This window comes from Anser anser, assembly GCF_964211835.1.
Source record: "Anser anser genome assembly, chromosome: 3".
Classification (NCBI taxonomy): Eukaryota; Metazoa; Chordata; class Aves; order Anseriformes; family Anatidae; genus Anser; species Anser anser.
Window position 1 is genome coordinate 15,111,537 of NC_139722.1, and position 72,089 is coordinate 15,183,625.

Genomic DNA, 72,089 nt, shown 5'->3' on the forward strand with positions numbered 1-72,089 from the left:
TTTGAATTTTATGGTCCAAAAGGAGATCGATTTGAACCACCACCTCCAGATTTGCTGGTGGCTGTAAACTGGTATCTCACCGGATTTGCTGGTGCTGACAGCAGTAAACCGGTATCTCATTAAGTCCCCAGGATTTGATATCAGTTATGTCTTCCTAGGTAATTTCAGAATAAAATACATTTTAACTTTAGGTGTATTTTATGAGAAAGAAACGTGGTTTATATATTGGATGCAGGCATCCATGCGTTTTATGACTTACACTGAAATTTATTAAAGAAGTCAGAGGCATGAGGACACTGTTTCCCATTGATGTGATCATTAACCTCTTTAGGCTGCTTTGGATATGCCACATTTTATTTCTGCTTCTAGAGGTGTGCGATGCAGTGTCCGCTGCTGAGGCACCTCCAGGGAACATCCCACAAACCTGCACCCTGCTTATGGCCACCAGCCAGGGAAGACTGCTGAAGGCAGAGGGAAGGCACAGATTGTGTGACTGACATTTCCACGTGTTTTTATTGTAGGAAAGCACTGAGGGTGACCCCCAACGTGGCCCTATGCCATGAAGACACAATCGGTACTATACAACATGTGGAGGCACGCAGACATTCCTCTAAAACTGGTAGCCAAGTAAACACGAGAACATCTGCGAGTCCTAGTCTGTGTCATGAAGGTCAGCCCCCAGAGCTGTCTGCAAGAAACAACTCAGAAACGCTATCAAAATCACTCTGCCAGCGAAAGTGTTGCAGGAGGGGACATGATTGCGGTGGCAGGCATGTTCCCTTCAGCTGCACCTCAGCTCGGGAACTTTGCTGCCCTGGGGTTTGCCAGTGTGGCTGTAACAGCACGTTTACAAACACTGCACTGCCAGGGCAAGCCCTGCTTCCCTGTGAGTGGAGGACATGGAGCCCTTGGAGGCATAAGGGTAATATCCAGTTTAGAGGTCATATCCTGTTCATTTCTCTATAAGCCAGGTAAACTTTATTCCTTGGTGATGAGCCAGGCAACAGACTGCAGGTTTGGTTATGCCTCCAGCGCTGTCTCTCAGACCCTCTTTGCCCTCTCTCTTCTACCCACTCCAGGCACTAGCTCTGTGCATATGCCCAAGTATAAGTAGTGTGGATTTCACCCTGTCCTGTGCAATGCTGTTGTACAAACTCTTGGACTCACCTAAAATAATAATAATAATAATAATCTGTTCCATTTTACACCTGCAAACTCACAAGTCCCAAGCCCTTTGATGTCTGAGACATGGCTTGTTATTCTGCTTGTTGAAAAACAGAAGTCACACAGTTTAGCTGAAGGGGAATGCCATAGGTACCATGAACAGAAGTTTCTGGGCACTTGGGTACATCTAACAGTTCAGGCTGGCCAGATTGTTGCTCAGCAGCAGCAGAAGCTCAAGGCAGACAGGTTTCCTCACCCTCATCCTCTGTGGCCTTTCCTGAAACCCTTCCAGCTCAACACACTGTGCAAGGGGAGAGGGAGAGGGCATTATCCTGCCCTAGGTGCCTTGCTGAGGACTTCTGCTGCCAGGCTGACAATTCAGAGGATACATGACAGTGGAAAAGAGGCTGTCATGTTCCAAGTGTGGATGGTGCAGCTCTCACTGCACAGACAAACTAGCTGCTCTTGGCCAGGCTTTGTGTCTGAGTGTCTCTGGGGGTCCACAGCCCACACAGGGGGAGAGGAGTGGAGCCTGCTCAACAGGTGGGATGGATGTGGGTATTGATGTCCTGGAGATCCTGACCACGTCTGGGGTTGCACACTCAGGGATTCCCATGTGTATGACTGGCTTTTAATACTGCAGCTTGGAATAGGCTCATCTGAAGAAGAAGAAATAAAATAAGCAAGTACAATAAAAGGTGCGAGGGGCTGCTGGCTCTGTTGTGTCCTCCACAGAGCTAGTGGTTCACCTGGCCACAGCCAAGGAGAGGACACACTTGGGTGATATGAAGACAGGCTGGGAAGGTAAGCAGCTGATACAGGAATGAATGTAGGATCGCTCTCTAGGTTCAGAGAGGTAGTACATGGTGCAGCAGTCAGAGGAAATAATACACAATACAACCCTTTAATAAAAGGAGAGTAGAAGATGCCAAAGATAAACTAACTCTTCTGTCCTTCCCTGGATCAAGGGTGACTTCACCATCCAGATGATGAAGTGGTCAATTTGGAAGAAAGAAAGGATTCACGGCACTTGTGTGTGATGCTCACTGTAAAACTGGGTGCTCGGTGATGTCTGTTAGCTTTAGACAAGTACTCGATTTTCTCACTTCACCTCTCACAAAACCACACACACGCCTTCATTTCTCACAGTCCAGCTGGAACACTCGGGTCTCCCATCGCTACCTTCCGCTGCAGTCACAAGGCTGTTCCCATGCCCCTCGTTAGCTTGTTTCTTTGCATCCTCTTTTGGGAACAGCCATCCATGTGCCCTATGCATCTGGGATCAATCCAGGGCAAGTGCCTTGCGCCTAGCGTGCCTCCTATCAGACCGGCTGGGAACCGTTCCCAGGGACTGCCTCGTTAATTGCCCAGTGGTATCTTCAAGTGTTTATTGGAAAATGGGGAGACAATCAAAGCAAACCTGTAGGGAAGCATAAAAAGATCAGATCTAATCTAAGCTGTGGGTAACAGCCCGGCTAGACAGAGTAAAAGCTTCCAGTTGCAATCCGTTTAAGAGACTAACTTCCTCCTATTCTGCTCTTGATGCAATAGCCGATTTTATGAGATAATCAGACAGAACTCTCCAGTTATCTAGGGGAAGACTTTACCTCCCAGTGAGCACTGAAATGCTAAGCCCACCTGATGTCAAGTGGCATAATTTAGCTGGTGGCAGTTTGTACCAGTAGATATCAAAAAAAGATGTGACTCGGTAGCTGCAAAGGCAGTGGTAGTGAAATGTAATACCCATCCACTACATAATTGTGGGTTGTGGCAGCACAGCGCCAGGAAGTCTATAAAATAAAGAGTATTACAGGGACTTTCATCCCTAGGTATCCCAAGCCTTTTGTGCTTGATACATCCCGTGAATCATTCCTCCCTATATAAAGACAACTGACTTGTCTCTACCATCCCAAAACAAAGGCTGAATTCCCAGCTTGTACAGCACCAAACACTTCACTAATTTATACTGAAGATGTAGAAAACTGACACAACACTCTTTAAAAACAAGATTATGGACATTACAATTTATCAGAAAGCAGGGAAAACCCATCATAGTAAGGAAATGAGCACAACGTATTCTTTATCATAAAATCAAAGCACATTGCATTCAGTAATTGCTAGTTACTTTTTTTCTGAGTCTACACATGTTGGGACATGGAAAATTGGGCATGGAGAGGTTTTTAAGGAGGAAATTGCATCTTAGATTTTAATATATTTCCAGAACTTCCAAGCTTTTCAAGAGGTACTGATGAATTAGAGGATCTCAGTCCTGAGAGCTGAATTTAAAAGACCATAAATGGACTTAAATTTCAGATGATGGGTGCTCTGCCATTCTGAAATTCAGGCCTTATTACAATGTTTCCAGTTAGGCACCCAAAGTCATTAGTCACTTCTGAAAATCTTGGCATAGAGTAAAAGAGAAAATCTCCAACTGAGCTAACATCCTTCATGTACAGTCCCGTAAAACAAAAACTAGAATAAATGTCCCAAAGCCCATGACTGAGTCAATCTCATTCATTGTGGCCGTAGTAAGCTGTAAATTATTTTTATTTAATAATAGCTAATACCTGTTTTTTATACAGCTTTTTTTTTTTTTTTTTTAAATCAGTGGGCTATAAGTGAATTATAATCTTTAAATGCAGCATCGCGGAGCCGTTACTACAAGAATTTAGTTAGCATAGACAGACCATCATAGCAAAAGAATCCAGCTAAACAAAACATACACCAAAGTATTTGCTCCTTAAAAGACAATGGGAAATTTTAAGCAGGCAAAAATTTGGATGCCTTTCTCACATATTATTCTTCAGAGTGTATTTCTCAGTCAGATCAAAGTCACTTGTGTTGTTTTTCCTTTCTTGTTTCTTTTGGTTTCTCCTGCCAAGCCTAAGGCAAGGCAGTGGTATTGCAGATCCCAGCATCAGGTTTTCTATCCTGTTTTTCAGAGCAAAAAGCCAGGAGTAAACATGTGTTTGCACTGTGTCCCCTAGGATTGCCTGCAGAGCTGCTGCTTAGGCATCTGCGCATGGCTGTACCTGAAACAATCACCTGGCCCAAAAGCCACAACAATCGACTCAACAATCACGGGTCAAAATTATCCCCAACACCACTCTCGGCTTGGGGTACTTCACCATCCTGGGGTACCAGTCACCTGGACGTGGTGCTGGGCACCCTGCTCTGGGTGGCCCTGCTGGAGCAGGGGCTGGGCCGGGGACCTCCTCAGGTCTCTGCCTACCTCAGCCATGCTGTGATTCTGCAGTTCTGTGGTATGCCAGCATTGTATTCCAGCTGGCCAGGCCTGTTTTACCATGGAGCTACCCCCTGTCAGCCAACCTACTGCACGCATGCACAGACCTGATCAAATAGAGGAGCCATTTGGCAGACGGGTCTGACTTTTTCAGATTCAAAAGTTTCGGCCTTGAATAGCCAGCAAGCACCAGTGCTCAACTGAAACAGAAAAGCAAAGCTCTCCTGATCGCTTGAGAAGGTCCATGTTTCATCTTGCGCAGCAGGCCTGTGCCAGAGCCATCACCCTGCAGCTTAGATAAGCCCCAAATTAAGCCTACGCTGAGCTGAGCTCCACTTGTCTCACCACAAAATTTTTGTTGTCTGGGGACAAGCAAGAATGCCCTTACATGGGGCTGAAAGTATGCGCAAAGCCAGCCTAGAGCTGCACACAGAGCCACTCATCTGGCGCCTAGATGAGGACCTTGCAAAGGTCATTTGCAGCATTTTTATAAGTGATACTATACATTTTTTTTTCTGCACAACCCCCTTCCATTGTTGCTGCTAGCTAAAACTGGTTGCTCTACTAGGCTGAAGGTTGATTTAGGTGTGGCAAAGCCTGCAGTTTTAAAGAATAAATAAAGTTCTTGTGAAATCCTTGCAGAAAGCATTGGTGCCACAATCATTTTGTTTCTGCCACAACCCTACAGCCTAGCCTGCTGACAAAAGAGAAGTGGGTGAGCATATAGACAGGGTCAGGCCTAATGAAACCCTATCTCAGAGTCAATTTTTAGTAAGAATTGCAATCACAGCATTATTTTCAGGAATGGCTATTGATATTATCTGCAGTAATCCACATCAAATATTTAATTTTCAAAGAGAATTTATAGAAATCCAGATTAGCCAAAACTCTACCTCTGTGTTTGTCACCAGTCCGTTTTGAGAATGTCATCTGTGGGCCGACACTCATCAAGCTGAATTTTAATAATCATTGTGAGCCCTTCCAATTTGTATATTGGCCAATGGTTTCAAATCCAGGCTGAGTTTATACCGTGTTATCCCCTTGCACAAAACTACGTTGACAGCAGTGCTCTGGACACCTCACAGGTTTCCATTATTCACTGGGTGCCGTAAGTGCTCAGAGCTTCTGTAAATTAACCTGCACCTAATAGGCGGCTGGGAACACATCGGCACAGGCTTGCTCGTGAGCCATGGCCCTTTCGTCTCCCCACCCTGCTTACGTGCCGCCGCCCGCAGCTATTCATTTTCTTCTTGGCGGTCGGGGTTTGGAAGGGCTCTGACACATAACTGCATTGTTGTCACTTAGCAACCTTTGCTGTATTTCCTAAATGAAGTGTTTTATAGAGGAATTCATCTAAGTTGGGAATTTATAACCAAACCAAAGTCTTTTCCCTCTGTCACCAGATAATTAAAGTATAATAATTAAAATTTAAAATAAACCCGTGAGGGCTATTTCTCACTGATAGAAATAGAAACTAGGAAAAACTGATCTAAGGCCCTGCTGCCAGTTACTGAGATTGCGTTTACCTAATTTTTAACCTCTTGTCTGCTCATTGTAAAAGGCTGCTGTTGAGCTGGGGCTTGCCTGGAAGGTCTCGGATATCACCTCTTGCCAGAGGCGCTGTGAAGTCCTAGCTGAGCTGGAGTTTAGCAGAGTCAGAACAATTTTAGTGGGAGATGTGATTGTTTCCTAATTTATGTACACCAGCTAAACTTTTAGGCTGGGCCAATTTCAGCATTAAGGCTTATTCCTCTTTTTAATGTAAATCATAAAAATTAAATATTATCAAGTGTAAATGAGAAGATTTGAACTAGCATAACTGCATAGGAGACATTTGAATTTAGCAATGTACAAATAGGTAATGCAACAATATTTTCCACATGCACCAACCCTTGACTTTTACAAAATACATCCCAGTAGGCCTGAACGGTTGACAATGGCTGTCAGAGCACAGTCCTATGCCGAGCAGATTAAGGGTGACAGTGATCTCGATACACTTCCTGACCCTCTCTGTCAGCAACCAGTCCCTCTATGGCTGCCTTTCCCTTGGGTGTAGGAGACAGGGGAGGGAAGGGAAACTGAGGCAGGGCTGCATGTGGCTGTAGACACCTTGTACATTGGGGTAGGCGACAAGGACAGCCTCCAGAGGACTATGGATGCTGGGTACTCAAACCAAGACTTTGATGCTTAGGTCCATCAGCAAGGGTCCAGCTGTAGTCAGGACTGAAAGCGAAGAGCTGGCTACAACAACTGCATGGGCAAGGCGCACCGAGTCTGGGAACCAGAAAGTCATGGTGAACCTTGTATTGGGTTCTGCTGCCCTGAAGAAAAAAACAGAAGAGCAGTGGCCATTAGCAGCAAAGTCTCAAGAGCCATGCTAAGCTGCCAGCATGGAGAGCACGCACATGAAGCTGCCCAGTTTGATGGAGCAGACACTCGCTGTCTGTGGGATGCGTGGCATGACCACAGGCCCCGCAGAGAGGCCAGCCTATGGTCAGGTGCTGGTAAGCTCAGTGTCGCTGCCCTCCCAGGGACCACTCGTGATACTGGCGTAGAGTGGAGAGAAAAATTGGGTGAAGGAGACATGGCCCACCAGGACAGGCCCCACCAGGACAGGCCTACCAGGACATGGCCCACCAGGACAGAACACAAGTCCTGCTCAGCTCTCTAGGAGAGGGTCCTCAGTGCTTCCCTGAGAACCCCACGAGTGGCACCGAGCAGGCAACAGAGGTGTGTCACTCTCTTCAAGTGACTTTTTTTCCCACAAGATAGCACTAAAAAAGGAAATGAGAAGTGGTTTCCTTCATGGCTGAGATTCACTCCGGAGGGCTGTTTCTTGCTTGCCACTCTCCTCCTATGTTGCAACACAGGAAATTTGCTTCTGCAAACACCTGGTGTTGTTTCAAACAGCCAGATGGTCCTAACCTCAGTCTGCTGTAATTGATGGCCTACTTGTCTAACCCTGTAACTATCTCTCACTTTAGACACAGATGCTGCATCTCTCTAAATACCATTCCACATTAAAACATCCTACCTTCCTGTTTCACATATCAATCAATGCAGCAATTCTTACAGAAACCAGCAATGGCTTGTGTAAACCAGGAGACAGTGGGTGTAAGCAAGCAGAGATAAAATTATGCAGGCTTAAATTACGAATTGGATGTGTGGTTGAAGGATTTAGACTCACATTGCAAAATTAGCTGGGACATAACCAGCAAGCAAACAAACATCATGCGGTGACCCCAGAGCAAATCTGCTAGTCGATTGGACTTAGCTCACAAAAGCCAGGCTGCCCTGGTATATGCCATGCTCTGTCACGATGACATATGCTGATGTGGTGTTTCTCTGCATCATGCAGACTCTGGCCATTTCCAGCACATCCAAATAGCCTTATGCAATTTTAATGTTCTGGGGTTTTTCTGGTAGTCATTTCTCTCCAGGTCCAGGGTTCATGATGATACACCCTAGAGACTACCACCATATCAGTGACCATTAGCAAAGCAGTGCCATTTCATGAGCTTGAAGACCAGAAACTTTTTCTTAACAAATTGGGGTATGCCCTGAGCTCCCCACTTCCTCTCAGTCCTTGTACTGAGCACACCAAAGACACAGTACCTGTGACCCTGGCATCGGACTCAGGAAATTGTGGCCAAAGTTGCTCAGGCTACCAAGACCTTTTGTTTCCTGTTATTAAGTGGAGATTGTATTTCTTCCCCCTCCCAAAGGCCAGTGAGGACAATACTTTATGTGACAGTCAGGTGTTCTGAAGCTGAGCCACTGGTGGTGGTTCAAATACCCTTCTTGTACACCACCACCCCCCCCCAAGTTTCCTATCTTAGTATCTCATTGGCATTAATGTCTAGTCTTCAGAATATGCCTTGGACAGAGGCAACTGCCTTCAGCCCCATCTTGCACATGGAGATCTAAGGCACAAAGTACAATGAAGGATTCAGCCCAGCCAAAACAGGACATTTGTCAGGGCATGGATCTTGTTCCTGCCTTGGAACCAACTTTTTGCTTCCCCAACAGTCCTTCTGTCTTGGGCAGGTGGGTTTGATCCTGGGATTTCTTTACTTGTGGTATATCACCACTCTTAGGCTCATCTGGATATGGTTATGTCCTTGCTCTCAAGTTCACTAATAGGCACTAGACATGTCCCTTTATAAGGTCTGCCCTCAATTACAGGATTACTATAAGAATTAAGAGGTCAGGTATAGGATGGAGTCAAACACAGGAAAACTTAGGTTGCAGCTTCATGGGACATACTTAGACAAAAGCATAAGGTCCCTGTTCCCCTCTTTCTCTTATCCATACACTCACCCACTTATGCTGTATGGCATGCACTGTATCCCTCCCTGAGCCCATTTAATTCTGCTAATGCAGAACAAAACTGTCCCAGGAATACAGTCTATTGGTGGGGTGGAGAATCAGGAGGAGCAAGAAAGGAGACAGGGAGAGTGATGATTTTTTTTTTCCTTTAGGCAGTAACAAACCAGTAGATCAGATCAACCGCCCATGAAACCACAGCCTTGGTTTAAAAGAATTCACTAGGTCAAAAGAAAATGGAAGTGATTCTCTGCCAATAATACGTGCAGAGGAGCAGCCCACAGAGAGAGAAAATATGAGCCTTGCAGGGAGTTGCAATACTTGTGCTGACTCCCACATTGCACAGAGTGCATTAGAAAATGTAGGTGTGCATCTGAGCTGCTCCCTAAGTCACTGCACCAGTCACTGCACGAAGTGAAAGCTGGTGCTGACACAAAACAAGCAAACAAAAACCCTACCCCACGTTACTTTGGGAAATAAGGACAATTCTCATGTTATTTCTTTCACACAGTACATGGATCAGAAATAAAGTCCACAATACAGGGCACTGCATTTTTATGTGATATCTGGATCCTTACAGGAAAGTGACTATGATAATGTTGTGTCTCCCTGTATCTTTCCTCTCAGTACTTTCCCAATAAAGTTTTTTTTCATTTGAGTATTACATTTTTTTTCTTTCAATTGTTGTCCCTGACACCTTGAACTTGACAGCTGAGTTGCGTAACAGAGAGGCCACACTTTTAACATGACCTGTTGAATTCCTGCTTTCACAGAATCACAGACGGTTGAGGTTGGAAGGGGCCTCTAGAGATCATCTGATCCAACCTCTCTGATCAAACAGGGTCCCCAAGACCACATTACCCAGGGTTGTGTGCAGGCAGTTTTTGAATATCTCTAGGGAAGGAGGCTCCACAACATCTCTGGGCATCCTCTTCCAGTGCTCAGTCACCCTCACAGTAAAGAAGTGTTTCCTGATGTTCAAACAGAACTTGCTCTGTTGCCGTTTGTGCCCATTACCTTCTGTCTTATCGCTGGGCACCACTGAGAAGACTCTTGCTTTATCACCTTGACAACCTCCCTTCAGGTACTTACACACATTGATCAGATCCCCCCCAAACCTTCTCTTCTCCAGGCTGAACATGACTAGCTCCCTCAGCCTTTCCTCGTATGAGAGATGTTCCAATCCCTTCATCATCTTAGTAGCCCTCCGCTAGACTCGCTCCAGGAGCTCCAAGTCCCTCTTGTACTGGGGAGCCCAGCACTGGACACAATACTCCAGGTGAGGCCTCACCAGGGCTGACTACAGGAGGACGATCACCTCCCTCAGCCTGCTGGCAACATGCTTCCTAATTTCTCCTCAGGATACTGTTGACCTTCTTGGCCACAAGGGCACGTTGCTGGCTCATGGTTAACTTGTTGTCTAACTGGTCCCCCTGGTCCTTCTCCACAGAGATGCTTTCCTGTAGCTCAGCCCCCAGCCTGTACTGGTGCTTGGGGTTATTTCTCCTCAGGAGCAGACTGAGGCAAAGAAGACATTCAGTATCTCTGCCTTTCCTGTGTCCTCTGTCAGTAGGGTCCCTACCCAATTCAGTAGCAGGCCCGTGTTTTCACTAGTTTTCCTTTTGTTACTGATACATTTGAAGAAGCCCTTCTTGTTGTACTTGATATACCTAGCCAAATTTAATTCCAAATGGGCCTTGGCCTTCCTCGTCGCATTTCTGCTTACTCTGTATTCATTCCAAGTGGCCTGTTCCTGCTTCCACCTCCTGTACACCTTCAGCTTATCTTTAAGTTCTGTCAGGAGTTCCTTGTTCAACCATGCAGGTCTCCCCTACCTCCTTTGCTCAGTTTCTTGCTCATAGGGGTTCACATTTCCCAATGCGTTTATTGGCTCCCAAATATGATTTTCCTCCCCACATAAACTTTGTCTCTAAGAAGCTTGTGTTAGCAAAGTTTTTAGATTTTATTGGCATTTTGAAGAACTGCTGAGATGGTCTCAGCTTCCATGTCATGCTTTAATATTGTAGGGGCTTGCATTAGACAGAGGCAGAAGCAGTTCGGGGCCAGATAGTGAGATCGAACTAGGCTACAGAAAAACTGAAGCACCTTTCCAAGCTTCTGAAGATCTCCAAGGAGGAGACCCCACCACCGCTCTGGGGGACCTGTGCCAGGGCTCCATCGCCCACACAGTGCTCTTCCAAGCAATGCCTAGACACATTTTGAGGGTCATCGTGGGCCAGTGCTAACTGGTACTTGGCAGGCAGTTATTTGGACACTCGCCAAAAGCGTGGCAGTTGGCCAGGAGGCCAAAGAATAGTGCCTGCCCTTTTGTTGGCCAGCTATTTATTTATACGGACGTAGCCACTGAGCCTGAAATATAAATAGTCATATCTGGTAATGGGGAATGGAAACCATCCTGGTCATTGGTTTTGATGTATTTATGGCTGCTTTTAACGTAAATCTAAGTTTTCAGTGCTAACGGTCCAAGCTTGCAGAGGATTCTGTCCTTCCTCTACTTTTGTTTAAAAAAGAAAAAGAAGAAAGAAAAAAACAAGAAGAAAAACAAAAGAAAAAAAAGAAACAAATCGATCCACTTCTACCTCTTGGCCTCCAGTATCCAAAAGGAATGACAGGAATTGTACGTAAATCCAGATGCTCACGGAGCTGCTCCTGTGTCAGTAAGATCAGAAGGAGACTTCCACTGTTAAATTTGGGTATTTATTGGTTATAAATCAAAGGGCCAACAAATACGGAGAAATCAGTGAAAACGTGTTTTTTGTCTATGTTAACAACAATGTTCTAAGATAAAGATGTTATTTTAGAACGTCCTATTTTCATTTTGCACTAGTCTTTTTAACTGCCCTGAAAAGAAGGATGTTTATACAATTTCACAAAGAAATGTGAACTCTTCTGCTCCATTTACATTTCTTTGTTCCAAAATGTATTCCTCTTGTTGAGATTCCAGCAGACAAGGAAAGCAGACACAGCGGTTACTTTCCAATGTGAAACTTAAAACCACAATCTCCCGCTCAGAAAACACAGAATGAGTCACAGGAAGGGGCCACTTGCTTGCAAAACTCATTAAAAGCAAGGCAAGGCAAAATGGATTTCCTGTATCAATAAATAGATTGCTGGCAGCAGGCAGAACACCTGACAGTGCTAGAGGGTAAAAAACAGTCCAAGAGTAGCCATTAGAAGAGAGATCAATTCTTCAGCTTGGAAACCGTATCTCCCCAGTACCCAGTTTGATTTCTTGGCATTAGTTGACTTAATCCGGTAAAGTGATAAGAATATGCACAAATTTGATTGCAGGGAGTTGCAACTAAAGCGCACGCTTAAATAGGCTGTGTCAATTTTCCAAAGAGAGCTTTATCAAAAAGGATGCGTGCTGTATATACTGCAGGTGAAAGCTTTGTTCCCCAGTTTCATGAAAATATAAAGCAGCCCTAGTCCTTATCAAAGCTTAAAATAGAGCTGTAACTGCAGCTTTCTTTCGCTGTTAGTGGTTGCCCTCAGATGCTTAAGCAGGGATTTCGTTTTGATGAATGTTATTCTCTCCTGCTTGGAAAATTAAGCCAAAATGGCCTTCTCCCCTTCTGTTCAATGTAGAGACGGGATTTAATAGAATCATAGAATCACTGAGGTTGGAAAAGACCTCTAAGATCATCTAGTCCGACCTCTAAGGTCATCTAGTCCAACCTCTAACCTAAAGTCCACCACTAAACCGTACTACTCAGTTCTACATCTATACATTTCTTGAAGGCCTCCAGGGATGGTGACTCAACCACTTCCCTGGGCAGCCTGTTCCAACGCTGCACAACCCTTTCAGTAGAGAAATTTCTAATAATCAAACTAAACCTTGCCTGATGCAACTTGAGGCCACTTTTGCTCATCTCATCACTTGGATTTTGGTCAAGAGGCAAACAGCTCAACACCTGACACCTAGGTTCAACATGGGTATGAAATCAAGAAGCTGCTTTTTGGCCACTTACCTTGGTTTTGTTCCCTTTCTCTAGTTCCTCCTAGAAGGAAAGTCATTTCTCATTTTGTCTTTATTTCTCACCCTCATATTCCAGTAGCTAGAAAGGTCTTGATGAGGACCTCCTCCTAAAAACAACCAACACCTAATCTCTTTGGTATCACTGCTGGGTTATCACTAGAGCTAGCCTCTTGTCTTTGTTTGCAACTAGCCTGCTCCTCGCATCACTCAGCCATGCTATAGAAAGAAATGAGGTGCTAGATTTTACTCCAAACAGAAGGGTTAGGACCACCTTTGGTGATGGCACTGTGAATGTACTCCCTTCACAAGCATTTATGCAGTAAAATGAAATAAATAAAATTGCCCCCAGGCTTCACTTTCTTTTTTGCATATTCAGAGATGAGTTGAAAGTTACATTTTTTAGGCTGTTGGCACCAACAGTCTTCTGCCTCTTGCAATAATCTGTTCTGATGTACTTGATGGCATCTGCAATGCAAATGAAGACTATTTATTTGAAAGGAAACAATTAACGCGGTATTCTGGGTAGTGTTCCCTACCTTCTCCACAGCATCAAAAAATAACAGTCCTGACTCCTCAGGAGGTTTGTTCCCCTGACTTTTCTGCGTCTAGTGTTAATGAGATGTTCCAGGAGCAATGAATATGTCCTTATAAAGTTCGGTTTGCTGGGGCAAAAGCATCATTTCTCTGACTTTTAATTAAAAAAGCACCTTCATTTCAAAGCCTGTCTCCAGAGCTCTAGTGTAAATGTTTATACAAGCCAGAGACATACAGAAAATAGGGAAGACTGAAGAAGCAGTGACTGCAGGCTGCCCAAATACGGCTGCTCTTGTATTTTTAACACAGACCTTTAGCTGCTGTAGAGCCTTATCAACCCCAAACATCTTTGTTTTCATAACAACACCAGCCCAGCAATACCGCTACAGCTGCAGTTAGTTTGCTTAGCAAACCTGGCAGAGGGAGCAAAAAGCAGTTCTGTATTCTCACAGACACGAGGAAATGTTATTTGCTTCTTGCCAGCTGAATGGCCAATGTCAAAGAAGGGGAAAAAAAAAAAAGGGAGGGGGGGAACAGTTGGGAGGGGAACTATGAGAGAGAATATCTGGTCTCATTACTGTGAATAACAGCAATCCCATTCAAATCAGATAGCTAGTTTTCCAGATCACTCCAAGAATTAGACAAAAGGAAAACGGGAAAAATCTGGGGTATGGTAAGATTTCTTACTGGTCCTGCTGCTCCAGTTCCCATCTGGTTACTCTTGGCTCCCAGGTGCTGTCCCCAAACCCCAGCACGGTGAGAGCCCAAAACCTGGCCCTGCCTCCCTGACTCCTTCCATGTGAAAAAGCTCTGGATCAAACAGCAAAACTGCAAAAATTTTGCAAGTGCTGGAAGTTACACTGGATAGCCCCAGGAAGAGATAGGCAACTGAGAAGGAATGTACAAATTCCACACTTCAGAGCTCCAACAGTTCTGAAAAAGCACTTTGCCAAAATCAAAGCACACAGAAAAATAGAAGTCAGAAGAAATTTACATTTGCCTTTATTACAATATATAGTTCTATCGTCATTGCATTCAGCAGATCAAAATGAGGTGTTAAAATGATTTTCATCATTCCAGTAGCACATACATATACAGAGTAAATACTGTATATAAATAGTCTTTGAAATAATAATCCGTATCTACAAATAAAAATACCCAATACTCTTTCTCCTCCCTCCCTATATTACAGCAGTAACATTTTATCTGTAACACAACTAATGCAACAATCATGGTATCCTGTCCCTCACACGACACAGCTGGAGGGGTATGGTCATCAGCTTCATGAAAATAAACATCAGTCACTCCTCGCTGCTGCATATTCTAGTTTATGTGTACCGTATAAATAGAATATACAGTGATTTAATGTCTCTGCGTATTTATGCTAGCCAAATATTCTTTCTGTAACAGAAACCAGCATTACACTGAAAGGAAAGTTGAGAAAGTTTTTTTCTTTCACAGAAAGAGTAGGAATTTGTTAAACCGTCCTTTTTTTCTTCGTTAGGAATTAACAGAGCAGTTTAAATATTATGCATAAAATTGCTCAGCTACCAAAACAAAAAAGTATCTTAAACTCCCTTTTAAAGTATGGCAATGTTTCTAGCAGGTCAAAACTTGGATTTCCTTAACTGTCTTTTCTGTGAGCTTGTTTGATAAACATGAGTTATACAAACACATTTGTTTCACTTTCTGTCTATATTTAAACTTCCAGATACAAAGGGTTATACCGTACGTCAGAAGTACGGCGTTAGCTTCACAGTCATAGCAATGTTGGTCAGAAGGGACCCCTGGAGGTCAGCTAGTCCAACTTCATGCTCACCGCAGATGATAGACAACATGAGAGCCAAGTCAGCCACAGCTCTGTTTAACTGAGTCTTGGAAAACTCCAGAACGGGGATTCCACAGCATCACAGGGCTGCCTGCACTAGCGTGGCACTACACTTGCAAATCTGATGGAATTAAATGACCACTCATTCACACTATCATTTGGGTTGAAATACTAATGGCAGTAACAGCCCTGGACAGGCTATTTATTAAGTCATAAATAAATACACACACGCTTTAGGCTTTAATTTTAGAGAACTCTCTGGGACCTTTCTTTTCCTGGTGAAAGCTACTGTATGCGGTACCTTAGGAAAGCCGATCTCAACTACTGTGAAGAATAAAACACCTGATGGCCTCTAACTGAAGAGAAGGGCTGATTTGGTTTTAATTTGCATAATGGACTGAAGCAGACCTTTACAAAAACAATCACACAGGATTCAGTTGGTACATTCATCCATTAATTCAGTCATTAGCAACAAGTATAAATGGATACTTAAAGTGTGGCTATATTTAGAGATGCAACCATCTCGGTTTGGCAACCTGAGATCCTCACTGATTGTCTGACTGATTTAAGAGATATGGTACGGATTTTCTGACATTTTGCATTTTCTTTAAACTTTCAAGACAGCATAATCAGTCTGGGGCATTGAATACACATTTCTTCCTCTTTGTGTTTCTCTACTAATTCCAGTATCTCCGAAACAGTCGTGTACCTTGCCTGTACCAGCAACATTCATGTGAAAAGGAAGACTTCGGAAGCGCTCACCACTGCACATTGCAGCTATGCACATTACAGCTGTATAAAGGATTGCACTTATTAATTACTATTGAAGGCACAGGGAAATCATAAATTGGCCCCCTGACATCTCAGATAAAGTCTGCAGCACAAGAAGTTAAAAATCCCTGTTACAGAATTACCATCCCACCTATGTTGTTATCACTCTTTTGAGATGCAAAACCAGAATTTGTTGAAACAGAACAAATGTGATGCAGAGCAGCTGTTCCCAAACCTTTGGGTGCTAACCAACCACAATCACATCTTAAAATTTCTCCTGGACCACTCTGCCTTCCTATTATTAAACTCTTAACTGAAAACACTGCAAAGCAGCTGCAAAACATGTATCATAGCCTCACAGATCACAAGCTGGCAGAGATCACAGCTTATGAACCACTGTTTTAGCCATACTGAAATACTATATACATGGAATCCCATTATGCCATTTTCAATGTTTCAGAGAACAATTCAACTTTTAAATGCATTTTAAAATGAGGGGAAAAAAATCACCTTCTTAGCTACCAGCTCATTTGAGGATTATTTGGCATATGGTCATCTGATGCATACGTTTAAAAGTACCGCGTTGTGTAAAGGCAGATCATTTGGAAAATATCATCAACTGATCTGCAGTATTGCTTCTATGATGCACAGTTAAATCTTAAGGCAGTTGAGAGCAAGTAGCAAAAACAGTACCTACAGCTTGTGTCTGAACAAATGAGAGGGGGGGAAAAAAAAAGATGAAAGAGGAGATTTTGTTTTCTTGGAGCACAGTAAATCACACTAAAAGCATCCATTCTTTATGATACAAAAAAACAACAAACAAACAAAAAATCCATTCAGTAAAAACCTGAGATGCATCACTCACCAGCATCAAAGTTCACACTTAAGCCAAAAATAACATTTTAAATAAAACTATTCCATTTTGACAAAATCTTCAGTTTTCTTGGCTCAGCAATGATATTGAAACTCAGCATATCCGCTTAGTAAGATGTTTTTACTGAAAAATCACCGGAGTCAAACCACTGACTTCAGTAAGATGGGCACTACACACAGCAGTCTGTATCTTACACTTTCACACGTATCTTAAACCAAATAGCTGTTCTAAAACACGGTACTCAACTTGAAGAAGACTGTCAGAATCTGGCCATCTTATTTAATTTACTTCCCATTTACATTGCACATCATTTATTTACACACACACACAAAAAGTGTTAGCAGGTCAAAACAACAGGTTGAAATAAATCAACACACTCCGTCTTTGATGGCTACACCAATTTACAACAGCTGAGGACCTAGACCAGTAATGAACCGTTAACCAAACATCAGATGGTCAAGCAAGGAGGAAAGAGGAATCAGAATGGTTAAGGTTGGAAGGCACCACTGGAGGTCATCTGGTCCAACCACCCTACTCAATCATTCACTCTTTCAGAGGATGGAATTTTGACATATGGACAGCAACACGTATCACAAAATGATGTCAGGAATGGTGAGCACCTTCGGCTTCCTAACTTACAGGAGTTTCTGAGATGAAAGACATCTTCAGTAATGCAAGAAAGATACAGAACCACTTTATGACCTTATGACATGTTTAACTGCAATTCTGTCATCACTGCACTTTTATTTGACTTTAAGCAATGAAACTGTATGGCACGATTTGAGTTGCTGGATGAAGGAACATTAGGAATGTAATTCCCATTCCTAGTACGACTCACTCTTGTCATCTGGAAACGTGACTAAGTAAGCATTTCTAAGTTTGCTCACAGCAAAGGAATACAATGCTTACATCACAGATTCCAGTTGAACTGCCAACAGCAAAAGCCAAGTGAAGTCCTTGCAATACAAGCTAACTCATTCTTTGATCTGAGGCTGACGGTTTGGAGATGCGGTTAAGATGAGGCTGGATGTACATCCTGAGTTTCAAAAGGTGGTAGAGGTTCTCTCCAGTAGGTGAACTGACTGTAGGTATCAGAACAAGGAAAGTCTGAAGAATGGCTTCTTTTCAGCAAAGGGAAAATGTGATCTACCACTTCACATAGTCTGACGTAGCTGAAAAATAAATAAAAAGATCTTCTTACTTTGATATTTTTTTAAATAAGTCCCCAGTCACCAAGGCATGGCTACTCTTACATGAACAAGTTATCATCCTTGAAATAATAAAATTCAATTTAATTTTGGTGCCTTGCTTCCAGGTAGCATTCACAGTTCAGATAAGAAATCTGTTCACTCTAAGCAAAGGGACTTACCTAGAAAGAAACAGACACCATTTTCCTTCCAAATCACCTGTTAAAATATTCAAGCCCCACATTTTGCTTCTCCATTGCTGTCCAGTTTGGTTTGAGCAGCTCCCTGCTCAACTGATAATTCATATTTTATACACTCCCCTTGGCTCCCTTTCCATTAAGTGCAGTCTTAACATCACTAAAGGCTGCCTCCCTTCATTATGTGGTGCTACAGTGCCTAAGAATCTTGATGGAAGCCCTCAGCCCTGTCTTCAGATTTGTTCCTGGCTCTTCTAGATAGGAGCTCCAGGAAACGGAAATTTTGAAAAGGCAGATGGCTTCAGGAAACCAGTTAATCTCATTTCTGTACAGACTAAATTGCACACTTATAACTCCTTTACATTTTTAAAGTAAATGGAGTATATTGAACTAAATACTAAATAATGTCTTTATCAGTTTAACTGAAGGAAAGTAGATAGTCTGTATTTTATTTTACATGTTTTATATTTTGTATGGAATATTCTAAGGAATCTTTCATTAGTAAAATATAACCCATCTTTGGGCACTCTAAGTCATAAGTTATAAAAGGAAATTATTTAGCTTATAAAGGTGTTAGGGATAAGATTACTTACGATGAGATGTTTGTCTTTGCATGCTCTTGTATAAGTTCTCCTTTAGGGTTAACTGTAAATATTCGGTTTAAAGAAACCCCCACTTGTTTGTATGAATAAACATCCTAAATAGAAAGGAAAAAAAAAAAGAATTACGATTCTACCTTTGCACAGTCATGTCTCTTCTTGCTGAAATCTATTACACAGAACATATTTACTCCGTATTGGTACTAAAGTTACCTAGTTATTGTGCACCTGAAATTCTCTGATTTCCTCAACCTGAAATATGTTGAAAACTTGAATTCAGACTAATGAAAGGCTCGTGAAACAGATGATTTGCAGGTGTGGAGTTTGTCACTGTAAATTAAACTATTGATTAAAATCATGTTTTGTTTTGCTTTTTTTTCCTCCAGTTACTTCCCTTGACACAAAAATAAAATTAAATATTAAAGAAGTAATGTTATTCGGGTGTAAAAGTATTTGCGCTTTCATTTTTCAGATAATATTTCATTTCCTGAGTGTATTGTACTGAATATCTTGCAACAATGTACTGGGGTTAAAACATAACTGATAGAAAATAGTGATTAGTTTGTATGGACAAGGTTACAAAAAGAAGTTATAACAACTCTGCTTACATTAAAACCCCTGGAAACATCTCTTAGCTGCTGAGTTTGGATTTGTGCAATGTCCATATATTGACCATGTATCGATGAAAGGGAAAGAGAGCGGAAAGTAAGGTATAAACACCGTAACTGCAGCAGTGAGCCCCAGGTGGTAATGCAGATACAACTCTGGGAATTATTTTATGGCATTCAACTAGAAGTAACGGTTGAGAATATCTTTTAAGAAATTCAAACTGTTAAGGCAAACAACGAACAAGTTTTGTTCTGGTATCAAAAAAAAGTTTGACAACGGAAAGATAAAAATAACCCCCAAAAGATGAGACCAAGCTTCCATTTTACTAATGTAAATCATTGGGTATAGTTTTAAAAATTCAAGTGGTAAAAGACTGAAAGGTTATTGAAGACATGAAAAATATTTTAATTTTTATGTTGTACAGGTGCATGAGTACTGAAATTTCACTTAATTTTGAGGGGAGAAAACAAAAAGCAAAAGCAAAACAAACAAAAAGCAGCACAGAAAATTGAGAAAGCTCTCATCCCGATGTTCACAAGGCCAGTAGCATATTTTACATCTGAAGGATGCACTCCGACAGCAATCAAAGGAATACAAAAATAATGGTTTTATTTCCCTGAGGTTCAACAACAAAAATGAAACTAGAGGTAGGCTTTATCCATAATACAAAACCACAGAAGTAGCTAAAAAGTTATTTCAAAATCATACGTCTAAAGTTATCTTGATAGTCAAAATTAAGCTGTGTATGATATAACAATCAGATATAGCAATTGGACAGTGATGTCCTCCTGTCCTCACTGATAATGGTTTTAAATTATGTAACTTGCTAAAAGATGAAGCTGAAAAAGTTGTCACTGCTCATAAATATCAACAACTCTAAGAAAAATGTGAGAGATACTTGTAGAAATAAATTTCAACAGAAAGGCATGCTGATTTCTCCCAAATGTAGCTACAACATCCACAGTTTCAGAGCCAAAATATCTTGCCAGGCACTTCCGTCCAACATTTAGGCATCTAAAAATGCTCAGTCTCCAAATGTTCACTTTCACACTGGCAATAGCTAGTGTCCATATTTATATTTGTGATTTCCTCGGGCTATCAATGTTTTTGCCAGTGGACATGTCTAAGGTCTTACAGTTCTGAGCAGCTACAGCTGGGATCTATTCCATGCTCCTCAGGTCTCAGCATGTCTGAGACTGTTGCCTTTTGTGGATGCATACAAGTATATGTCCTTTGGACCTAAACAAGAGTAAGAAAAGCCTACAGCCCAATTCTATAGTCTTCAAATGGGTGAGGGAGACCTTACTTTCCCTCTCAGTGCCAAGGAATTCAAAGTCAAATGTTCAATTTTAGTGGGACATCCAAATCCTTCTGAATGTACTTAGGGTTTGAAGTCCCACTGATATTCATCTGAAGGATTTTGTGTCTGTTCACAGGTAACTCATCAGCACTCTATCAGCATGGGATAAAATGGGATCATTAAAATGGGATCAGTGTTTTCACACAAGCTTAAAGATTTTTTACGTAGTTAGGATTTCAATCAGTATTTCTTATTATGCTAACTTATGCAGATGTAATGTAGTTACTTTGTTTCTCTTCTACCTCTGCATCCTACATGGTGAGATCTTTCTGGAAGAACCTTTATACTATCCTTTGTATGAGGCCTAATAAAATATTCTTAAGTCCTATTTAAAGCTTCTAGGTTCTAATGTAACAGAATCGTGAAATAACAGCAACCTTTCTGTTCTCTGTAAAAGACATAAATTTCAGCTATTACTTACAGCAGGTCTGTTTCCAAAAGCAGCATAAAAGGGTTCTGTGTTAGGATAAAACAAATTTTTTATGTCTGTCAGACACTGAACTTTGAATTTTTCTGGCTTCTTTTCTATCACTTCCCTGAAATAATATAAAAATAAAATAAAAATAAAAAGGTGAGAGGACACGGAACCTGAATAAATACATGTGAAATATAGCATAAACTATTTTACTTTCTTTAGTCAACATTTTTACCTCGCTGGATACTCCTACAGGGCCCCCACCCTTCTCCAATAAATCTTCATCTAGAAATCACAATTCCCATGAAGACAAAATAGCATTCCCAAGCTTGCATAATGGGCACAGTAAATAAATCCTCTGAAACAAGGGGACCTCTATTGAAGCCTAAGTGATAAAGATGGTTACTGAGCAAAGATGGCTGATTACAGGGAGCAGTGGTTAAATAAAATCTTAAGACATAAATTGTTATTAAGTAAACCATTTTCTGAGAACTGCAGAATGATTCATAGATTATATTAGCTTTCACTGTGTATGGCTTTTTTTTTTTTTAACCTTTTTTTTTCTCCTTTTAAATTAAAGGATTACAATTAACATATGTGCTGAAAGGACCTCAGCCTGTTAAGATCCTTCTACAGTCAGGGTCATCCGTCACTGCTAATTAGCAGAAGTTAAGGAATAAAGAAATCTTCCATTTCTCTTCAGTTGCTCCTTACTGAATACAGAATTCATTAATGAATAGTGGAGTTGTCTCATCTCTGGGCAAGAGCCCTTTCACAACAGCTTCTCTTGGCAAGGAAGCTGAACAGGTGGCAAAGTCTGGAGTTCCCATAACAGAGGAAGACACCAGCATGACACAAAAGCGCTGAAGAAGCTCAGAATCCCACATCCTAGCACCAACACATATGCCAAGGAAGATGCAAGTAGCACAGAAGCTTCAAAGCAGTATAATACAGCCCTTCAGAATAGCAACTCCACATATAAATTAAAGTTTGAGGATGTGCAAAAGAGGAAGACAACCATCTTCCCCCAGTCCCATATACACCTGACCTCAGAGCCCTTAAAGCCACAATTAATAAATCGATGGATAACAATGAAGTCATTTCTTGCCTACACAAAACAGAAGTTAAGACAGTGGATACTGAAAGATGGGCATTCTTTAGTCTAAAGAACATATCAAAAAGAGTATCACTTCTAATATATTGCTAGATATTGAAAACATAAGATGACAGTAGCTACCCTTTCACTCCATCTATTACTTAATCAGTCTAGGAAGAACACTGTATGCCTCTACGTTCTCTTATATTTAGAACATGACTGGTAAGACAGGCTGCATGTCACTCAATCAGAAGAGCATCTGAACAACCTACCATTAAAAATTCTAATGAAATCCTGTCACAGCAGCTTTTAACATCTTAAAATATTTTCAGTAAGCACTTGACATGCCTCGCTGAATTAGGAAGAAGGTACAATATTCATGATCTGTGCTATTAGGATTCACTTGTTACAAATCAACACCTAGAAAGGACAACATTATCCCCACAGAATATCACAGTGCAGTCAGAACTATAGAATATTCGTTTCATTTTCACACTGATTTCTTCTAAATCCACCAACACACACAAAAAAACTTTGGGTAAACAGTGAACACAGATGTATATTGAGGTGTGTTTAAGAGAGAAACTAAGCAACGTGACTATTGGATCTTGGTCATTCTTTAACAGAATTTCTTCTTAACTAAATTTTGCACCAGTATACACGAAAAATCATTATGAATGATTTCAAGTGCTCCCATAGAATAGGAAAAAAAAAAAAAAGCTGAGAATTCAGCCTCCAAGTTTCTTTCAGCATTAAGGTGATATTGCAGTACCTGTGCAAAGCTGAGAATAAGCTGCTTGGACTCAGCAGCACTGGCCCTTGAGGCAGCACAGTTCCTCGTTCATTGACCCAGTGCAAGTATCCTCTGGTCATGTCCGCCATTCCAATAGCACGTGCTGAGCAATACAAAAATTTATATCCATTTCTGTGAACAGAAATGAAAGAAGAAATTACTGTAAAAAAAATAAAGCAGGTGTTTTGACATTAATAATTCTGTGAGTTTATTTTTGCACAAATCAATCATAATGGTTAAAACAGACTTATGTTTAACCTACGCTTATTTAAAATGAATAAAAACATTTATTTCAGAATGCTGGATAACTAAATTCTGTCTTGCGCTACTACGGTTTATGATTTACACCTAGAGAGGGCTCATTTATCCCTGGTCTTCTCATGGCTTCATACGGTTTGCTATCCACCCCTGCACACTAAAACCATAGACCTTAGAATTAACTGAAATGATATTTGCCAAGAGGAAAACACTGGCATAAAGCGGACAACAGCATATTAACATTTGCTAAATTAACAATGCTACACTCCTGCCTTTTGGGCCCCTTTGGAGAGGGATTTGGGGAGAGGGGTGAAGAAGATTAGGGAAGAGAAGACTGGTCTGTGTGCATGTGTGCAGCAGCAACATGCAGTTTCAACTCTGAGCAGATTAAAACTGCAAACCATAGTGTGAGAAGCAATCTTGACACTTTCTTGTCTTGATACTGAAATAAAAGTTTCAGACAAAGTCACTGGCTATCCTTGGTTCTGTCGTGATGGAACAGAGTCCAATGACATTAGTGCAACTTAACAGACATGGTTCAACTTAATAGCGTTTTCTTTTGCAAGTCCTACAAAGAAACTATTTGTGAAATAAATACTGTATTCAGTGCATGCATGGTCATTAAATCTAACTATTGAACATTTCTGTAGTGTTCAGCTGTAATATCTAGCTGCTACATAATTAACTCAGTAATCTGAAAAGCAACATGACTCGAATCCATTTTTCCCTAATGCTTTTGATCACCAAAGCCCTAACAATAGACAGTGCTGGCAGGCATAGAAATAACAAGTGCAATTAAAAAAAAATAATTAACGTTTTCACCAAAGGTAACGTAGAAGTTACACGCAGAAACCAAATATTATTCAGCACATGAATTCACTGGCTGCCCTGTCTTTTCTGTAATGTTGTATGCCTATATAGAATAAAAGCAGAATAAGACCAGTGTCTCTGGCATAATTTAGATTCCATCATCCATAATTTATAATTCATCACCCATGTAAAATAAACAGCAATAAACAAGCCTTACCATAACCCTAGTGCACAGCACAAATCAGATTAACTACGAGGACAGTGGTGATGTGTACCAGAGGCTCTTCAAACAATCGTGGTAGGTTGAATATATAAGAAGAGCTGAATTTAATGCAATAAAAGATTTTTTTCCTGCATAAAATAGAAGTGCCAACTTGAACAGACAACAATCACTAAACCTTTTTGTTGAAGCTAAAAATCTGAATTCTTAACGCATATATGAACAGATATGAGAACATGACAGATATTTCATCTGACCCCATTTAGCCATCAATTAATTTTTCTCCTAACTTCCTTTATTCTCAATCGCTATTGACAAAACTGACCATACTCTCAGAAGGTTCTCCTATTCATATTCATTAGAGGAAATATCCCAAAGTTTTTGAAGTGTATTATTCTAGGTCACACTAGGATTCTCTCCATGTTAATGACATTAACTGACAAAGTTCCACTCATCTGCTACTACCCAACGTTTCTTCAACAGTCAATGGAGAAAAATAGTTATATCAAAACATCATTAGATCTCAGGTATTTGAGCGTACAAGCAACAAGAGACTATGATGAGTCCAGGTCCTTCCATCCACAGTAGCAGAGAAAACGTTTATTCCTGTGGACCAACAGGCACCAGTGCATATCAGCTACTGAGCTATACTATTGCAGCTCACAATGAAGCTGCCAGGTAAGAGCCAGTTCCTCAGGCTCTTCACGGCAGGTCTCACTGACTTTCAGTGCCTTTAAATTACACTTTAAGCAATATCTACTTATCACCTACTATCAAAATTAACTAACGACACAGAAATATTTTAAGACTGTTCCTTCCTGTTAAATTTGCAACTTAATAATGGATTAACAGCAAATATATACGTAGAGAATAAAAATAAAAAATAAATTTTATAACCAGGCACAAAGACTACCATCACTGTCTTTAAAGCTCGTCACTATCTAGACAAGTGAAATGTATATATAAGCAATGAGTATCTGAAAAGGGACTACATCTACTCAAGATAAGACATTGTGCTGTGCTTTAAGGGTGAGATTTCCCTTGACTGACTAGAAATCTAATGTTTAGACAGCTCAAGTCTGCATTGTTTCTCTAACTCCCTTTCTGCTCACTGGAAAGAGAAGAAACTCCACTAAGATGACTCATCTTATGTGTTTTAGGTTTCTTCTTTGCATGACAGATAAAGACACACCTATGTCTCTCTACTCACCACTGCAAAAAACCTACACAATTAGCCTAGGTTAGACACCTAACTACACTACTAGGCAAGTCAAGTTTGGCAATAGGATCTCCACCTACAGTGACCACCCTCCGTTACACAGTCCTTATGCATTTTGCAATCTTGTCAACATGGAGAGATGGGAAGGTGTATTAGCATCTTTGTAAGTTAATGCTGTTCCAACTCCCAATTTGCAAGAAGTTCCCCTTGCTGCAGCTATACAACTCATTCAAATTACTAGAGTTTTTGGAACTGCACTGTATCTGTTTGGAACAGTTAGTAGAGCAATCACTACTCATTGGTAGGGGGCTTTTGCTCTTGATACCCAGAGAAAAGCCTGCTTTGTGATATTGTATACAGATGTTTATACTGTGTAAGCATCATAGTATCTCATTGCTTCAGATGAGATTTCTTTTAAACTGCGAGGTTAACAGTCTAGAGAGATTTTAATTTTTAAATGCAAATGATTCAAATGAATAAACACATGCAAGCCACAGATGTATAAACAGATTTACTGAATACTCACTGGCTCACTTTATGGTACAACTTTGCAATCCCTTGGTGTGTCCAGTCTTTACCAAGAGTAGGCAAAATATGACCTAAAGTATCTGACCTGAATAAAGAAAAAATAATGTAATTAAAATGGAAAAAAATGCAACAAAACCAAAAAAGCTTACTGTTTTTAAATAGTAACAGATAAGGCTAATAGAAGTCCCCCTAATTAATTTGGCTTTCTGCAAGGTACTGACTGCGATCAGAAGAGGATGATTTTATTTCCTTTTCTTTCAAGACAGACTGATATGTCTATGTTGTTTTAATCAGTCCTGTGCCCCAGGATGTGGATAAGCTAACGAGCTAGCATGGAAGTTACAGCACATAGGCTATCAATCAGAGCTATAGAGTAGACAAAATGATATTAAGCATACTTTTTGAGGTTTGCATTGCATGTTTTCTAAATATACCAAATCTACCTATAAGGTAGATAGTGTTGTGAAATTGCAAGCATGAGATCATCAAGTCATATTCTAGCTTATTTTAAAACAAATGTGCTTTTCCACATAAGCTGGTAGTTGGTCATATGTAAAGTATTATGAAATAGTTATACTGTTTTCAAATTTTTCTTTTATGTAAAGTGGGAAATATAATTACTTATAGTATAATAACATCTAGAAGTACAAACAACTGAGCACCTCACTTGATTAAGTGTTATACAAATACACTGCAAGAAACCAACACCCTGAGTATTTTGCATCTTAAGAGAGAAAAGACTGGGCAGTGGCTTAGGATGGTTTTGCAATAGTATTGTAACGTGAAGGGATTCAATTACTGTCCAGTTAGCTCAATAACAGAGACAAGAGTAGATCCCATTCAGTTCATTGACACTTAAGAAAATAGAAAGGAAGAGGGACTAATATGTGTTGGAACCAAAAAAGCATTTTGCCCTATAACTGATTAATCACAAGGGAAAAAAAAAAGACAGTTCAAATCATGTATTTTAATTCATCCAAAATTAAAAAAAAAAAAAAAGAATAAAATAAAAAATCTGAGTCTAAAGGTAAGTTTGCTTTTGAAAGAAATCTAAGTCTTGTCTAGTAGACAAAAATGCCCCTCACTGGAATGCCCCAGTAATGCCTTTTACAACAGAATGCAGGTGTTTCTTCTTTTTAAATGAATCTGATGTACTTCACAAATGTGACACAGCAAAAAGTGAAAGGTCCTGCAATACTACAGTAAATACTATCATAAAACAATAGTAGGTAAAAAATAATGAGTGCATATAGCATATGTCTTCATGAAATTGTGAATCTAGCCAATGATTCTTGCAGTACTTTTATAGCAAGGTTAAAAACTCACTCACCCACACACTCCACAAAACACTAGAATATAACAATTTCTTGCCTTGAAATTCCCTGTTAATTACTCTTTTTGCTTTAGTCCAAAGGACAGAAGCAAATAAAGCCTCTCCCTGTTCATGAACTCACCGTGTGATTGTTCCATCAATGTCAGAAATAATAACTTTATCATCCCAATTCCATAGGTAAATGGTGCCTTCACAGCGGCAAGTGCCTTGATATTGTGTTGTAACACTAAAGGTCACATCATTGGGGCCATTCTTGAGCTTTAAGCTTTTCTGCAAGATATTATCAGCAAGACAATCAACAAACTGAGCATGTGAAATGGACACAGTGCAAACAGAGCCACAGATGATCATTGCCTTGGTCACACTGAACCTTATTGCTTTCAGCAAAGCTATTTTCTAGGTAATGTTAGCAGAGATTTGCTTTGTGTGATGTACATGAGGCACTGATTTAGAGAGCAGAATGAAACAAAAAATACTTTCTGTTTCACAGTAGGGGGTATGAAAAAAATCCTGAAAGGTTCTCATACAAATCTATGGGGATTTTTTTCATCCTGTGGTAAAGAAATATATGGAGGGAGAAGTATGAGTAACAAGAAGTGCCATGAACGGTGAAACTGACAGAGTGCTTACATGAGGATTTGTGTTCCAAGGCACTACATCTCTAGCCTATAATAACCCACCTTTCTTACCATATGAGCTATTACCCTTCAGTCTCCACCAAATTTCCTTAACTTTCCCACCCTGCTGCCCTTCCCGTCCACTTAGTGACTCACTGGGCATAAGACTACTGATTTGATTCTTTTTGTGGGCTCATTCATTTTCACAAAATCTGCAGGAGTTTCATACTTTAAATGTTCTTAGTTATATTTCATTGCAATTGTTCAATGAGTTAAAAAGTGAAAGCGAGGTGTGAATACAGAACTGATGGGCAATCAGTGAGTCTCGCCCACTGTTTCATCAATAAACCAACTTAAGAGTAGTACTGGGTTCTGCTAATTTCTGCAAGACAAGTATCAGTGTGTTTGTATAATGCTTACTTTCTGTCTGATACAGAAAAGTACAAACATTCCATCTGTCTCGTGGGAAAAAAATCTACATTTCTTGCAAACTATTCAGGCAGTGAGCAATAGGCTGCATAATGCTGTACTACTTGTATAGGTTTCCTTCTGAAAATTAATTGGCTGTAGATAAGAAAGACAACAAAAAGCATTTCTCTAAAGTAGCCCATTTTTCCAAATCAAATTGGAATGTGCAGAACACAGAACAGTAACAGTTTTGTCACCATTAGTCAAAATGCCTCTGCCACAAAGGAAGAGAATTGGCTCAGGAGAAATTAATAGCCTGGCCTCATAGTAGGTTCACAAGCAGCTCTTTCAGAAGTTACTAACCAAGAACTGTATTTATGTAAAACTGTGCCTGTCTGTCTATGAATGAGGGGAAGGGAAAGGAAAGGAGGGGCGGGGAAGGAAGAGACCTGTGGGTTCTCACACACACAGACTGAAAGGAACAACATTCATGTGTAACACTGAAAAGAGAAAGGAAAAAATTGTTTTGAAACTATAGTAAGAAATGGGATTCAATGCAAGAAGTAAAAACTAATTAAACCTTACAAGCCTGAATAACAGTTTTGTTCTTGTTCTATCAGAAATGACATTTCAGGACAAGGACGTAAAACTAACTCACAAGCTGGTCAGAAGTGAGTCGAAGGGTTTTTTTGTAACTGATTCCAGACAATAATGAGAGATGACTCGAGTTGGTTTGTAATGACCCAAGGTTTTGTTTGGCAGCTCTAGGGTCTTCATCGCTTGAAGAAGATTCATCTTTTATTCTGGAACATTGCACACACAGAAAATGATGCTATCATGTCAGTAAATGCATCTCAGTAACCATTAAAAATGCATTAACAGTGAGTCACCAAATAAGTTATTGATTCTCTGCTTCTAACGTCTCACAGGAGGTCATTCATATCATGGCTTTAAATATATCAATGGAGAGCGGAATTTTCATTCATGCTTGTTCCCCATTATTCATAGTTGGATTCTTCTAGTCATTCACTTGTCTATATGCTAGTTTTCACCACTTAAATTTAACAGATGTAAATTAATGAGATTTTTGAGTCAGCATAACACATGGTGGTAAATATATATAAAATACTAAAACTATAAAAACCTCACAGTTCTCAGAGGAATAAAAGGGGAGTTGTTATGCTAGGGTTTATTTGGTTTTCTTGTTTGTTTGTTTTTAAGAAATTTAGCAATTAATCAAAGAATCCAGGTGATGAAAATTTTATTAGCAAAAATAACTCCTCCTCCTTTTTCAATGAGCAATTTTAGACCACTGGATTATTCTTTTCCAGGATTTGCAGGATTACCCCATTCGGGATATGATGATGAAAATGTTTAAAAAAGCCACCCCACTGAACTCCTTTAGAGTATTCTGCTCAAATACACATCAGCATAAAAATGTTTATTTTTCTGCCACTGCTTTTTTCTGATTTTTTTTTAAGGTCAGTTTTTTTCAGAGGGAAAGTTTTCCTACGTTACAAAAAATCTATCATCTTCAAAACAATCAGCTATTGGGCTTTTATTTCCATCACACCTGGATGCTCTTTGATGACAGGAAGTCTTGACCCAGTATCAAGGTACCACATGTCATGACTACCAATATTTAAAAAAAAAAAAATCATTATCCTTTTTAACATCAGATCTCATAAACTTTACTCAACATCCCACTTGCGCTCTTCTGCTTGCAAGCAATAAGTTCTTATCAACAGATTTTTAAGATCAGTTAAACAACAAGCACTAATTACAGCATCTAGTCTGCTTGAAATCCTAATCCCACTTTAAAGCCTATCTTTAAACAACTGTGTAAGAGAAACAGACCTTAATGTCACTTATTATCCACAAAAGGGAAATCAGCCTTTCCAATTTCTTCTGTGTATCTCACAAACTCAGAAAACAGAGCCAAGTAAGACAACAGCTAGTCTCCTACAGTGCAGGGAATCCCTTTTCCAGCCCACTCTCCTGCAGCGTAACTACTGATCTCCAGAAAGAATGTCAACTACGGCCTTTTGTTTCACAAAGGTGACCCCACAGCTTAACTTAATGAGAATAAAACATATTTAAATCTGAATGCTATGGCCCTCTTCAGCTCTAAGTGCAGCACACATAAGCTGTCTTTACAGTCAGTTCTGATTTAGTCAGTCAGCAAAGAGGTAAGGTAGGAGAGCTGTCCCTGGCTAGCTCATCCCCCCAAAGTTTTGGGGCAAGATATGACTCATCTTACAAAGCCCTACTGAGGCAGAGAATCTGGTCATATGGTATAATTACTTTGGAGCACAAAGGAACAGATTTCTGAAATCTCTGAAAGAAGGAATAGAAAACCATGCTATTTTCCTATCAATAGCCTGTGAAAAGAAGCCTGGAAAGTGTTAGACCCTTGGACCTCCTAAGATACGTAGGAAGAAATTAAACTGTCAGGCCATAAATATTCATAAAGCTAGTCAGAACTGACAACAACCTGGGGTCATCTATGATCTTTCCTTGAAAACTCCAGAGAGATAGTTTTAGAGAACTGCTCCAATTATTGTTTGCTGTCAAAGGGCTGTAAGATGTATGACAGAACTACCAGCCAAACCGTATACTAGAAAAAGAACACTTGCAAGGTCTGCAACCCTGCCATGTCTTCCTATCTGCACTTAAATTCATTTTGTATTTCTTTGTACCAAATATTTCATTGATGCAGCATTGTTTGTTCAAATATATGAGGTAGCTTCCTTTCACAGTAAACTGTAACTCGTGCTCATTTCAGGTACAGATAACTTCTTGGGTACCTGTTTGCCATGCTCATCTGTGAAGATTCTTCTCCTGTAAGTCTACTCCCACTCATACCTTGCTCTGCCTTTGTTTCCTGCAAAAATATAAGTATGAGAAGTTGGGCAGAATATCTGAAAAACAAGTTCTGTCCTGTATAGACTATTTAAAAAAAAAAAAAAACTTATGCAAAAAGCAGGTGAGGTCCCCCCCCCCCCCACACACACACCCCTTTACTTGCAGGCAAAGTAAAGTTTTAGGGATGCCTTAAAGAATAAAGGCTGTGAAAAGGACTTAAAAAAAAAAAGGCAAATACAAAACTCAGAAGAATTAAGGTTTGATTTTCCATAGAAGTACAGAACTATCAGATTTCACATGGCTAGCACTGTTGAAGTTCTAGGATCAACCTCATAACCATCCAGTTAATTCACCACAAATAGCTAGATTTCACTTGAAAAGGCAAAATATTACACTGGAAAAATAACAGAAATTACCTTTCAAGGTATTTGAATCATCAAAATCATTACTCCAATAAAACTTTCCGAATTATTTTTTACCCTGAGTAGGTGCTAAACTATATCGATTTCTTGCCATAAGTGAAAGGCTTTGAAATAGTGAATGTTTTTGAAAGAAACAAAGAATAACACTTCCCATTGTCAATTTATAGCTGCCACAGCTCTATGGATAAGCAAATACTTCCACTCAGAAAGAAATTCTAAAAACTTCAAGTTAACTGTAGAAACTAAAATCTCATGCTCTGAAGCCCCTATCCACAGATCAGTACAGTGGTTATTTCATGCAAAGCTACTGAGGTACAACCATAAAAATGTATTAGAAGTCATTTTCTCCCCTCAAGTACTAAAGCTTCAATAGTATAAATGAATATGAAGCAGTTTTATTAGCCAACTTTAAAGATTAAATATGTCTAGACAGAAGATCAATATTTCATACAAAGTTTTGCTTTTTTCACCTTAATGTTCTTTAATGTTCATTCACAGCTTTAAGGCCATTACCACCAAATTCTAATGCTCAGGAAAGGAATTCAAAAAGGCTTTAAAACTAATATATATTCAGTTTTCCATCTTAGATTTTGCTGAATTTTACAGTGTACTCTAGTCAGAAATCTCTTTTATTCAACTGTCAATGAAAACTGTGTGAAGGTAAGCAAAACATGCAAAAACAAAAAATTGGTGGCACAGCTCTTCAACTCTAAGTTTCCAGTCAAATTTAATCCATTAGATAACATTGTCTCATGTCTGTATAATGAAAAGAAACACAAAACCAAAACATTGCAAGTAAATGTTCCAGGTAGGATCTAATCCAAGGCTTTCTGAAGTCAGACTTCAGATCCTGTTCAAACGTCTTTTAATGTGTACATCCTCATTCAAAGTAAGTGCTGAGTTAGGACCAGAAGCAAAGGTCTGAGGGATGAATATGGAGGTATCCACCCTTCCCACTGCACCCAACAGGAAACTGCTTGCTTCTCAAACTTACCTCTTTAATAGTGCTGTTTCTCCCTCGCCAGGAAAACCACCACCTTCCACCTTTTTTGGGCATCTTGTCCCTCATGATAGATTCCACAGTGGCCTGTGATAAATGGGTGGTAAAATAAAAAGAAACCAAAACAAAGGACAACCTGATATATGTAAATGAAAAAGTGCCAAATGTACAATTGTAACTGATAATAAATAGAATAAAAGTAAACATACTGTCTGTGAACCGTAAATTCTACTAAAGCAAAATCTAATGGTATCCAGCACTGCTTTGAAGTAACTTAAGCATGAATACTTATGAAATTTTTAAAAGAAAAATGAAAAAGAGACACAAATCAAAGAGAAAAATAAAGCATAAATAGGTATTAGTTTAATGTCTGGAATGGAGAACCAATGTTTTTAAGTTAAAGTTACTTGGTTAATTATTTAAATAAATCAATAAATTAAAAGATCACTTCCGTAAAGATCTCTCATGGAAAACAGTAACAAACCAGCATGCAAGATGGTCATTCTCATTGAAAAATAACTATAAGTTTCAAATTTAATCACCAGCTAAGAAAAACGCAAAAAACTAACTAGCTTTTATGAGTTTAGTATGATGCTATGAACTTGAATGACAGCGTTAGAAGTGTTTTTTGTTATTTTTTTTTAAACCCTGGCTACTTTCCATTGGTTATACATAATTGGATCCCAGTAGAGAAAAGTTTCTTTCAATAACCGTAATGACTGGAGCCTTATGCAGCATAGCAATGAGAGTTGAATTATTTCTACCAGACAGCAAGCGAAATACAAAAGGGGAAATACTACAATAAAAGTGGCCACAGCATTTGGTATGCCCTAGAATTGCTTAGCTTTCTGATGAAATGACAGTCTCTGCTGTAAATCAAGTCATCAAAATAAAAATGCAATGTTGATAGTGATATAAAGAAAAAAAAGACTATTCCAAAAAATGTTTGCACTTAAAAGAGAGGATTTGCTCACAATACTATGCCTCCCTATTCTCTGTTTTTCCACAGGTTCTCCTTCACTATACTAACTAAAGTATATTAGAAAAGAAAGAAGTGACAGAGAAGTGAATGAAGCTGAGCAAGTAAATAGAGAACTTTTTAAACGTATAAAAAAAAGTGCAGATGGAGCTACAGAGAACATAACATTGAGGACTATGGCTACAGTTTAAGGAGGTTCTCAAACATCTGGACAACTTCAAGCAGATGTCCTATTGACTTTTAATGAGACCACAGAATCATAGAATACCCCGAGTTGGAAGAGAGACACGATGATCAGAGTCCAACTCCTGGCTCCACACAGGACCACCCCAAAATCAGACCCTACATCTCAGAGCGTTGTCCAAATGCCTCTTGAAATCCATCAGGCTCAGTGACATGGCCACTGCCCTGGGGACCCTGTCCCAGTGCCCGACCACGCTTTCAGTGAAGAACCTTTTCCTGACACCCAGCCTGACCCTCCCCTGTCCCAGCTCCATGCCGTTCCCTCGGGTCCTGTCGCTGTCCCCAGAGAGCAGAGCTCAGCGCCTGCCCCTCCGCTCCCCTCGTGAGGGAGCTGCAGGCCGCCATGAGGCCTCCCCTCAGCCTGCTCTGCCCTGGGCTGAACAAACCAAGGGACCTCAGCAGCTCCTCATACATCTTGCTCTCTAGACCCTTAACCATCTTTGTAGCCCTCATGTGGATGCTCTCTAATAGTTTTATATCATTTTATACTGTGCTGTCCAAAACTGGACACAGTACTCAAGGTGAGGCCACATGCACGTGCTTACAGTTAGGCATGTGTTTAAAGCGCATTTTGCTGAACATGGGTGATTCTTGCAATAGCTCCAGTTTTCAATCACTTCACAAAGCCTGTTTTGATTAAAGTCTCTTAATATTCTAACTCTTTAGTTCCATTATTAACGTAAACCAAAAACTCAAATAAACAATTGGTTAAGAAAAACAGTAGGATTGAAGGAATTGCTATTTCCCTCAATGGGAAAAATATTTCATACCACTTGTTTCCATTTATCCTTCCTAGGCAAAAGTCTAGAGATTTGGATCAGACACCTACATGTTGAATAAGAAAGGCAGTTACCCTACATTCTTTTTATTGCCAGTGAAGACCAATATGCACCTAACAAGGTCTGAATCACTCTGTGGAAGTGATCAACAAACATAAATGTAGAGTAGAGTAACTATAGTCCTTCCTGTAGGCACTCAAGTTCGGTGGGGTGAATCCCACCTTTGATGATTACTAACGTGCAGTAAAACACAAAAGAAATCTCTCTCTGCAACATCCTGAAATTCAAAGAAGGGTTAACCAGATGTTTGGGACTTCTATGATACATTTACTTTATATTGGGATACTACAGTGTAGCTATGCTTGCCTGCATATATAGGTAATGTGGCACTAAATCAGAAGGAACGCGGTGGTAGAGCAAAAATTTCTCCAAAACCCAGAATACTCTAAATTTACGGCAATAGAGATAGAATTTGAATTCACATAGGTCAAACACAAAACGTGCTGGGTTGCAGGTGGCAGAAGGAAAGTGTAGGATCCAAAATGTGTTAAATTCATGGCTAAATAGCACACATTAGTGCCAATGTTGATACTTGCTCCTTTATAAACTTCCACAGTAGAATGTATTTCTGTCCTGAGCATCTCTGTGGCACCAGAATGTAACTGGACGGTTCAATGTGTATAATATAAGCCACCATACAGCTGTCACAGTCGTAGCTATTAGTCACTGCCACTGTTGTAATGATCTTAGCCTAGGAAATAAAAAGTATTCACAGACCAAATTTAATCCTGTTTATTGAGCTCGCTCTTAGTATAAGCTCAGTGAATGATTATGTGTGAATAGATATAACAGATATGCAGATGCTTTTGTAAAACCACTCCTTTTCTCTGCCATAGGAAATGATGAAACTTAATAAATGGCAGAACGTCACAGCTCCCACTCTGACTAACCTTCATATTCAATCTCACCTTTGGCAAAGGTTTCTGGAATGCCTGCATTGCCAGCAGAAGGGGACCAGCTGTTGTCCAGTTGTAGTACCTAGGCATTCAAGAGAGACAATTACTGCATTTTGTAATCTCAAGGTTCCAATGCACAACCTAGTATTTATCACCTGGTATGTTAAACCCATGAAGCTCCTTTAACTCAGGTCAAACTCTGGCCTGGACCAGCAACAGTAGTCTCACCTTATTCCACAGTATATTCATAGGTACGTATGGCATATACTTTTCAAGAAACACAAGAGAAGCTAGGTCCTTAAGTAGAAATGGTATTTGTCATCCATTCCTTACTGTACTTCATTATCACAACACAAGCTACATTTTTTACGAGCAGGTTTCACTGTTTTTGCATCAAGGCTCTATACAAAGGTTAGGGACTGGAGTCTATAAGGTTATGGTTTTGCTATGATGTGCTGAACACAGCTCAGCTTACGTTGCAGACAGTAGTATCAATCATCTGTCTAGAGCACATGACAGTTAAGATCCTCACTGAGTACTCCTCAACACATCAGCAGGCACATGAACACTACCTTCAAATATCAGAGGACTAAGGCAGGGAAGCAGTAAATGACTCACCTCAGACTGCAGAGAGGGACAGCTATACACCTCTCAAGTTATCCTTCTCTGATGGAGGAGACAATGTCATCATATACCAAACACATTTGTGATTAAAAACTACTGAATAAGGATGTGCTGGACACATCAGATTTTTATGAGCAATGTCTATAACTAAGGGTAGCCTAACTTCTAACTGCAGCACAACGTCATTATGTCTCTTCTACTCGAAACACAGTATGTCAGCTGCAAGGGGCTGTCAAGTTAAAATATCCTCCATAGAGCTGCATAGGCCATAGTGCTGCACTGTCCAGCAATATAAACGTATGAAATAATGTCTCAGCCTTCCAGAAACAGAAGTCTCATGTTGAGTGGGTGAAGTCTGACAAGTCTTGAAAAGCAATGCCTCCATAGAGGCACGTCAGCAAAAATATTCAGCTTATAGAGACAACCTGCTGGGTACGGAAGGTCTGCAAGCAGACTGCCATGTCCCTGTAAATATTAATTATTCAAATTTACTCAAGGCAAGCCTTAGCAAGTTCACAACCTATTTCATTTTTACTCTATCAATTGAGTGTGAACACTATTAGCATTTAATACTAGCTTCTTGAAATTCAAATTGTGTTAGTTAGCTGTGACAGGTCATCTGAAGCTGCTTTTTCAGTTTAAAGGAGGAAAGGTACGTAGAAGAAGAAGAACCTGAATTCACTGGAGAGCTGAATCTTTCTAGATGAATCTACACTATGAATGCACAAAACCTATTTTTCAGCTATGGTCAAATTGATCTAAGCCACTGAAGTACCAGAAGCAGTGTTTTTATTGTGACAGCAAGAATCATTTCTCCTGAACTATACTTACTTATTTCCAATCTTAACCACGAGGTTAGGGTCATCAATGATAGCAGGATTGTCCACAAACTGCTGATATGTTACTGCATGTTCTAAGAACTCTTCTGTTGGGGAAAAAAATGCATATGTAAATCATACATTTATAGATTCCTGGGATGAACCAACCTAAAAAATTTAGCGTTAACTCAGACACATAGCTTTCCCACTCATAGTCTGCCCTTGACTACTAGGGTATGAGATCAGCAGTAATATAGAAGCAAGATGTTCAGAAACTCTCAATTTCAGCAGATGCTGAGGGTTTCTTTGTGAGCTGTTGAGTGTCTTCCTCCTTCATAATACAAGCTAAGTAAAAGCTTAGGGATGTAACTGTGAGGAGGAAACTCAGGCTTCTAAGCAAAGTAAAGCAGTACTTTATCATCACTTCCACTGATCCTCTGTCCAAATTAGGAACAGGAACAGGTGGGCTTACATATACGTAAACCCATGGGCAAAAACTTAATAATCACTTCTAAGGCTTACTGCAAAAGGAAAACATCTGTGAGCAAACACCCTTTCCACTAGTTGTGACTCCTTCCACAAAATACCCATAGTTTACAGGTGATTTGAATAACAAACGTAAATCACAATATATTCAATATATTCAAAATGCTTTAAAAACTATCTTCTTAACAGAAATCAATGTAGCATCAGGATCAGGTGGGTTTATGCCTCCATATTACTGCAGAATAAGCATGTTTTAAACCATTTATCTTCACAGTACGCAGCTAGAAGTTTCAAGCACAGAGCACTCTAAATGATTTATCTAAAGAATCACACAAGAACCTGGAGACAGAGCAGATGTCCCCATTTATAGATCTTTTTCATTTCTGACATGGACAGTGGAGTACTTCCTAGCTATATATATGTATATATACACATATTCCTAGAATACAGCAGATTATTAAAATATGTTAAAATTAGAAGTCCCTTATCAGTTTACATAAAATTTCATAAAGAAATTTTATGAAATAATTTCATAAAGAAATTTTATGAAACGTCATTTCAGGGATGGTATTTTCTCAACACATTCCTAGATACAGCCGCAGGAGGGCACTGTTTCCTCGGTCAAGGATGTTAAAACTTGTCTGACAGCACACGCCTGTAATTCAAAAGGTCATTCAATACCTTTGGTTATTTCTTTGTTGTCAGTAAGGCCTCCACAAAGAGAAATGGCAATGGAGGGCAAATCCCTGATTCCATCTGAGGTGCTTTCAACACCACTGTCAACACCTGAGCTCCCAAAAGACTGCGGAGACTGACTGGCAGACCACGGCCCTGTGTCATTTGTGTTCTTGTTTTGTACATTATCCCCACTGAAAAAGAAGAATCAGACATTCAGTCTTTACATATCCATTCCCAAATTCTCTCCCCTCAACATGCACAGCTTACATCTGATGCATACTTAAGAATACAGAAAAATAAATTTGCTTGTTTTAGCCATAAAATTTAAACAAAGTAGCATAGGCCTCAGGTAACCTTCAAAATTAGATTGCTTCTACTTACTTGCCTAAACCAGTCATATACAGCTCATTTACATGAGAGAGAAAAAATAAGACAAACTGTAAAAGCTTATTAGACAAAATAATACTACTATAAGCAGAGTTTATACTAGTAGAACTGTTCTCACATAGGAAGAATAAATATAGCTTATTCTTGAATTTATATCAATTATATAAACTGGTATCTAAATCCAAAATGAAGGATGTATATGTTTGTATATTTATGTCAAATGTGTATATAAATAAAATACTTTACATATAAGCTATTAAGATCTTTAAAAATTTAAGAAACAACACATAATTATATCCACTTAAAATCTGTGTATAGATGAGATCATTATTACAAAGTGCAGGCTCTTCAAGTTCTGCTTTCCATTCCATTTATATGAATGCATTTGAGAAAGGAATTTGCAATCCAGCCTTTTCCTCTATATTACTAATCTTCCTCTGTTTTATTGAAATGCTAATATTACAACAGCTGAGTTTAAGCAAGAAAGAAAAATAAAATATGCAAGCTGCTTTAATTGTTGCTCAATGACTTTAGTCAAATGACTAGAGTGATGCGGAAAGAAGATTAGAAATTTTAAAAGAGATTCTGATAAAGACTGAAACAAATTGGAAGTTTTATGTTTGGTATAAAATATTTTCATACATAAATCTGTCGTGCATCATTCAAAAATGATTTCCTAACATTCATATTTATAGGCGATCGCCCACAGTAGAACAACGTAAGAGCAATAATTTTATGCTGTTAGCAGTAAGCTATGTTCTTCACAGTAATAAGCAAGGACATGGGGATATATATATCCCACGGCCAACTGCTCTCCCAGGGCATGTGAGTAACACTCACAAACATCAGTGTACATTACATAACAAACCACAATCAATATATGATGCTTAGGTGACCAAAATGGAAAAACAATTTTAAGCACACTTTTTAGGCCCTAATGCCAAGCCATCTGGAAGCTCTAATACTCCTTTCTACAAGCTGAGGTGAAAACAGAAGGAAAATAAAGCTTTGTACTTTAAAAAGGAGGTCTTATCCAGTTCGCATGAACAGTTTAATCTAAATTTGAAAGGAAAAGAGAGCTATTTAAATAGTAGAAATATAAACAAAGGACTTATACTTTTTGGGGAAATAAAGTGCAGCAACTTCTGGATCCATGTCAGTGAGGTCATCTAAATAGACGCCATCAGCACCAAGATGCCGGCTTCGTTTGTCTGTAAGGGATGGCATAAATAAGCCTATTAACAAATATTTTCTGAGTAACAAGCCAGAATTGTTATTGCAATTTAGCTATTCATTTTAGGACTGAGAAAGAAGACAAGTTGTAACACTTTGTGAACTACAGTTGCATTGAGTGGTACTGCCAAAAGTTTCAAACCAAGTTGCTTGCATACACTATTCACGCTTCAATGACACAAACAAGACAGCATAGGACATAATTTGAGACATGCTGCAGCCTCACTGTTCCAGACAAAACCACTGGGAATTAGAAGTCAGTGGTCACTACAGGAAAACAGAAAGAGAAAAACTTTCATAAGCATTTCCACAGGCCTATTATTACTGTAAGTCAATCAAAGCATTTAATCTCCACATAATTAATCTTCAATATCGCCCTGCAAAACAGAAACAACGCAACAGACTATCATCACTATAGTCACTACCAGACTATACCTGGCATGCTGATGGAGACAATTCACTCTTTCAAACATACAGCTGACGTGTTGCACACATGCACCATTGCAGAAGACAAGCGAGACAGCATGGAGCTGAACACAAATCTTCTGTCTTACACTAGCACCAATATGCAGTGCCACCTCTGTTCTGGTGCTGCTGGTAAGTCTAGACAGGTGACTGGTATAAGGCCAAACTTAATTTGGAATTCATTCTAAAAGCCCCAGCTTCTTGCTGTCAGGATTGCCAACATGAAACATCACAAAAGCAATCAGTTTTGTTTTTGTTTTTTTTTTTTTTGTCTTCAGAGATATTGAAAAGCATGTGGAAGAGGCTAAAAAACTTGTATGTTTACTGATAAAAAACATCTGCACAAATCAGGCTTTTATAGAGCTTTCATAAATATAGAATAATTAGAGCTCTAAAACATAACATTTGTAAGTAAATTTCATGTGAAAATTTTAACATCTGGAATAAAATAACATGGGTATAGATCCCAAGAATTTGGAATTTGGAAGCAGAAAAGCAGACAGAATTGTATCTCAAATTCAAAACAAGATGTGTACCAACTAAACACAACTACTGAAATTGCTTACATAAAACAAAACTACCTTAATTTACCTTAATTTACAGCAAATCTGTTGTTCATGCAAAATACATATTACTACTTTGTACACGAATACAGGGGTTCAACAACTATCCGTCCTGCAGAACAACTCCGAAAGTGGTCAAAGCAGGTGAATCAGCAGATGTAAAACGGGCTTCTACCAAAAATGAAATCTCTGAATTCATCAAATATGGAAAAATCCCCAATGAAGGAGAACTTGTGTCTTACTACTTCATTCCTGTGAGCTGCCTGCTCCACCACTAGGTTTTGATGGTTCTTTTAAAGTTTATTCCTTTCCAGATCTCAAAGTGCCCTAAAGGCACAGATTAATTTATATGACAATGGGGTGCTTTATCACCATGAGATCTAAAGACAAAAATTATACATATAAAAGTGCAGAATCAACAGCTTTACCTTTCTTTCTGGTAGGGGAATCTGTCTTGTCAACTGCTTGGGCTGAGCAAGCTGCAGCTTGTTTTATTTCTTCATTGGCAGGCAACGGTGCTACAGCTGCTCCTGCAGACTCTGTCTCTGGCTTGTTTGTCTCAGCTGGCAAGGGCTCAGTTTCATCAGCAGTTGCTGCATCTGCTTGTCCAAGGGCAGGTAGAGGAGACACGGTGTTAAATTCCTCCACAGGAGCACTCTGGATGACCCGAAAGTGAGTGCTTTCAGAAGGATTTACATCTACCATGCTGGGTTCCTTAGCTTTGATCAGGGAACTGGTCTGTGAGGGAAAATAAACAGACTGCTATAAAGAAACGCTCTTAAAAATGCAACAGCCAGAGTTTTACCTGTTCTGTTCAATTCAAGGATATCAGATTCTCAAGATAATCTTTGCTCCTCTCATCCCAAGGCAGATGTAAGCCCTTAACCTCCCCTTTCCTGTATGAATGCGCTGGGTCAACAGCTACGGTAAGGAGCCAGCCACACCTGACCTGAAGCTGCACATGGCTTCTGTGCAGCATGGGAGGCAACGCTGCTGGCATGCTACAGATCCTGCCAGCTAGCAGGGCCCTCGGAAAAGCCAAAAGGCCTCAGGCTGGAGACAAGCACCAAGCCAGTGGGCTCAGCCAAGAGAGCTGCACATCTGGGCATGCGGAGATACAGAAGCGCAGGTGCTGCCGGACTTAGGCATTCAAGCAGCCAATTTTATTTTTTGTGAATCAAACTGCTAACACCAAGCACCTCATTTCCATCTAAGGCCCTTTATGAATTTCAGTGATTTACCAAAGGGCGTTGGGTTCTATTTTTATACTTCATTTAAGCTTCTAAGTTTTACAGGACTAGGTCTCAGGTACTTTTCCATTTTCTACCATATATCATCTGTGCTGTGAAATGGCACACAGCATTTCTCTGTATCTCCTAAGGAGCAAAATGTAATCTTCTTACATAAAACGTTACAATTTTATATAAAACAGGATCCATTCCCTCTTCAGGAGTCAGCAATAACATAAGCACATTTGGCCTATTAAAGCACAATAGGTGCCATCAGGAAATAAACCAATTACACTGGATACCTTTGTAGCTTGGGGTAGCTCTCCCCAGGCCCAGTGCATGTGTGGATTATTCTTCAGTCCGCTCCTGTCCGTGGGTTTACTGACTAATTCTGAATCACTTTTAGGAGTAGAAGGGCGTGAACCTGAGGGGCTGAAGAAAAACAAACAAACAAATATAAATAATGCTTATTACAAAAATACTGCAAAAATAAAAATAACTGCAATGCACTAAGCACTTTCCAAACCGACATCCACCAGCCCAAAGCATTGAGTATTTTGTATTTATTATCAGCCACATGACAGTGTGAAAGCATGGAAAAACATTTCAAACGGTTCAGGATCTTCTCAGACTGGCAATCAGAGGTCTCATCATCTGTCATTTTTTTAGTGAATGCCATCACAGAAGTAAGCTTTGAGAAGCAGAAAGGGAGGGGACAAGAGCACTGGATGTGAAAGTTTCATGAGGATTTTTGTGGGTTTTTTTTTTCTGTGCAGAAGAGAAGAATGTGAAATGGGGCTGGCACCAGCAGCAGCAGATGAAGAGATGTTAGTATTGTTATAATGGACATGAAGTGCAGAAATGATTCACTCACATCAACAAGACACTTTACCCTGACTAAATAATAAATTAGTCTAAGGAATCCAGTTGATTACTTCCTTTTACTGACTTGTTCAGTTCTATCTTCATACACATGTTTTTAGGGAAACCAGCAGGAGCAGTGCACAAAGAATGTGAGCCTTCCCAGTGGAAAATATTTAACTGTTTGTTTTGCTGCCTATTGGAATATGAAATATTTAATCATTTATTAGTAAATTATCAGTTTGTAGCACATTTTTAATGTGGTGAAGTCAATAATATGATGTCAAGTTAGCCATTAATAAATAACGATTCACTGATTTCAAGGGCAAAATGAAAAATCCTAATTATTTGTTCTGCCTGTCTGCATAATGCAAGTCCTAGAATTTCTCCTGGAAACTCCTGAAGAAAGACCATTATTTTTATTTGAGCCACAACATTTGTGGCTGTGCGAGCCAGACTTTGGTATACTACTACAATCTTGACTTAAAAACTACAAGGAAAAAAAAACAATCCACAACATTTGTGGATCAAAGGTCCAAAGCTGAGCTACCTTCACTGTTAAAAGGCTTCACACATTTAGTCTAAATTCTCCATGTTTGATTTATACTTTCTTCTAGATAAACTGAACACCCAAACCAGCTTTGTTCTCTCAACATAAGGCAGTTTTGTAGAGCTTGCTCAGGAATTCATTCGTCATAGGAAAATAATTACTTTACACTAACATAAAGCAGTTTTTAGAAACCCGTAAATTTCACATCTGAATGTTAGCAACTTAATTATCTCCATTATTGCTGGTTTTTAGATTTGTTGCAGTAGCATACACCTTGAATAGGGGCAAACACAAAAACTCTTCAGCTACAAGTAATTAATTTATCTAACTAAATTGTTAAGATTATAAGAGGACCTAAAAACATCTTCAACAGTGGTGCCCAAGAATTTCAAATATTTATTAGTCCTTAGGATATCACCTACCATTTGACAGATGAAAGAATCGATGGAATATGCTGTAAAAGGCATTTCAAGCTCTTAGGATTCAAGATATGCCTGTTGGGATTTTCAACACCTTTTACATATCCCACTGACAGATCTGCAGGATTTCCAATACCCTCCATGCATCTAGGGCCCACTGAAAGTTTGGAATATAGGAACCTGGGAACTTCAAAAAGTCTCACCCAGCTATAAGACTTCTACTGCAACTTTAAGCCCCCAAAATCTAGCTTTAAGGAAGTGTTGTCACCACACAAACTAATCTGCGCACTACATACATTTTAACCTTCCAAATGCCTACTGTTTACTTTGAAAAATCTCCAGTTTAGGCTGTGCGGTATATTCATCTCAAGTTCACTTAGCCAGCCAGATAACATGAGAGAATAGAGGCACTACGTCATTTTGGGCTAGAAACTCTGTAGTTTGCAGTGAGAACACCGACCACACACAGAGTGGGGCAGGGAAGAACTCTGCCTTTTCCAGAGTTTTCTCTGAAAATACAATTTCCTTGTACACAAAACTAAGTGGGGAAGAAGCTGGTGTTACTCAGCACCAAGAACCATGATATGTGTTCCCAGCCACACACACGTAAGTGCCAGAAATAGCGTACATTAACACAGATAGAGCTCTGCTCTGAGAAGGCTCCTGCCACAAAAGGTTGCCCCATGATCCAGGCACCAGTCCTGGTTATCGGTTCACAGAAGATATAGTTCAAGTATAACCACAGTAAATCAGGAAGGGTTGAACATCTAACCCCACAACATCACCCGCTCTCCCAAAACAGCGTATACACCAGAGTACATGCTATCTACTGAACTTTCAACTCAAGCACAATTCACATTCTATAAATAATCTTATACAATAAAATACAAGATTTGAGAAGTAGCAGCACGTTGGATCTTCAGAATTGTTTTCAGCTGATTCCTCCTTGGAGCTTGCTGCACAATACTAATGCAACCTCAGGGTAGACCATAATTATCACTGTAACAGCATCTTAATTTAAAAGGTCCATCAAATCAGGCTGTAAACATGCATCCACTAGGGAAACGGTGTAAATTATGTTCCTGCCTGTATAAAAGGATACTAAAGCATTCTTTGTATCTTCTGGAAGACAAGCTGGAATTTCCTATGCCATCCATTAGCATGGAGTTGGTGGCTTCCCACTGTGAGCTGTTCTACCATTACAGAGAAATAAATACCTTTGCTTTTCCTTCATATGCCATATTGTTGTTTAACACTCAATAGCTACTCTCTCCACCTAATACCCTTCTGGAACAGCAACAGTTTATACATGCAGATGGCAATTATGCCTACTACAGTCTTGCTTGTTTACTTCCTGTTTGTATAGTTCTGCTTCCATATGTGATGCCAGATGTCTCCTTTATCTGCTCAGAGACTATTTCAGCTGCTATTTCCTTCATACTATTGCCACCAAAGTAAAAATCACACTGAAGACTAATAAAGCTCACAATCACATTCCTTCAATTTTCTTTGCTCCATTAGTTCAAATTAAATCTTGGATTAATGTGACACTTACACAAGGTGTCGATAAAGCTGAATACCAAGTCTGTGCAGGATTTGCAATCCAGTGAATAGTAATCTGTACAGACTTCACTGAATCAAAGACTCAGGGATTTTATTTCTTACATCACTGAGACATTTGTATCTCAGGCTGAACTACGCCTTGACTTTCATGCAATTCCTCTGTCCTTAAGTTAGGCACTGGCCCAACCAAAATTCTCTCACCTTCCACAGATTGCTGCAGACACTGCAGATCAAACTAGAGCCACCAGTCCTGTCAACGCTGCATGAGAAAGAAGGGCAACCTCAGCTCAGTCATTTAGACCAGCACATCCAATTCATATCCCATAAACACTGAATATTTGTGTCCCAGACTTGTGTGTTCCTTCACACAACCTCTGCATGCCCTGAATGTAACCTGATGTCAAAGACAGGAACTTGGCCTGTGACTGGCAGCTCTGCAGCAACACACCATGCTGATCTCAGCAGTGTTTCCTACTGAAAGCAAAGACAGCAGTGTGACCTGAAGAAGAGTTCTGCCTTGACTAAAGTCAAATAAACTAGGAAAGCGGACAGAAGGAAAGAGGTTTACCTCATGTACATATCACAACAGTAGCTGTGAGCTTCATTTGGGGTGGCCATAGCAGTGTTTCTTACTTCACAGAGGAAAACAGTTGCAGACACAGACAAGTTACTACAGCACTTTAGCTGTATGTCTACACTGCAGGACTCCTGAGCAAAGTTCACAGAGCCATACAGGAGACATCACTGCTCCAGGCCTGCACTTGTGCGCCTGCCCTACCTTCCCATTACAAACACTGAGGAGAATGTTCTTGATTACCCCAGGGTCTCACCTCAGCTTGGTGCTGCTACGTGGTCAGGCTAAAGAGAGCAGATCTACAAGCTGGGAAACCCTCAAGATTATCAGTTTTGATACAGCCTTAAGTACCTAGTATGGCATCAACATTGAGATAACGACCAGCTTAGCTCAATTTATTACTCAGAGCTTCCCGAGCACTAAAGGAGAACTGTAGAGGTCATGTTCAGACACATACTTTAGACGGCTTAACTTAGTTGCTGTAATGTCTACACTGACTTAATGGAGAGAAAGGGCCTGGCTGCAGAACCTTGAGACACCTTGAATTTAAGAAATTATAAAAATGTCCGTACCCACTTTCAGCTCTGTAAAAGAGAGTCCACAGCCAAAGGAAGCCGACACTACAGCGAGGGCACTCGAGTTCTTCCTTTTTGTTTATTTGGTGGTTTTTTTGATATCATGTTAATCAACTTCAGTTTTAACCCTGGTTTGCTTTGTCCTGATTTTACATTAGCCACCCCCCTTTCATCGTATGATTCATCAAGGCAACTTACCTCCCATCAGTGCTCACAAAGAAGCAAGCAGAGGACATGGTTTTCAATGTCACTTTTTCTAAAAGTGTCTGGGTTAGCAATAAGTGCAGTTATAAGTTCAGCAAAGTTCATGTGAAATTAATGTGTCAAGAGTGTATTAACATGTTAAAAGGATTAAAGAGCAGCACAGAAAAGAGGGAGAACAACTGTTCTACCTGTCTGGAGGAGAAAAGTGAGAAGATTGATGAGGACAAGAGTTAGATAGGCCTCCATCTGCCGGAACAGTGAGAAGAGAGGATTGCCCTGTGCAATCTATAGGCTTACTGGACAGCACAACATGTTGGTAGGAAAAAAAACAGGGTGTCATTATTCACAAGTGCTAATTAACACAAGCGCTTTGTGTATTAGCTACATGAACGCGTGAATCTAGAGTTTTCAAAATCCAGAATATCACAATTCAAAAACAAACAGAACGTACAGTTCAAAGAGCCACAGAAGGGGCAGGGTATTGATACATGTTATCACCAAACTAATGAAGCTGATCTCATTAAGCTCTACAGTCAATGGAGAAAGCTTATTTTGAATTGCATTCCAGAAGATCTAAATTAAGCCCTTGCTCTGAAATCATCTCCTTGCTCTCATTTCTTCCATTCCTCACCCACAGAGGCAGTGTGTTGAGGTAAGACTTACAACAAAGTCTTATAAATACCGCCCCACTCCAACAGTCTTTGTGAAGATGTGGGGCACGTGCACAGCCGCATAAGCACACACTCTTCATTTAGATTATAATGCAGTGTAACTGACGTCAGGTGAAGAACTGTCCATTTTTCACAGTGTTCCACAGACACAAGAAAGGAGATCCAAACTGATCTGCTTTGACATTAGATGATCTTTAAGGTCCCTTCCAACCCAAAGGTATACACATGCACACAAATGCACATACAGGAAAAAGTACGCAAGTTACTGTATGTGTTCTTTCACATAATAAATATTTTCTATCTACCATTGCAATTCATTAGATTAGCTTTAAAAATGGACACAAGAAGCTCATACTCATGTTCATTAAAAAACAGTATTTTTATACATCAGCTCTGATTTTGCAAGGAGTATACACAAAGTACCAAATATTTACGTCTGCACTCACTGAAGTCCTTAAAAGGTATGTGTATCAGGCAAAGATTCAGCTTTCATAAAATGATCTTCCTCTCTAAAGTACTTATATGCAAGCAGTGAAATCAACAGATATAAATATTGTTTAGAATTTGTGGGCTTGCACTTGTATGTATGCATTTGTTGAATCAACGACAGAGTTAACCTGAAGTTGTTGTACGCCATCTGATTTCATCTAGCAGCTGACAGTGACCATGTTTGATAACAAAATTTTCATAAGACTTCATACAGCACTAGCATAAAAGAAATTAGTGGAAAGAGGACGGCAATCTAGAACTGTACTATCACAAAAATTACCTTTGAAGAGGAGACCATTCTCCATCTGAATGAGGATAAGATGAAGACTGAGAATATGTAGAAACTACCGGAGCCTTTATGTCAGATACTTCATCAACAAACACATCTGGAACAGGGATCCTAGGTACAGGGAAAGACATGACATTTAAAAACCATACTTGATTACTCAACTGTTACATACTCCAGGAGAAAAAAAGCAAACGAACAAAAAAAGAACACTAGTGCAGAAAAGAATTAGTCTAACGTGAACTAAAGAGATAAAGAGATAAATGTTATCTGATTCACACCTTCTAATGCACAGCGTGATTGAACATTGTTTTTGTTTTCAGTGTTATTTTCACTATTTTTGTCAGTGGCATTCCTGATAGCTTTCTAGCCCAAAGCTTTTTCTTAGAGAAACATGTTCATCAGCCATGTGTACTGACATATACAGAAATTGCTGTCAGATGGTACAGAATAGAACATAAACCTAACATTAGGTTTCTATTATGTATCTCAATTCCGCTGTAATACCTTGAATTGTCCAATGGTTCCTTTTCTTCCTCAGAGCTAATCTCTATAGGAAACATGTCTTCATCTTCTGACGTGTCTCCATTGTCTTCTCTTTTTAAGCTGTCTATTTTATGAGTAGATTTCCTCCTCTTTTTCCTCCTTTTTTTCACAGAGTTACAAACTGGAGATGTTTCAGTACCAGGCTGGGATCCATGAGCTTGGGGTGATACTTGTGAGGACGCACTGTTGTCCAGGTTTCTTATCCTGTCAATAGAGTTTCTCTTCAGCTGAGCTTCCATTAAAGCAGTTCCCTCAGATATAATAGGGGATGTAGAGAGATGGTAAGGAATTACCTCCTGAGGAAGCAAAAATCCAAAGCATGCAACATATTAGTTCCTCTGCTAGTCATAAATCTAGTTTTAAATTCTATGCACAATCACTGAAAGTCATTTACTCTTCAGAAAAGTAGCTAAGATCTGGCATCTGGATGTTCAGCATGATCCTATAGCACATGGCAATTGTTCCATAGCTGCATCTCCCTAAACAAGCCAGGAACAATACTCTTAACAAAGAGGATCTAATATTAGCCAGTTTGTGTCATGAGTCTCTATTCACCTGATGCCAGATACAGAGCAGAAACAAAATCCTACTTTTTAACACGAACATTTTGTAAAATCCAATTCTCCTTCACGACTCAGAGGAAGATACTGGTCAAGGCAGGTCAGCAGTTTATAACTAGGCCACATGAACATTCTCTTATGCAGTAATATATGTACACAACTCTAGACACAAATGGAAGCATTTCTAGCCTTTTTCAGTCACCAAATAACTGTTAGCACATAGAAGACTTTATAAAGATATAGAGATGAAAACTCCCCATAGGCAGAAATCTCACCTGAAACCAGTAGTATTGTACTCAGTAGAAAAATTTGAACACTCATCCCACTTTGGCTAGTAACAAACATTATTGGGAATATCTGAAGCGCAATGCCTTTAAAGGGCTTTTTCTATGTTAGATTACATTACATGTGAACTACTCAAAACTAGTATGACCATAACTCACAAAGACTAGTACTTAATCACACAGCTCAACAGCAGCATTCTCCTTTAAATGTAATTCCGCATGAATAGTAGTTGTAAGATCACATCTTTGGTGAGTACCAGAATTACTAGAATTACTCTGTGCGCAGAAGTTTAAAATGCATGTGCACTTTATATTGGCAGTCTGCTGAGTGTATGCGTTCAAAGCAAAGGTTCCGCAAAAAATAGGTCCATGGGAATATCATCCTCTGTTGCACATATATTTGGATCGTATGAACCGTGTACAAGTTATTCTGTTCACACGCTGACATGCATATAAACTCTGATATTTTTAGTTATGTGACTACTTTCTTCAGATTGTTCCAACCTCAGCAACTCAAAAAATAAATAAATATATTTATCTATAAAAGCTGTATGGTATTGAATTTCCATAGCAGAAAAATGTCCAGAAACTTTCAAAATTATAAAATGGATAAAGATATGTTCTTCAACAAAATTCCTAAATTCAAAACTGATTTTGATGAGTTAAGCATTGAATTTTAACCAACTAAAATTTTGACTCTTACCTTATCATTATCCATCTCCTGAACAAAAAAGGCCTCTCCATTGTCTCCTAGTTTCATGTGCAAATCTACAGCCTCTCCATTAATTTCTATGTCAACCTGGAAGAAATTAACATTTTCTTTAACTGAAAATAAAGTTTATGGTATACAGTTTCTGTTCAGCTGTCCTACTATTGTCACAGGACAAATGCTTCTCAGAGAAGCATAGGAAACCTTGTAATAAACACAAACTCCTGTGTTTCTCTCCTCATCCCTTCACAAGGCCATCAAATGTCAGTATGTTGTCCGAATTTGTTCAGCTCACCGCTGTCTTGCTCCTCTACTCAGGAAGGTATATATCCATTACACAAAGTCCTGAATCTTTTTAAATGTAATTCTGGATGCTTCACTCATCACATAAATCTTTTCTTCCTTTTAATTCATAGCCTAATTTTGCATCGTGCAAAAAGTACTTCCACTTGGAAATTCTTAATATCCTGCCTTTCAAATTCATTAGACAGACACCACGAGAAGCACAAATAAAAACTGATTTATATTCTCTACACAATTCACATATTGATTTTTTTCCACACATCTACCTCAATGCTGTACAGCCCCAACCATTTCCATTTCTTCTCAGGAGGATCTCTCTCTTTGCCTATAACCATTTTTGCCACAAAATCCATTTTCACAGTATTTTGGGGAGCACTTGGACAATCCTACATTTATGTTATATTTCAGGGCACAGGATATTCTTGGCATATTAACAATTTCAACTTTTATCCATCCTAAATATTTGCATTCCTTTCTAATTCATGTAAAAATTGAACGTGCATGGTGACATTTGAATCTTTCTGCTGAACAATTATAGCTACCACCAAAACTCAGACTATATGTAGTTACACAATATTTCCTAAAATAATCTGTCCTGCTTTAGTCACTGGCAACTTCTCATCTGATATCATGTTGCCAGGTCATTCAGCTTGATTACATTTATCTAAAGTCCCCACAGCTTTTTCTAGCTTCAATTGACTTTAACATTCTGTTATCTGAAAATATTACTTCAATATTAATTCCCTTTTTGTAACTATCGATACATGTGTATACACATGTATACAAAGGGATCTTAATACATAGTTAATAATGAAATTGAGTACATACCCAAATTAGCACATTCAAAATTTTGCTCTACCAAAAATAAATCACATAATTATTTCTTTTTTAATTTTTATTACAAATGTCTTTTGTCTATTACAATGTCTTACATTGTCTATGACAATGTCTTACAAATTACACTTTGAAATGCAATAATCTGTAACAACCATTTTAATTGAAGCTTCCCTCAATTTAAGCACATTGTAAAGACTGTCTAAAGAAAACCTTGACTAGTATACCACAAAACATTCAGTAACTCATGCCGTTCCAGTCAACCCACACACAGAACATACCAATGGTGTGCATTTTCTTACCACTTTCTCCCTAGAACGTAGAACTCCCATTTTCCCAAAGCGTACATGGAAGGGGGAACACTGAAGATTTCCATCTGGCTGACGTACAACGATTATATCTATACATCCCGACAACGTGGCTGGGTTTAGTCCCTTATAGAGCTCCTTCACAGTTACAAACACTTGCCCTGCTAACTGTCCGACGTAATTCATGGTTTGGACCTGAAAAGCAAAAGATAAACAAGGTTTTGTTTCCTGCTTTATATTTTAGAGACACTTGAGACCAAGATATTTCAGATCCCAGCAATGGGTTTTTCTTTTGTTTCACGAATTAATAACTTCACATAAAATCAGGATTTCCAACCTGATTTATTTTCAGCTGACGTGTAGAGAGCTATTGAAAGGCAAAGGTAAAAAGGGACCTTTTAACTCGGAGAATTATACAACTTTCAAAAGTTCATAAAATTAGTTGCATTCAAAACCTCCGTCAGACTTCTAGACTCTGCAACTCTTAAAAGTTTCTAATTATCTCTGAAGAGAAAAGCATTACTTCCAAAATAACATCTCCTCCTATCAATTATTGTGCTCTCAGCATGCATATACTTTTCTTGTGTATTTCTACAGGCTTTTAAGGGCAGGGCAAGTGAATGGTTTCTAATTTTCCACTACATTAAAGGCAAAGACTATTCTCCCATTTTACGGGATTTCTCCAGTTAAAAGATTATGATAAGTCAGACACAAAATGGATACACGTTAAGGTTTGACAAGCAACCTTCACTCCAGAACTGCCAAACATTAGAGTGCCATCTAATGCAACTTTACCATTCTTTTAAAACAGACTTTTAGTATCAGCAGGTTTATTAAAAATTAGGCATGTGCTGATGGATGAAATGGTTGGTTGGCTCATGGATTTGTTTAGCACAGTTTCCCGCTTCTGCTCTGTTAATGCACATCCTGTTTATGCTCTGTTAATACACACACTCCCCTACACGAGACAGGGCACATACTTAGGCACTCAAAAATTCAAAAAGTCTTTTAAGGCCTCTCAGAATATGAACGAATTTGAGCAGATACCCTCCAGAACATTGGGGACTTTTAATGTCTATTATCTCCCTTATTTTTCCAACGCTTCTTGCAGATTCTGAGCTACTGCTTTCAGGGAAGTCCTTATGCACTCGGTATAACACACATGCTTCACCTCCAAGTTCTCTGCTGAGCTGTACATCACCTGGAAATCAAAAAAAGAGACACTCGCAGGGTAGGCAATGGTAAAACTCCTGCTGATGGGCATGAGAACAGAGCTGAACTCAGAGCCTGAGAGACAGTCCCTGCACTGAGCTCACGGCATGGGTTAAGCAGCAGCATCTGCAGCAACACAGGCTCTCTTTCAGTTCTGTTCCCTCAGAAACAACAAAAAGATACAAGTGTGAAATGCTGTGAAAATAGCTCCAATTTTTAACAGGGATTTTTATTTAGAAACAAACAAACGAAAATAATACAATGAAGGTACTACCACGGAAAATTGTAAAGTGAGGAATTGTGATAATTAAGGCTGGTCCTTTCATGCATAACTGTTCTAATTAATTAATGATCACCTGTTTTGTTTTGTTCTTTTTCCAGCAGTCCCTCCACATCAGATGAAACACAGCTTTGTTTTCTTGTGTTTCTATGGCAATACATAAGCGCCAGGACACAAACCATGTTCTGAAGGGAGAATTATTTATGTTCCTTTGGGCTTTATGTAGTCGTCACTACACTGCTGCTGAAAGTGATGATGCTCCCCCAATTTGACAGTTGGGAAATGGAATCTCAAAAAAATTAAGATTAAAACTAGGCACTAACTTTGGAGACTGAAGTGACTTTTTCAAAGTATTTAGCATTACAGAAGATGCTAACTGCTGAAAGAAAGATGCCTAAATACTGCTTGGTGAAGCGTTTCCTCACAGCCCATACTCAGGCATCTAGAAAGTGCCACCTACTGAAAAGTCAGCATGGGAAGACTTCATGGCAGGAAGAGTCATCATATTCAGTTCTCCAGCGTTCAACTAGCAGCAGCACTGCTGGGCTCCTACAATTCATACGTTAGTAACATACTTTCCTGAATGCAAATCCAGCAGTGAGCTGTTTCACAGAGAACCTTAACTCATGACACACCCTATGCTGTGTCACAGACTCACAGAACCACAGGTCAGAAGGGACTTCTGGAGGTCACCTGCTCCAAAAGGGTGCTCAAAGTAGGGTCAGCATACACCAGCTTGCCCAGGACCTTGGTCCCACTGAGTTCCCAGTGTCCTCAGGATAGAGATTTCACAGCCTCTCCAGGCACCTGTCCCCATGTCTCATTGTCCTCACAGTGACAATTTTCTCCCTAATATCTCATCAGAATTTCCCGAGCTGCAACTTGTGTTCATTGCCTCTTGTCCTGTATCGACGCACCTCGAAGAAGATGCTGGCTCTGTTTCCTCTGTACCCCCCAACAGGTAGCTGAGTACCCTGAAGACAAGCAAAACGAGCTCTCCCTGCCTCTCCTAAATGTCAGGAGCTCCGATCCCCTAATTATTTTGGTAGCCCTCATCTGAGCTCTTTAAAAAGCAGGCACCGCACGCACAGACCTAAGTTCAGACAAGAGCCTCCAGAGTTAACAGATGTAAGCAAATTTTTAAAATCATCTTTGCTTTGGAAAAATACTTCAGTTTCTATGTGGCATTTTTCTAACCTAAAGCACAGTAAGAAACAGATTTCTTACTGAGCTAACATTAAACTTAAAGATGGTTACATTTAGACCCAAAATTACACGGTGTAGGTCACTCCTGTTAATGCTTGGTCTGCATACACAACAAAATTTCTAGGTGCAGCACGGCCACAACTTCCTTTTCCTTGGTGGGGAAGGACCTGCTGGGACAGCACATACACCCCACTCTTCAGGAGGGTTATAGACAAAACAAAACAAACCAAAGGGCTCATGCTTCATCCCAACAAGTCACACCAGCAGGTCTCCTGATCTCCTAAGCAGAGACTTCTGCAACTGTTCTTGCTCGTGACAAATCTTAGCCACAGTGCCTGCCCTGTCTCAGGACACAGAAATTATTTTTATACCTGTGAATTCAAAATTAGACACTACCCTCTGAGGCCCGCAGGCACAGCACTGCTTGCTTCCTCGCAGGGGAAGTCCTTCAAAAGTGCCACGTCCAAAGGGCCAGCCAGTGGTGTACACTCCTCTCAGGCTCAACCTGGCCTGTGCAATAAAATCACCACAGAATTAAAACAGACTGGCAGTTAAATCACATAAGCCCCGTTTCCTCAGGAAAACACACAAAAATTATTTTATATTTCCAACGTAGGGAACAAAAGATGCTGGAGTTTTAATGTGGGATAGGTCAGAAACGGGACTGTGAGGGGGGTGGGCCCTTTGGCCTAACTTTTACACAAGCCAACGAAAGCTGAGATTGTTTGGAGTCTGGAGTTTTCGAGTTTATCCCCTGAACCTAAAGTCAGCCCATACTATGTCAGTACTCCAGGAAACCAGCATTCCTCAAACCCCGGCGAGACTGCGTGTGGTTTTGGAGCAGCATTTTACTCCGGCTGCTCCAAGAAGTCTTTCACTTACTAACCAGGCGGCAGCAGCTCCAGCAGTAAACACGGGTTTACGTCATGGCTTTAACCCCCACTGCCTTCTTAATTAGACTGAATTTAGCAAAACTTGGTTCTCATACCATCGAGGCAAGCTAGTGGACAAAGCATAAAATATTCTCCTGTGCTGGGAAAATTCAGAATCTTTCTGATCTAAGCTTACAGCAAGTGAGAGCAGTCTGTACAGCTTCTGTCACGATTATCAAATGCGCTGAGTCTCCTCGTCTTTGCCAGGAGACTCTCCACTGCCCTACATTATGCATCTGTTATGAAATTAGAAGTACTTTCTAGTATCATTTTTTATGTCAAATTAACTACCATCCCCTGCCAGGAGGCTCAGGAAATTTCCAACCCTTTTGAATGTTAAAGACAGCAGTCATTTTTCAGATTTGATCATCTCGTGGAAAAATAAGCAAAAGATAAATAGCTAGGTGTAACTTACTACTTTACAAATTTATTAACTTAGTTAAGAGTGACCTAACAAAGTTAATTCTTCAAGTCCCTGCTCTACTGGATGCCTCATTTAGTTCAAATGTGCCACCATCTAGATCATCTGCTTCTTCCATACAAGTACCCCAGACTGCCATAATTCCACTGGAAAAGCTGGAAATTGTACCCTTCCTGGCCCACTTTTTCCAGCCCAGCTCTTCTCCATACCATTTCCAGTTTCTTTGCTTTATTTTCTACAATAAGACACTGACAGTTATTGGAATCAAAGATATCTTTTGCTTTTGCAAGAGCCAGCATTTCCTCAGGTGCCACAACACAATGAATAATGCATCTCCAAAAGACATCTGAATTATTTTGGGATATGGGTGCTATTTGACATGCTCCAAAGACAGACAGCTTTTGAAGAAACGTGATTTAGGTAGCATAATATAAGGATAACTAAAAACTGGAACACACTTCCTCTGGAGCATATGAAAACTCCAGTACAGAAAATTTTGAAACCAGGACAGACAAACATCTGCTGGGACCGGTTCAGGCAGAGGCAACCCTCATCTTTGGGACAGAGATTGTCACTGTGTCCATGTCCAAACCACATCACACCACAGATACAACCATTACCATTTGATCAGCAATGAATCGATTTAAACTACAAAACCTGCTTTTGGTACATTTTTGGCACACCAGCAGTTCTCAGGCACACAGGCCTAGCAGTTAGTCCATCAGCAGTAGCAGTAGTTAAGGTGCACTGGAAACCACTCCCAAGACCAGCTGAGATGCAGTTGCCTTCTTTTAAAGGTTAAGAGAGCTTCACAGAATAGCTGTGAACAGAGTGTGCTCGCTGGTCCAGCCACCAAGCACAGCCTTTGGCACCGTTTCAGTCATTAGCATGGAGGTAACATTTAGGTCCCTTCCAACCCTTTTGCCAGGGCTCTGCAGTCCAGACTGTGCTCTGGTTTTGCAGGCCATGAGAGGAACATTTGTAGCTATGGTAAATGTAACACAAACCAAATGGGTTTTATGTTACAAAGCTCAAGGAAAAACATCAGATACGGACGTATCTTTTGGTTATGCTTTTAATACATTAGGTCATGATGAGACCCTGGTCCACAACTGAGGCACAAAACAAATCGACTTTTCCTGAGAACTTTTCCTTACAACTTGCAAAACGGTGAAAGGGAGCCAAAACTAATGAGCCAGCGTTCAGTTAAAATAAATCACTGCAGCTCTGCCTCTGACGCCAAAATGATGACAGCTTTACAAGCCTGGTCCGTCTGGTCCCCTGGTCTGCCCTTGGTTTCTGTTTTGAAGATGTAAAGCTTGAGGGAGACTGGACTGCACTTGGGGATCAGACTTTGGCCCCTTTCAGTGAATTATTCCACTCGCAAAGTAAGTGGCAACATTTAAGAGACTCCTAGGTAAGTGCTTACTGCTACTGTTTTATTATGCACTAAACATTTCTTTCCTTGACTCTGAAGCACTTCAGTCTGTTTGCAGTGTTGAACACCAACTCCCTCTACAGCAGTTAATGGAATTCTTCTATTGCCGTATTCTTTACTGTGACAAACCTTATCAGAGCTTACATTCTAAAAAGATTTATTATAAAAACATAGGGAAGAGAAGGAAATATTTTAGATAAAGATTCCCTAGAGGGATTTTTTTTCAAAATTAAGATAAACCCTTCATGTCTGTATAGCAGTCACAGTAACGACGACTTCTTAGCTACAAAAGTTCATAAAAACCAATGCTCTACTTTTTTAAAAGAGGCGTTTCTATTCATTAGTGAATGGTCAGCATCTTGTGAAATCACCAGCGCTGTGTGACTATCACAGTTAAACCTTTTAATTTCTGGTTGGAAACTGAAAATCATTAGTAACTTTTGAAAGCCTTTTTTCTTTACTACCTTGTATACCCAACATCGATCCAACCCAGGGTCACTGCCATGAATCTCAATCCCACTTTTTTGAATAAAATCCCTGGCAGAACCCAAAAGTTGCACCTGTGTCTCTCAGAGCAAAATCAGGGCCTGGATTTACCTTCTCTAGAGCAACAGTGAAGACACTGTGCAGGACTTGAGCAAGCCTCAGTTTAGGTCCCTCCTTTGCTATAGGATTCAGCCATCATCTTGTCCAAGTTACTGAGGATGAGATCTAGAGGACAGTTAACTCCAACCGGTTTCAAGCGGGGTCTATCAGTGTGGCTATATCATGTGGCAGCACGCCAAGCTCATCCGAGGAAGACACAGCCGAACATTCTCCTTGCACATTTTTGTCCTGGGAAAGGAAACCTGGACACACAAGCTGGAAGGGAGCCAAAAGCAGCCACATTCCTCATATGGACGAGCTGTGGGGGGAGAACTCCAGAGCACTCTGCTGGGCGGTGTGGTCCTGGTTGTTTTGTCCATAGGACAGCAGACTCTAGCACAAATCTGAATGTGTGCATTTTTTTTCCAGACTTCATCACAGTCACAGCGGTCTGAGCCTGACCACATTCCTGCAGGTGATTTGACAATACTTCTCATCAACTGGGGACAGGTGCAATTCACTTGCCCATCCCCAATCAGAAAGCACCATGCAGCTGGCTCAACACCAGAGTAAGAGCATTTTGCTTCCTGCCAGCAGAAATACTTTAGGCATGGGATTATTCCGGGCTTAATTCTATTAGGAACTATTTGACTCCTATTCCAAGTTAGCCATGCACAGTGCCAAAAACTGCGAGTTCTTATAATGGCCACTGAGTCAAATGGATCAAATGTCAAACCTCTTCCAAGCTGCTCATCTCTCCCAGAACCTGCTCGCTCACCCAGGCTCGCACCCAGACACAGACTTTGACTTTCAGGTGACTCGGTTCTGGTATTGCTAAAGATTCTACCACCGCCTTCACTACAATAACTGAAACATTGTTATTTTCAGTTCAATAAACATCTGAACTGATGTCGGTCATCACATCACCGTGATAAAGGTCCCGTAAACGGTAGGCTATTCTCTTGAGAGCAGCTGAAGTCACAGACTCAAGCTAAAGATTCAAAACCTGTAATGAATCCTCACATGTAAACAGAGGGAGGACTGGCCTCTAGTCCCACAGTCAGGGTGGCTATATCCAAGAGAACTACTTCATGACCAGTTTAAATCTATGACCGTGGTCACCCACCACCTTCCCAAATACTCCCAATTCTCCCAATCTTTCCCTGGTATCAGCACTGAAAACTAACACCACCAAAACCATACAAAATGGACTGACACCTGCTTGGTACTGCACAGATAGAATCAAACTTCACAACAAATTGAAAGTACAAACTGATCCTTAAAACCAAGGACTTTTGAAGTAACAAGTTAATATATTGTAGGTCACGTCTTGTGCTGCTCTATTGTATTGTTCTGATGTCAGAGGAGGAATATAAATCAGAGTGGAAGCACAGCAGTAGCTCCACTCCATGCTGATACCTCATGTGACTCAGTGTCATTTCTTTCAGTGGGATTGGAAAGTAAGTCCATTCTTTGAACTATACAAGTGTTTTCACAGCTTAAAGTCAGCTCTTAGTATACTTCAAATACTTTTTGCGATTGCCGAGTCTGTGTGTTCATAGATAAACAAACATGTACACCTGCACATCCACTGGTATGGAAAAGGGCCAAAGACTGACACTTGCCCAACTCCCTTAAGTAGATGTTATCAGGTGGTCTGTCCTCTGAAATAAAGCTATCAGAAAAGCAGAGAGTACCTAAAACCAGCAGAAGCTGTTTTCATGGCTTAATGCCTAAAACTAACATCACTGAATCCTTCCTATTTTATCTTCTTCGCTGTCTCCCACCTTTTCTCCAGTTTCGTTGATGGAATTAGGCTCATTTTACTGTAACAGAAGCATATCCATCCGGCTTCTAACTGGATACACTGATGGCAGCAAAACCTTAGACACTAAACATCTGCCAGTATTTTTTTTTCCTAAGACAGCACTGACACAGTTAAAACCACCGAGAAAACAAACAAAGCACACCAAAACCCTCTCCGGACCAAACCAAATCAGAGGTTAATGGGCCTATCGAGGCTGATGACTTTACATGCGAAAGGAGGAATAATTTGCTGGTTGGCCTGCAGCATCAGCGCTGGGCTCCCCTTATCGGCACAGGCCTCTGCACAATTCCTCTTTCTGACGGCGATAGCAAAAACACTGCACGGTTTTGTCCCTTCTGCAATCCCCGAGCCTCCCCGCGGCTGCTTCCCTCCTTCCCTCCTAGCACCGTCGCCCCACTCCAAAAAGCAGCAAGGCAAAAAGCAGCTGCCCAGCGGGTAGCGGGGAGGCAGCTGCGGGTCCAGCTCTCCCCATCCATCCCTTCCTCCCCACCGCACAGCCCCGGCACCCACCTCCTCCGCCTCCTCCTCCTCGGCCCAGGCTGCCTGGGGCCGCTCCGCCCGCCGCAGCCACAGCGCCGGGGCCGCCCCGGAGGAGGGACCGGGGCGGGCGTGAAGGGAGCCCCGGGACGGGGCCGACCGTGCCCGGGCGGGACCCGCCTCCTGCCGGGCACAGCAGGCCCGGCTGCTGGAGCTCCGCCATCTCGGGGGGCCCCGGGGGTCGTGGGGGCGGCTGAGGGGTAGGCAGGGCCCTGGGCCAGCTGCAGGGAGCAGAGTTAACGGGGAAGAGCCTGGCTCGGCTGGGCCTATCCTCTGTGTCCCTGTAGGGCCTGGGTGTAAAGCGCCTGGTGTTTGTCAGGGACAGTGCTGGGGGATGGAGGGGAGGGAGGTCAGTCAGACCGCTGCCAGAACGGGAGCTGCTGTGGAGAGCTGGCCCTTTTTGTGGGGACAGTAGTGGCAGCGCTCACTTAAACCATCCCTTCACGTTCATAAACAATAAGCAGGGAAATAGCTTCCCCCCCCCACCTCCCTCTTTTTCACCCCCATCTTGAGGAAAAGCTGGGAGTGGAAAGGGGGGATTGTTCTGCCTGGACTGCTGAGCAAGTCCTGGAAAGGCAAGGAGTCCTGGAAAGTCAGGGGTCCCAAATTCAAATGCTGGAGGCAATAGGAAACACTTATTTCAATATCATAGCACATAAATGTGATGAAAATAAGTTTTTCGCCAGATACTGGTTGCCTTCCGTTAAAACCCTATTGTAACATCCATTTGCACTGCGTGTCTTGTGCAATTAAACTGGGAAGTGGACAGCCATTATAAAAGTTATCCGATAGAGGAATTGTCCGCACTTTTCAAGTCAGCTTACAGCAAGCAGAAGTAGGTGGTGCTAAGTGCAAAGCAAATGAGCAGGAAACAGAAAAACACAGAAAAAAAAAAAGAGGACAGAAAATGTGCACAAAAAAAACAGGATCAAAGTTCATACATTAGTTGAAGAAGAGCCTGCCAACGTTAGGCTTGAAAACAAGTTTTTCAGAGGTCTTTTTTCATGTGTCTACATGTTCTAGTCCCCACCACGTACACACAGCTGAAGCCTGGGAAGAGTTCCTCGTTGAGTAATTAGCAATTAAATCTTCCATTTTCTGTTAACTTTCCAGTTATACTGTAAAGCAATCTCTCTGCAGTTTCCCCTAGTTCATCACCCAATTGTAATCCTTTGAACTTCTTTTTCTTCCGCAGTTTTATGTAGTTTTGTTAACTCTGGCTCAGCGCTGGCTAATCTTTGGACAGTTCACAAGAACTGCTGGGTGATGGAGCCTGATGCACTCTCACAGACTCAAATTCCTGTTTGCTGTTCTCCATTTCCAGTTACAGAAATACGCTAACAATTTCATCTATGTTTTAGAACAAAGTCAGCAACGCCAGTTTCTGCCAGGGCACAACAAACATGGATGTTCATTTATTCCCAAAGACAAAACAATATGCAACTGAGCCCAGAAACACCTGCATTTTCTTTTCCCAGGCATATCATATCTAATTCCTTGTCAGCAGTCATTGCAGGAGATGAGACCTGCTGGTGAATAGCACCATCCCTGCCGTAAGTACAAGATGCTGTGCCTGTGCTGCCTGTGGATCCTGACCAGAGCTCTGTCTGCTGCATTCATGTGGAATGCAATCCTGTATCATGTTCCCTCTGAGTGGGTGGTGTCCTCCGGCTGTAACAGTCCAAGACTGCTTTAACATACCATTCCACTACAGTCTTTCCCTGCTACATTTAAATAAAAACATAATCATAACACATCGAATCAAAACCACTGTCTTTCCACAGCCTCAGCAACACCCGCCCTTCTCTGCTGCTTTCAGAAATCCAGTAAAGAGCCTCACCATTGGAAAATACTGTACTGTGTTCAGCTATTTACCATGTCCAGCCATCTGCTGCTTGACGTAAAATAGCCCGCAAAATAATGCTCTACATTTGTAATGGTTTTCTGTGCTGGGTCATGTTTTCCTACGTTGCTGTGAAAATATAGCCATGATAGAAATAAGATGCTGTGAAGAGTGCCAAATGCTTGCACAGCAACTATAAGCTTCTGTTAACAGCAGGAGATCATCTTAGTGCTGCTGTTCTTACTGCTGGTGTGACCACAGGACAGGACAGCGTTCCTCGGATTAATTCTGGACCAACCTCTGCTAACTGATTCTGAAATCCTTATTTATGCAGCACTTTGGCTCACAACTATTCTCAACAGCTACATCTGTCTAGATAACCAAGCACTAGTACATAATCTTTTATACCATACAAGCTTTCCAGTGGTCGTGGATGTGGGTTTCTTTATATTCCTTCACTGATCTGCATTCATCCGTTATGACTCACCTAACTCTTGATTCCTGTCCCAAAAAGCTCATAGTTTGTCTGTTCAGTTTGTGTGCTTACAGTTCTGGCATAGTGGAGGTCTAGCCTACGATCTGGGCTCACAGTTACTATGAAAAGACAAGTAATAAAAAAGTTGGCCTGTGTAGTCTTTTGATAATTAATAAAACTAGGTTAAAAAAAAAAAGTCGAAAAGCACAGAAAGTTTAACAAAACTCAAGATTACTAGAAAGCAGTATGCAAGTTTATGCAGGAAAAAAAAAATAATAAAAAGTTCAGTTCTGTCTTGGGGCACTAGATTTTCCTGGCAAGTATGTTGGCTAGTGACCAAAATTTCCACTCAAACCAAAAAGTTAATTTTTTAATGCACTATCAGTCATGTCTGGCCTTCCCCCCACTAAAAGTGGAGTTCTTCTTCAGGCACGTAATGCCTGGGTTATGAATGACTGCCATTGTTAATGCATGCATACTGTGCATGTAAAAAGGATTCAGAAAATAGAAAAGTTGAGCTTTTAGTTAATTTATAATAAGCTCGTAAGCAAAGATGGCTCTGGAATCTGCTGCTGATTTTCGCTGTATTAAACTCAGTAGCTCAAGCAGTATAAAGAGCCGATCTAGTTTTATTCCAGAATAAACATTAGAAAATAGTTGGACTCTTGTTCTGTAATTATCTGATTAAATGTCCCATCATCTTAACAAAACAATAATTCTCCTAATGTAAGTAAGTAGACGTTTTAATGTAGCGCCTATGGTACATTCAATGAATAATTGAATCCCCTCTCCTGTTCACATTAATTTTTCCCTTTATTTTTCTTTTCCCTTCAAGTACAATTATCTAGTATTTGAATTTGTCCTTCATTTGAAGGCGTAGTAGTGCTGGTTACTGCAGCGTGTAAATCCTGGCATTTAATTTGCTTGACTTCTTTGAAAACTTTTTAAGAAAAAGTACAAACAGAAGTTATTTAGTTGCAGAGATTTGTAAAACATTTGGTCCCTTTGACTTCAACTTGTTGCCAGTTTTGTCTATCCTGCTGGTTTTGCTTTGTCTCTGCTCCTGCGAGGGACTGTTTCCACTGTATCAGTGTCAGCTTCTTCAAGATCTGAGGAGAAAACAACCTCAAAAAGAGGAAGAATGCCATCCTTGTCCAACATAAAGCTAAACAGGACAGATTTTATTCTTTATTCCATGGGAAAAAAATCTTGTTTTTGTCAGTCACTTCCATCTGTCACATTTAGGCAGATGCTTCTGGCCTGCACCAGCTGTAAAGTCTGCCCCACCTGCGCTCCTTGTACTTTGCCAGCTTCAGCTTTTGGATTTTGCTTTCCATATGGTCACAGTGCTGTAATTGTCTGCTGACTCCCTCCAGTTACATGCATGCTAGATGATTTCTTAGACATCATCTCCTGTTAGATATTTCTTATCTTCCTTCTTTGTCCTCATGCTAAGAGGTGAGGTGATGATATCATCCTCGGAAGGGCTGTAATGCCCTCAGAAGGACTCCAAAGTCTAAGTCAGTGACGAGGGGGAGTGAAGGTGAAAGGAGAACCCGAGGATTATTTTGTCAGATTGTAGGATTATTATTTTCCAGGAACTGTTACAAAGGGAATTAGAGGCAGGGCAAGAGGCACTGATCATGTACTGAAATGTTCATCTAATGACGCATATCAGCTGTCCTGCCATCAGGCCTGTATTGCATAACCAAACTTGATTTTGAAGTAAGTACTTTTGGACTGGGTATTGTGACAGATACACTGTTTTCTACCTGTCCCTCTCTGAAAAAAATAGTCCCAAAAGGGGGATCTGTAGTCAGTGAACTACTGAAGATATTTTTTGCCTTCTCAGAATGTAACGTCTTGACAATGAAAGATCTTAAAAGAGCCTTTTTTTTTTTTTTTTCAGATCCACATCCAGCCTTGCAAAACCATGAAAACCCCTCAATGCTTCCTTTATATTCTAGGAACTCTTTCCACAGTAAGAACTCAGCTCTCTGCTACAGAATATTTGGCTACTGAGAAACAGAGGCATGCATTGACTCCTATGATCCAAACACAGCCAAAGCAAAAGAGGGTAGGAGTATTCAAATGATGAACAAGGGAGGCTAAATATATCAGCCCTGTTGGAGGTCCATTTGTACCAGCACAGTCTCATCAGGAAGTAATTTAGCCCAAATCGGTAGCTTGAGCTCTCTAAATATAATCTTAGGATGCTTAGAAAATCGTGAATCCTGTCAAATCAATCACAATATAGGAGATTACGGATATAAGAGTGAAACCATCAACATGCTCTTTCCTCAGCCAAAGCCCAGAATTCCTGAGCAGGCATGTTCAAACACAGGCCTGTGCTCTGCTCAGACAAAAGGCATATTGATGTTTAAATGTACACACACACCAGAAATGAAAGATCATATACAACTCCACAGAAAAACCCTCCATCCTGTTTTGGACTGAAATGCTTTCCAGCCCCAAAGCTACCTTTTCTTCAATCCAGTAATTCCATGCATTTTGCCCAGAACACTGGTTTCAAAGCACAGCATATGAAAAACAAGATGATCAGTATTGTTTGTTTGGAACAAAATAGTACAAAACATGCTTTGAGAACTCTGAACAAAGCTGCTGTACCTCCCAGGTTATAATCTTTTCTTTGCTGTCCCTGTATCTCTTGCAAACGAAAACAGCGATGTTAAAATAGTGACCTTAATCCTGAAAAGATATTCAGAAACCAATTCCTTCTGTTGGGAAGACTGTTGCTTTCTTCATACTAATGTCTACAGTATCTGCATCAGGCTGCCTGCGAATATTGAATTATCCTACTAAACGGGTTCTTAAAATTATTGCCTAGGGTCTGCAAAGCAGCACATCACATTAATTCCCTGTATTGTTAGCTCATTACTATGCAAACTAGTCCGACTTTCCTGTAGCTAGCAAAAATTGAACAGCTATAGCCAACTTAAGGTAAAGGAAGAAACAGAGATATGCTTTATACAGCTTTTCTTATGGTAGGCAATGCATTATGTGCTAGTAGAGCTCATATTGAAGCTCATCCTGTAACTCCACTGGCAGAGTAATGTGAATAAAGTAGGTTTTATAATAAAAGTAACGGTATCTGGTGTTTGTCACTGTGACAGAAAAACTCTTCCCTTCTGTGCAGACCAGTATCTGATGATGGTCATTCTGCACGTTTGCTTCTCAATGATTTCACTTTGTCTCTTGTTTGCCTGTAGTTATGAGAAGCAGGTATACTTGGCTTTGAAGTCAAAAATGTCTGTGTATTTCTTAAAAAGGCACTTCTCCACTTTCCCCAATTCAGATGTGCCACACGTTTGGATCCTGCACCCCAAGCTGAAGGGGGCCAGCTTTACCTCTGGGGGGCTTTCTGTTACAGCGACGAGAGCACAAGTACGAGCCTGGCGAAGAGCTTTAGCCCTCAGGATTTTATTTCCATTCATTGCCTTGTGCTGAGCTGTGAGGAGACCTCAGCTGGGCAGCAGCACCTGGCAGCACAGGTTTCAGATCTCTCTGATCTCCAGCCTCTGACTCAGCATCAGATGGCTCAGAGGAAGAGATGAGGTACTGTTTGGGGGTAACCCTTTCATTTTCTTTGCACTTCTCTTCCATTGGGATTTTAGTAATTACAGTTTATAACAGGGACTGTGCTTGTTCTGGATTTGAAGTATAGCCATCCTTTGAATGCTTGTGATGATATTTTTTCAGGCAAAATTTGAGTAGTATGGAAAAAATAATGTTTAAAATATATTTGGCTTTAAAAAATGATCTTTTCAGTCTTACTTGCTGTCAGAGCTAACAATTCTGGCTAACAATCTTACTGCTTCCGAGATGATTTGTTCTCAAAAATACTTTGTTACTGACAAAGATAATAATCAAGATTGTACTGAAATCCTGGACACAAATTGAGGCACAGAATTAAATCTATGCAGATGCAGTGACAGGACAATAAATTCTCTTTAATTTCTTGCATCAAATCCAGGCAATTAATCAGTACATAGGGTTGTTTACTGCAGTCTTTATCTAAGCATGTTCACTCTTTTAGTTTAGGCTCAGGACATACATAAAATTCTTACTGGTGCCACTAAGTCAGGTATTTTAAAGCAGGAATATTGTAATTGATTTCAAATTTGCACCTAATATCTCTCTGTACATCTGTGAGCATGTGCATATACTTATGGGATGTTATGTAATGAACTGGATTCACTCATGATTTCTGCGTCTGGAGTATTATATGGTTAACAGATGTGATTGGCTTTGCAAAATCATGAAAATATTTTATTTCAGTTTCATGTTCAAATTTATATGAATGGGAGAAGTGTCCATGACAACCCACTAGTAAATCCTTCCCTCCAAATATTCTTGACATCAAAATGAGTGTAGGCTCTCCAAAAGTGTCATGGCACAATAATCCCTGATCGTGCTAATGAATGTTATACACTTCATCTGCATCAGTCTAAAATTAATTATTTGTGAAACTAAACTTAAGTTTGGTGTGACTAAGAATATATCAGCCAATTTGGAATTTGAAAATGAAGTATTGAATGGAGGAGTTACAGCCTGCAGATTTTAAGTAAATATTTCCTTTTTCTGTTTGTTTGTTTTTTTTTTCTGTTGTGTTGGAGGCCGAGCAGATATTGTAATTTTATCCCAATGGGAAATTTCAGTATTTAAATACTAATATTTGAACAAAGACTTTGAAATATAAATGAGTCTAAGTATAAAGCAGACACAAGCTTTTAGCAAGTGGAACACCGGGCTGAAAAGAGGGTTATTATGGATATGTAATCTGACCAAAAAGTGTGATGTATTCAAATGTCTCTCACGAAGCAATAATCCATTGTAAGGAAATCTAATTCAATGCTGAACTGAGAAATCTGAAACAATTTTGGTTGGTCCAGTATTAAAGTATTGTCAAAGAAACCCTAATGAACTCTGTCTGCTCTCCTTATCGTTCTCTAGACTCTACCGTTACATAAAAGGCAATGAAGGTAACCCTGTGTCCATGTATTTCTGTTCACAACTTTAAAAAAGCTTACAAGCACTTGCACATACAGAACTTTTAAAAAGTATTTCTTGGTTGTGTTTTTGTTTGTTTGTTTATTTTGCTTGATAAAATGGCTGCATTCAGGAATTAGCACATTGTGAAAATTATATCGCCCTGTTCCATACATTTGACATCAATGTTTCTTATATACAAACATTTTGCATAAGTCCATGGCAATCATTTACTTCAGTGAAGTTAGTGAAATCCATTTCATTAGGTCTGGCACATTCTGCCTTTGTCCTGGCAGCCTGAATGCTTTACATATTCTGTTATGCAAACCTGAGAATTCATCAGAGACTTTGCCCCAGTCCTGATACCAACGTTATAGTTTACCTTACTGTTTATCTACTGCAGAAAAATCTACAGACCATGAACAGCCTCAAACCTAGCAGCTTCTGCCTGTGAAAGCAACGTGAGCTGGTTTTCCCATTGCAGGCTAGCGACATTGTGCTCAGCAGATCACGCGCAAAGAGAACTCAGGCCCCATGCTCCGTCCACACACAGCAAGATAATCCCATTCAAACCAGTGACCTCTGCAGATTTACACAAGCAAAGGGTCTTGCTCATTGTTTGAAACAGGTGATTTTTTTTACATTAAAACAAAAGCAAATCTATGAGTAGGCAAGCAGATAGTGTTTTGTATCGAGCTCTGCAGTAGTACAAGAAGCTGACAAAGGCCTGGTCAGAAAATACAGAAAATAAATCTATTTAACAGAATTAAAAAAAAAAAAGCAAAGTCATACCCACAGGTAGCTCAGAGTCATGTCAAAGTACATGTCTGCTTCTGATCTGACCTCTTCAGACACCCTGTTTTTCCCCATGCCCACCCCCACACTGCAATTTGGGCACGAACAAAAAAGCCTGCCTATGTAGTCAGCCTGGTGATATCAGATGCCCCTCCCCTGCAGCCCAGCTCATTCACCCTGTATGTTTTGCATGTTGCTTGCCTGGGGATGGGATCATCGCTATTGCTCATCTACCTTGTCCAGGTCATGTCATTTACCCTGTGTAATTCTGTTTCCTGTGGCAGAGTCTGTTTGATGCGGTTTTCTCACTTTCTGTTTCATATTGCGGGCTGCAAAATTGCTGCCATGTCTGTGCAGACATAGGTACAACCTAGTGCTAGCATGTCTCGTCTGCAACACTCTTTGTATTATTTTAGTGGTTCATTATTTTCCTGTGATTTCCCTTCCACATAGCGTGTTTTAAATATTGCACATCTATGTTACAAAATTGCTTCTCCTCATCTTCTTCAGTTATTTTTATACTACATTAGGAGTAGCCTAGGACAAATGACATAATAATGAGCTATAAAAGTACATTCAAATTTTTTCACAGATAAAACATACAGTGATACTTCGGAAAGTATAATCTTACAATAATGCATTATCCTCGCTTCCTTCAAACTTCAGTACAAGTTCACAAGACACGTTTCACTTGCCCAGGAGATACTCTAAAGTTCAGAATCTCACCTGAATGCAGATCCAGATGTTGCTCAAGTTTGGAATGGAAAGATCTCATCCATACTGTTGCTTTAGATGTGTTTAATTTTCAGATTTTCTGCTGTCCCTTGCTAATTGGAGCTTCTTCCCTGATTATTTTATTTGCATTTTGAATTCCCAGGTTCCTTTCTGTCTACGTAGCTCAGATACTGAAATGGATATGCAAACCCAACCCGACCCAACAGCAGCCAACCTCACCCTCATTTCAGCCTGCCTGTTTGACTTATCCACCCGTCCACTTTACATGACATTGCTAATATTAAACTCATCATATAGATTAGATCCTCAATTTGTGTTGGCATAGCTCCATGGAAATCTTCACCTACATCTGTCAGACCCAAACTGAAAAGCTGCCAGACTCCACAACCACCTAGCACGCAGAGGAGCTAGCTACCTGTGAGTCAGCCACAGCCTCCTAAATCAGGAAGGTTCCTCCATAAATCATAGCATATCTTCTACACTGCACCGGTGTAGGTTGCGTGGAAACATGTGAGCAGGATCTACATGAGATAGCAATGTGATGTGTGATACTCCACCCAGGCTAATGTTCTGTGAAACCCACACAGAGATCCACAGGGACTCCAACAGTTCAGGTAAGAGGATGTGTCTATGTGGCACTGCTTGGTGCTGGGTAGAAATGCTGTGGTCCTACATGTGATTTAAAACACGTCAGCCTCTAAATCCTCTGCCCCACCATCTCCATAAGAGTAGGTCACTGCTGAGGAATACGGTCCAGAGTCACTTAGGAAGGCAGCAGGTTGTTCCCTGGCTCTGCCTTTTCCCCCCTTCACCAGTCGTTCAGCAGTGGCAGATTGCTAACTGGGATGGGAAATGCCGTCCTTTCTCTCATTAGTGCTCCTGAGAGTTCATTTGTCCAATTTGTGGCTGCCTGTCCCAAGGCCACTACCTCACAGATGTGCCTTCCAGGGGAGCAGCAGCAGCGGTGCCTGGGCACATTTTCCCTGGCTTTGCAAATGTCCTTTAACCCACATTTGCCTCAGCTTTGCTTATTTTATTCTTATTGCCCAGGCTAAGTGCCAAATTTCCTTCTTTGTTTGTTTGTTGGTTTGTTTTTGATGTTTCCATCTTTACCCTGCTAGTACCAGCCACATGTGAGGGCCACAGTTGCACAGTCTCCCAACCTTTCACAGAGATAACAGTGCCCCATTGGGCATCTGGTCACACGGTGTCCAGAGGGTGAGATTGGACGTGCTGTGCTGGGTACTGGGAGGTGGCCAAGCATTAATCTCTGCCTTATCCCCTTTTCCCAAGGACCTGCCTAGCTTCAAGCTAGGCCTGCCGTACAGCACTGGAGTTAGAAAGCAAATAGACAATAAAATTCCTTACGTTTAGATTGCGAGTCCAGACGTTTCGAATCCAACCAGGATCTTTCATCAGTGGAATCTGGAAAAAAAAAAAAAAAAAAAGAATACAGTTAATTGACTATATACAGAAGTTAATGTATCCAGGCCTCAGTTACTGTCCTTGAAACCCAGCTGCTGTAATACAGACTTCCTCTGCAATTCCTTTGTAAGCCACATCCTCACTTTTTATCTTTACTGAGAGATGTTCTCAATTCCCTCTTTTTCCACCATCTCAGTTTTCATGTGGGTTTTTTTTGTTGTTTTGTTTTGTTTGTTTTGTCTTTCCAGCAGGGATTAATCATCTGCTAGTAAACTCTATATAATCTGCTAGAGAGAGCTCAGAAGCAGGGGATCCCTGTGAGCCCTGAAGAAACATGGACCACAAGCTCTGTTTATTCTTTTGCAGAATGGGGATGCCCAATGCAAAGGACTGAGGCAGAGCTGTAGTCTTACCCTGCTACTTAGGGAGAAGATCTTTTCATATAGCAGCATCCCTGGTCTCTATGGTACTGGAAGATCTGTAATACCCAGCAGGATAAGAGAAGGTATTCTGTAGGACAGAAGGGGCCCATTTCAGCCCATTTGGAGAAACCTGAAGTTAAGGAGCTGCACAGCAAAATCGGGACTTTGTCCCGTGAGTTGTCCCTTACTGGCAGACAGCACGGGATCCTCAAGAGTGGCTGTGCTTTCCAAGTCAGAGCCCCAAAGCTGAGGTGGCACATAGCTAGTGTGATAACCTCTTTCTGAATGCACAGAATATGCATGCATTCTGAGAATGAATAGCGAGTTCATTTTTTTTTAAAGCCACAATTGTAAGACATTGAAATGAATTAATATCTAATGAAAAGGGTGAGCTTCCAGTTTTGCTAGAGATGAGGGGATTCAGTCATCCTTCTATTAAACTAGAAAGAAAAGTTACTGAAGAAAAACTACATTGTATACTATTTCTTATTTCATACTGAAATTTTATATTGAAAGGACTAATTCTACATGCTCCACAAATAAAATGATTTGGAAGATTTTCCTTTGGTGTTTAGTAAAATTAACATTCAAATACAGCCAGGTTTTCTGGTAATGTGTGTTCTGAAAACATTCATGGTCCTTTATGTTCAAATCTCCAAATTTTTCAAGCACAGATGTTCACCAGAAAAAAAAGAACTCATTTTGCTCTTTATTGTTCTCAAGCTATACAAGACCCAGAATACTCCAAGAGATCTTACTGAGCACATAGAAAAGGCTTGAAATTATCCCTTTCCTGAACTATCTCTCATTTAAATATGGCTAATGAAATACTAACAAATAAGAAGGAATTGGAAAAAAAATACAGAAAAAAAAATCACCCAATTCTGATAGATGCAGTTCTTAAGAGTTCCATTAATGTTCATTACACTCACACACTCTGTTATATGTATAATTAGAATAACATTTTGTGTGGATGACAGAAAGAGTAAATTTGGGGTGGCACCTTTAGGAGAAGATAGTAGAGGTCTGACACGTAGCCCTTCTCTGCATGGTAATACCATGCACCCGGAGCCTGCCATTAAGGATTGCACC

General features: G+C 40.2%; 1 protein-coding gene across 5 annotated transcripts; it reads right to left on the reverse strand.

Annotated features, from left to right (window-relative positions):
• Positions 1-14,254: 14,254 nt before the first annotated feature.
• On the reverse strand, positions 14,255-60,394 carry LPIN1 (lipin 1). 5 transcript variants are annotated; one of them, XM_083829544.1, is made up of 21 exons: positions 60,266-60,301; positions 53,025-53,054; positions 51,848-52,048; positions 50,403-50,498; positions 48,817-49,151; positions 48,304-48,423; positions 42,420-42,549; positions 41,317-41,626; positions 39,745-39,838; positions 38,244-38,431; positions 37,090-37,183; positions 35,647-35,716; positions 32,672-32,764; positions 31,198-31,274; positions 29,049-29,193; positions 27,487-27,635; positions 26,031-26,117; positions 22,977-23,129; positions 21,115-21,229; positions 18,719-18,822; positions 14,255-17,913 (listed from the first exon to the last, which is right to left on the reverse strand). In XM_083829544.1, the coding sequence occupies exons 2-21, from the start codon at positions 53,049-53,051 to the stop codon at positions 17,754-17,756; spliced, it is 2,748 nt and encodes a 915-aa protein (XP_083685670.1). In that variant the 5' UTR covers positions 53,052-53,054; positions 60,266-60,301; the 3' UTR covers positions 14,255-17,753. The 5 variants fall into 5 exon arrangements, with proteins under 5 accessions (XP_083685670.1, XP_083685672.1, XP_083685673.1 ...); XM_083829546.1 differs by lacking the exon at positions 53,025-53,054 and having other exon boundaries at positions 60,266-60,394; XM_083829547.1 differs by lacking the exons at positions 53,025-53,054; positions 60,266-60,301 and adding an exon at positions 54,923-55,061.
• Between the last annotated feature and the right edge of the window lie 11,695 nt (positions 60,395-72,089).

Coding starts and splice junctions, on each gene's coding strand:
- LPIN1 (XM_083829544.1), bottom strand. CDS start 53,051: ATGTACAGCTCAGCAGAGAACTTGGAG. Junction 50,499..51,847: donor TACGTTCTAGGGAGAAAGTG/GTAAGAAAATGC, acceptor AATTTCTTCCAG/GTTGACATAGAAATTAATGG. Junction 18,823..21,114: donor CTTTTGGAAACAGACCTGCT/GTAAGTAATAGC, acceptor CTTTCTATTTAG/GATGTTTATTCATACAAACA.